At 41.4% G+C, this 61,073-nt stretch overlaps 1 protein-coding gene across 1 annotated transcript; it reads left to right on the forward strand.

Moving 5' to 3' along the window:
• Window positions 1-4,061: 4,061 nt before the first annotated feature.
• epm2a (EPM2A glucan phosphatase, laforin) lies at window positions 4,062-40,054 on the forward strand. Its single transcript, XM_043680908.2, has 4 exons — window positions 4,062-5,217; window positions 29,866-30,040; window positions 35,219-35,460; window positions 38,502-40,054. Exons 1-4 carry the CDS (start codon window positions 4,977-4,979, stop codon window positions 38,780-38,782), a joined length of 939 nt encoding a protein of 312 aa, XP_043536843.1. The 5' UTR covers window positions 4,062-4,976; the 3' UTR covers window positions 38,783-40,054.
• Window positions 40,055-61,073: the final 21,019 nt, after the last annotated feature.

Here is a 61,073-nt window from a genome sequence, read left to right on the forward strand (position 1 = left end):
AGGATTCAGAGGTCATAAGTGAAAATTGCCCCCTCCCCTCAAGGTTTACTAGACTTTGTTTCCCGGGACGGCCCTTGGTTGAGGATGGTCCAGGCTGCTCATCCCCATGATGTCAGCTATGAACCCAGTGACAGATACCGGACCCTTCATCTTCAGAGTAAGGGGGAGGTTTAGAATCAGGGAGTGAGCCGGGACTATCAGGAGATGTTCAGGGCCCAGTGGGTTTCCTGGGATAAAATCCCCATTCCTCATCCTTATCAGCGTCATCTCCTTCCTCACATAGTGTTGGTATATCAGACATAGGATCGAGATCCTGAGTGGGACTTAGGTTCTTTTTACAGTGCTGTTGCTTTAACCCTTTTTTATCTTCCTCAGCCTTATTGTCCTTACACTGTTTCTCCTGTTCCCTATTTCGGCTCCCATCTACCCATTCACACTCAGCTTTTAACATCTCCCAGCTTTTGGGAGTTCCATCTGCTGTACATACCTCTCCTATCACACGTATTATTCCTCCAACTGGCCAGCAAGATATCTTCCCATTTACTATCGGCTTTATCCTTCTATTCTTTAATTAATAATTTACACTTTTTCTCACAATTTCTCTTTCAAATTAGGTTTACCACTTGTTCACAAGAGACCAAATCCCAGGTCCCTAATTTCCTGACTAATACAGGGGGAAAAGAATCAAGACTTTAATATCATATAGGTAGTACAGTTAAGTGTGTAAATAATAAATTTACAGTCATTAGTAACATTCCTAATGCTTCCATTTTACATTTTCTAAAGTTTTAGAATAAGTTGATTAACTATTGTTCCGTCCTAAAAGTTTCAATGTATCCACTGCATCTGATATTTTGGCTGCTGATCAGTTTGTTCATGCCCAGTGTTGCAATTTCCCCAAGAGTGACCTTTCTTTTGCAACTTTTGCTTTTAATTCTTTAAATTTTCCTTTTTGCCCAGTTATTAATACATTCAATTTGAACTTCCAAGAGAATTCATGCCTCCACACTATCCAGAAACAGCTGTGTATTCAAGAATTACTTTAAAAACTCCAACATTTTGATTTTTCATACTCGAAGCAAGCTTATCATATAGAACAAAATCAAAATGGATACGGCACAGAAGGTTATAAAACCTGTTGTTCCAGTGCCAATTCTTTGCATGAGGAAAACAGTAAGTTTCACTCTCCCTTAACGTTTCTTCTCTTCCTGTGCTTCCTACACTTTCCTCATATTGCTTTACCTTTTATTGCCAATTGCATGTACAATGTTCAATTTGTTTTAAAAGATGGTCTAGGTGAACATTAATCATTACAGCCATGCTTCAAATTAACCATGAGGCAATGACACAGATCACTGACAATGTATAAAGGTATAAAAACCAATTAAACTTGCAAATTAATTCTGATTTTGTAATTCAGGACTAATACAAATTGTTTAAACCATATTCTCTAACTGAGAGATGGAAATTGAACAATTGGCTGAGACTGTTATTAATAAGAACAAACAGATTTTAATGTCACAAAATGATTCAAATCTGCTTAGGATAGTATACAGAAAATTGTATCAGGATTGTCCTATTATGTGCACACTAACCAACATGTGGTCTATATTAAAATAACAAATTCCACTCAGCTATTAAATTACAATTTTCCTCCAAAATATGTTACAGAAGTCAAAATTAATCTGAAACACTTGTGCTACTTCCTATGGATCACTAACATAAGTCTAGTTAGTTAATTAAACTACCTAACATATCTCGAATGAAACTGGACAGTGCCAACCCCACAAAGCATGGTTCCAACAATTAGAAATCCATTTTATACCACACCCATAATTTCCTTTTCCACTACCCTCAAAAGAAAAATTAAAAGCAATTTAAAGCATTCTGAACTGCTGTAGGTCTGATTTACACTACTGGCACTCCAATTTAACTCTCATTAATTTCACAGATTTTAAAAGGCACCAAACCCAGAAATATAAATCAATATGGTCAAGCCAACATAGGAAATGAATATTTTCATATCTGTGGACACAAACATATCAATTTAAACCTTAGAGATAGTTGATTTATCATGCCTGATTTTACATTCACAATAATAGGACAAACTCAAAACTGAATAAAATGTTATTTACAGCATAAATTTTATCTCCAGTTGGTAAATGTTATATTTGCACAGCAACTGATCTGAAAGAGTCAAGAAGAAGTCACTCTCCATAACTATGTATGCTGGTTGAAATGCCTACATCTTAATTCCACAGCAGCAGACTACTCTTTCTTTCCAGAGAAGAGAGATTTTTTTTAAGACTAGCCTAGGGAGATTTTTATTAGACTAACATCACTGATTACAGATCTACAATAGCACTGACAAGGGCAGGAGTCCCTGCATCCGGAATTAAAGATTAACTTACCCGTTAAAAGAGTATTTGGAAATTCACTCTGTTCAGAAAATGAAATTCCAAATGTGATAAATTCCAATTCCAAGAGATAATTTTTACCAATCTTTACGACTGAAACTTTTAAAATTAACATTACCTGGCAGATTTTGCTTTACCCTAATACTGATAGTTCCTCAAAAGGACATTATATTAACATTGCATGATCCATATTGATACAGGCATATAATAAATTTCCAAATTAAAACATTCCAGGATCTCCAGTTCCAGGGGACAAAAACAAAAAATATTATACAAGACCACAAATAACCTCCAACAAACAAAAGTACATTCAAAACAGACCACAAAGAGTTAACGCTTGATTCAGTGAATGCAACTCCAAAATCTGATCTCTCTCTCTCTCTTGGTTTCCTCTGCCTTTTCAATTTTCTCAAAATTTCTGCCGTTGTTTTATGTAACCGCAATTAAATGTGCCATCAGATGGAAACAGCTTCTCAGTTCTTTGTGTCCATTTCACACATTTGTTGACAAAGTTATTAGTTTGGAATCACACCTCATGAGAGATGTTGCTCCCTATTCTTTTGACAGCTGTCTCTCTCTCTCTCTCACACACATGCACATACCATCACAATCGTGCAATTATTCAAACTGGATATCCTTTAATTTGTATATTAAAATTTACCAAGTTGCCCAATTCACATAAAGAATTCATCAATATGTCCAACTTTTCTGAGGGGCCTCTAACCCCTATAAATCATTTTCCTGATCAGATATTCTCTCATACATAGTCTGAAAGGGAGTCCCCATTCCAACTACATAGGTGGATTATCCCATTATACCTTATGACTCCTTACTTTACTATAAACAAATTTCAACTGGCCATATCAATACTACGGAGTGAGAAATTTACTGAGTCTGCCCCCCTTTTTCCATGATCTCATAATTTCAACTGTCCATATCTGAGTGAGGCAACTCTCTAAGTTGAATCCATCAGATAGTGGCAACTACAGGTCCCCGGTCCTGACTCTTTACCTCAGGAACAATATAGAATAACCAATGTCACCCCGCAGCAGCCTAGGGCAACCTCATTAAAAAAAAAACTTTCTTACCTAAAAACCCTGGTCCGGGTAGTTTGTTCGATCCCTTCAAGGTACCAGTCTCACTGGGCGAGAGGCAGATAGGCTGTCTGAACACAAGGAGTGGTCTGAGGTAAAATTCCTTGGGTGCCCTATCACTCTAATATGGTTGATTCAAACTATTGGTCACTTATTCAGCCCAGAGCAACATTCCTTACAAAATGGAGACTTTTAACTGTTGATTCCCCAATACTATATCATCTTCTTTTTGTAAATGTGCTCATTCACTGAACTGAAACACTCTGCTGCTTTGTTATTGGTAGACTTTTAGTGACCAGCACCTGACCAATATGTCTGTTAATGCCCACACTTAGTGACCAGCATCACTGATCCGTGTCTATAACAGCGCAGTGTCACTGACCCCCAGTGTCTGTAAGTGCCCACTTGTTATTGATCAATGTCAGTCAGTGTCACCTTTAGTGTCTATAAGTGTGGTGCTGGAAAAGCACAGGCGGTCAGGCAACATCTGAGGGGCAGGAGAGTAGACGTTTCATTAGGACATCCCCTGCTCCTCAAATGCTGCCTGACCGCTGTGCTTATCCAGCACCATACTTTTCTACTCTGATCTCCAGCCCTCACTTTCTCCTAGTGGTCATCTGTTAGTGCCCAGCATCACTGAACTAGTAAAGTACCTTATCCATCTTTCTGGTCTAACTAGAATAGTCCTATTTAAATGGTATGAAACTTGTTGCATTATGCGCCTGTTTACAGTATATGATTTTGACTTGCATCACTACAGAGATAAAGTGCTGCAGAAACTCAACAGGTCTGGCAGCATCTGTGGAGAGAAAAAAACAGAGTTAATGTTTCAAATCCAACATGACTCTTTGAAACAGTGGATTTGAAAAGTTAACTCTTTCACTCTCGACAGATCCAAGAGGCTGTGAGGAGCAGCCTAATCCAGTTCTGCCTGTTCCCTCCCCTCACTGCTCGGCTGTGAATTTTGGCAGAATGGGCGAACCTCTATATTTGGATCACTTGCCGCAGTCAACCTTTCCAGGAGCGGGGTCAATCTTTAAATAGATACATCTGAGAGGGGACAAAAAAGGTCTGGTTACGGAATGATGATCAGAGGGTTACACACAGTAACATTCGGGGAGTAAAACTGGAAGCAATACAGACAGCAAAACACAAGAAAGACGCCGTAAAGCTGGATAAATGTTTAGGAGGGAGGGGAGGGGAGGATGCAGTAATGGTAATGAGCACTGAGCAACTGCTTAGATCAGATTGTGAGCAGTGCTGGCACTCGTCCTCATGTGTTTCCCTGGAAATATTTCAGCGTTATTTTGGTTTGTTTGGGTGAGTTCCAACCACACAGTGCCTTCCCCCAGCCTCCAGAGAGCCCAGTGAGACAGGGCGAGGCTGGAAAGCCCCTCTGCTCCCTGAGCCAGGTGTTAGTTTGCCGAGTGTCCACCTCCCTGGCCGGAGCCTGCCGCCCGCCGCCATGTTGCTGAGGTTTGGCCTGGTGGTGAGCCTGCAAGAGCACGGCGTGCAGCCGTTTGTGTGCGGATCCAGGCCGGAGCTGGGCCACTGGGATCCAGAGCGGGCGCTGCCCATGGTCGCGGAGAGCAGTGCGGTCAATGAACCGTCCTTCTGGACCGCCGAGGTCCTGCTGCAGGAACCCAGCAGGGAGACCTTCTGGTTCAAGTTCGCCAAAAAGATCCGCGGAAATTTCATCTGGGAAGGTACTGCGCACTGTCACAGCAGGCTGCCACTGGGCTTTGACTGGCACTGGATACTGGAAATTGGGTATTGAGTGACATTGAGCTCTGGCTTTCTTTTATTCATTCACTGGATGAGGGTGACACTGGCTAGGCAGCATTTATTGCCCATCCCTAATTGCCCAGAGGGCAACTGAGAGTCAACAACATTGCTGTGGGTCTGGAATGGCATGGAGGCCAGACCAAGTAGGATGGAAGATTTCCTTCTCTAAAGAAAATTAGTGAACCAGATGGGGGTTTCTGACACTTGGCAATAGATTTACAGTGGATGTTAGATTCTTAATTTCAGATATGTATTGATTTCAAATTCCATCATCTGCCATGGCAGGATTTGAAACCAGGTCCCAAGAACATTATCTAGGTCTCTGGATCAACTGGCCAGCGATAACACCACTAGGCCAGCAACTTCCCCTGACTCTTGGCTCTGGGTTCTGACTAACAGTGGGCACTGAGCTTTGAGTGACACTGGACTATGGCAGACACTGGGCATTGACTGGCACTAGGCACTGACTGACACTGGTCCTGGGCACTGACTGACACTGGTCACTGGTCCTGGGCACTGACTGACACTGGCACTAGGTGCTGATTGACACTGGTCACTGATGCTGGGCACTGACATTAGGCTCTGACTGACAGTGGGCACTAACTGACACTGGTCACTGGTACTGGGCACTGACTGACACTGGCACTAGGTGCTGACTGAAGCTGGTCACTGACACTGGGCACAAACTGACATTAGACACTGACTGCAGCATTTATGTGGAGCCACAGAAAATGGGGGAGATACTAAATGAGTATTTTGCATCAGTATTTACTGTGGAAAAGTATATGGAAGATATAGAATGTACGGAAATAGACGATGATACCTTGCAAAATGTCCATTTACAGAGAAGGAAGTGCTGGATGTCTTGACATGCATAAAAGTGGATAAACCCCCAGGACCTGATCAGGTGTACCCGAGAACTCCGTGGGAAGTTAGAGAAGTGATTGCTGGGCCTCTTGCTGAGATATTTGTATCATCGATAGTCGCAAGTGAGGTGCCGGAAGACTGGAGGTTGGCTAACGTGGTGCCATTGTTTAAGAAGGGTGGTAAAGACAAGCCAGGGAACTCAAGACCAGTGAGCCTGATGTCGGTGGTGGGCAAGTTGTTGGATGGAATGCTGAGGGACAGGATGTACATGTATTTGGAAAGGCAAGGACTGATTAGGGATAGTCAACATGGCTTTGTGCATGGGAAATCATGTCTCACAAACTTGATTGAGTTTTTTGAGGAAGTAACAAAGAGGATTGATGAAGGCAGAGCGGTTGTTGTGATCTATATGGACTTCAGTAAGGCGTTCAACAAGGTTCCCCATGGGAGACTGATTAGCAAGGTTAGATCTCACGGAATACAGGGAGAACTAGCCATTTGGATACAGAACTGGCTCAAAGGTAGAAGTCAGAGGTTGGTGGTGGAGGGTTGTTTTTCAGACTGGAGACCTGAGACCAGTGGATGCCACAAGGATCGGTGCTGGGTCCTCTACTTTTTGTCATTTACATAAATGATTTGGATGCATAAGAGGTACAGTTAGTAAGTTTTCAGATGACACCAAAATTGGAGGTGTAGTGGACAGCGAAGAAGGTTACCTCAGATTACAACAGGATCTTGACCAGATGGGCCAATGGCTGAGAAGTGGCAGATGGAGTTTAATTCAGATAAATGCGAGATGCTGCATTTCTTAGCAGGACTCATACACTTAATGGTAAGTTCCTAGGGAGTGTTGCTGAACAAAGAGACCTTGGAGTGCAGGTTCATAGCTCCTTGAAAGTGAAGTCGCAGGTAGATAGGATAGTGAAGAAGGCATTTGGTATGCTTTCCTTTATTGGTCAGAGTATTGAGTATAGGAGTTGGGAGGTCATGTTGTGACTGTGCAGGACATTGATAAGGCCACTGTTGGAATATTGTGTGCAATTCTGGTCTCCTTTCTATCGGAAAGATGTTGTGAAACTTGAAAGGGTTGACTTTATAAAGCTCTGGTTAGGCCCCATTTGGAGTACTGTGTCCCCACACCTCAAGAAGGACATACTGGCACTGGAGCGTGTCCAGCGGAGATTCACACGGATGATCCCTGGAATGGTAGGTGTAACATATGAGGAACGGCTGAGGATCCTGGGATTGTATTCATTGGAGTTTAGAAGATTAAGGGGAGATCTGATAGAAACTTACAAGATAATACATGGCTTGGAGAGGGTGGATGCTAGGAAATTGTTTCCGTTAGGCGAGGAAACTAGGACCCGTGGACACAGCCTTAGAATTAGAGGGGGTAAATTCAGAACAGAAATGCGGAGACATTTCTTCAGCCAGAGAGTGGTGGGCCTGTGGAATTCATTGCCGCAGAGTGCAGTGGAGGCTGGGACGCTAAATGTCTTCAAGGCAGAAATTGATAAATTCTTGATGTCACAAGGAATTAAGGGCTACGGGGAGAATGTGGGTAAGTGGAGTTGAAATGCCCATCAGCCATGATTGAATGGTGGAGTGGACTTGATGGGCCGAGTCCTATGTCTGCTCCTATGTCTTATGGTCTTAAGATTTACAAGGTTGTTGGCAGGGTTGGAGGATTTGAGCTATAGGGAGAGGCTGAACAGTCTGGGGCTGTTTTCCCTGGAGCGTCGGAGGCTGAGGGGTGACCTTTTAGAGGTTTACAAAATTACGAGGGGATATGGTAAATAGACAAAGTCTTTTCCCTGGGGTCAGGGAGTCCAGAACTAGAGGGCATAGGTTTAGGGTGAGAGGGGAAAGATATAAAAGTGACCTAAGGGGCAACATTTTCACGCAGAGGGTGGTACGTGTATGGAATGAGCTGCCAGAGGAAGTGGTGGAGGCTGGTACAATTGCAACTTTTAAGAGGCATTTGGATGGGTATATGAATAGGAAGGGTTTGGAGGGATATGGGCTGGGTGCTGGCAGGTGGGACTAGATTGGGTTGGGATATCTGGTCAGCATGGACGGGTTGGACTGAAGGGTCTGTCTCCATGCTGTACATCTCTATGATTCTATGACTGACACTGGGCACTGACTGACACTGGGCACTGACACTGGCACTTGGTGCTGACTGACACTGGGCCCTGACTGACACTAGGCACTGACTGACACTAGGCACTGACTGACACTAGGCACTGACTGACAGCGGCACTGACTGACACTGGCACTAGCTGCTGACTGACACTGGTCTCTGATGCTGGGCACTGATGGACACTGGTCACTTATATACAGAGGCCACTGACTGAACCTGGGTACATGCATTTGTCACTGACTGACATTTGACAGATAACAGACATTGAAAAAATACTGACCTAAAGTGAATACTCTCTCTGTACATTGTTAAAAAATTACACAACATCAGGTTATAGTCCCAACAGGTTTATTTGGAAGTACTAGCTTTCAGAGCGCTGCTCCTTCATCAGGTGACTAGTTAGCCGATGAAAGAACAGCACTTTGAAAACTAGTACTTCCAAATAAACCTGTTGGGACTATAACCTGGTGTTGTGCGATTTTTAACTTTGTCCACCCCAGTCCAACACCAGCACCTCCACATTTCTGTATATTGACCAAGACTGGATATTATCTGACGCTGGGCACTGACACTGAGCTGTCAATATAAATGACCTGCAGTTTGGGAAAAAAAGGGACATTATTCTTTATGGTGGGACAGGGAGAGTACATTCTGAAAAGATTTTAATCTAAAATTGTTGAAAATCGGGCTTCTTTGAAAATAGAACTTTCCTAGTATTTACTGTGTAGCATAAAATTTCATTTAACAGCTATACATTTCAAAATTATAGCGTGCGAAAATAAAGAGAAGGATAACAAGAAAAACACCTATTGTTCTGACCTGTTTGTTCTTTGAAAGTCATGATTTGGAGGTGCTGGTTTTAGACTGGATGTAAAAAGTTAAAAACCACCTGATGGAGGAGCAGTGCTCCGAAAGCTAGTGCTTCTAAATGAATCTGTTGGACTATAATCTGGTGGTGTGTGATTTAAACTTCGTTCTTTGAAAGAATGGTAAACTCACCCTCAGGCAAGGGGACAATAATCATGTTACCTCATGAGCAGCTGGCCTTTGGCCATTGGCCAAAAGCGTTCAGATAATTGATTGATCTAGTTACCTGCCCCTAGAAATATGATATAACAATAAGTGCTTAGAGCATAGGGATAGAGAAGGTTGGTAAAAATGAATGTAGGTTCCTTACAGTCAGAAACTGAGGAATTTGTAATGAGGTACAGTGATGTGGTTGGTGAACTAAATTCATACTTCCCTTCTGTCTTCACAAAGGAGGACATGAGAAAATTAGTCAGCAGACAGGAACCAAAGATTAGGGATAAATGGATCTTTTGGAATGGAATGGCAAACAGTGACTGGTGGGTGCTGCAGGGATCAGATTAGTACAAGGACCCAGCTATTCACAAATGTGCTAATGATTTAGATGAGGGAGCTAAATGTAATATTCCAACATTTGCAGATGACACAAAGCTGGGTAAAAAGGTGAGCTGTGAGGAGGATGCAGACATGTTGCAATGTGATTTGGACAGGATGAATAAGTGGGCAAATGCATGGCAGAATTAGAATAATGTGGATAAATGTGAGGTTATCCACTTTGGTAGCAAAAATAGCAAGGCAGATTATGATTTGAATGGCTGTAAATTGAGACAGGGGAATGTTGGCAGAGTCCAGAGCCAGGGGTCATAGTTTAAGGATAAGGGGTAAACCTTTTAGGACTGAGATGAGGAAAGTTTGATCACCCAGAGAATGGTGAGTGTGTAGAATTTAGTACTAGAGGAAGTGGTTGAGACCAAGACTTTATGGGTTTTCAAGAAAGAGATGGCTATAGTTCTTGTGGCTAAGGGGATCAAGGGATCTGGGAGATGGCGAGTTTAGGATATTGAGCTTGATGATCAACCATGAACATAATGAATGGTGCAGCAGTCTCGAGGGGCCAGACGGCCTACTCCTATCTTCTGTGTTTCTCTGAGTTCATATCCAGATGGAAAATGGACCAGAGGAAGAGGATGAAGTATAGGGAAAAGTACCCTAACACACCAGATGGAGAGCAGGATAACTTTAATGAGACCAACACACAGCCTTTTTGGCATCTGATATCAGTGAATCATTCCCAATTGTCATGGTCATTTTTTTTTTCAATAATCCAATTTACTGATATATCATATCTAAATTTCACTTTTTAACAAACTCAAGAAATTTACGAATTGTTGACCTCCTATATTAGATAACTGTGACCATAAACTTTTTAATATCAACCAGCTCTGCCAGCAGGAGTCGGCAATTAACAGACATAGATTTTAGATAATTGGCAAAACATTTAGGGAAAGAGCCAGCATAGGTACAATGGGCCAAATGGCCTCCTTCTGAAGTCTATCATTCAATGAATCAATCATGTGCATAATTCCTAAAGTTGAAGTGGAATCTGAATATTCTGTCTCTGTTAGGATTATTGCAATATGTACAATTATACAAACTTATTGAGAATCAGCTGTGGTCCAGTGGCTGGAGTTCTTGCCATATCTAATGGTCTTCAGTTCAATCCTCACTCCAGAGATGTGGGCACATGATGCAGGCTGGCATTCCCAGTATAACACTCACAGGGAGTGCTGGCTGAGAGAAATACTGCCTTTCAGAGGAAATGTTAGCAGGCAGATGCAAATACTTTTCCTTCTGCGATTTAGTGTCACAAAGCTAGTCCTTTTTTTTCTAAAAGCTGTTCTTTGGCTCAAGGAGACTCTGTCCTTGATTTTTTTCAGAGGGGAAATTAACCAGGCCAAACTCCTATCAGATTGTTTTGGTGCAGAGATGAAAAGGATTTTGAGATGCCTTTTGTTTATATGTAAACAGATGAGACTTCAGGCCAAAGTGGTCACGTTTTAGAAGTGACCTGTGTAAAGAGAGGGGAGTGGTCAGCTATTTAGCTAGCTGAGCTGAGCAGGTTTTAGTTCAGTCTTGAACTGGGAAGTTCAACAGGGAGCTGTGTTGAAACTCTCTCTCTCTTTTCTGCCCTTCAACTTCAACCTGTAAGCACATGATCCATTTAAACTGGGTTTTAAAGGGAGTTTGCTTATTGGGACTGTTCTGTGTATTTGGAACAGCATAATTAAGTCTAGCTGGATAGGTTGAGTTCTGTAGGGGTTCTTAATTCTGTTCATTGTGTTTCATTGTGTAATTTTGTAAATTAATGTTTTGTCTGTTTTAAAATCTAGTGGTCAACCTAGCTATCTTACTCTAGGTAATTTTCATTGTACACTCACCGAAACAAATTGCAAAGTTAGGTCTAGGGCTGCCTGCGTAAGAATGTTTTGAGTAGTCTGGCCTAATCAATAACAGTCTGGGGGCTCTTTGCAGGATTTTAAACAGCAAGTGGTAGGTGCTAGTGTTTTTATTTCTGGTGTTAGTTTGGTTGGGTACACAGAGCTTGGGATAATAATGGCTCTTTCAGTCGCCAAAAGTTTTCTGGATGGGGATACGGTGACCTTGGAAGTTTTGCAAAAAGTGAGTAAGACCAAGTTGCAAGAATTAACAGAGAAGCTGGAATTGGAACTGCCTGCTTCTGTGAGGAATACAATAGTAGCTCTGCAATTAAACTTGCTGGAGAAACTATCAGAATCTATAAAGATGGCAAGAATTCATTTGCAAATGAATCAGCTTGAGTTAGAGGTAAGAGATAAGGAAAAGGCAGCAGAAATGAAACAGTTTGAGTTACGATTAGAAGTGGAAGAGAGGGACTCGGCAAGATGGCGGCGATTCTGTAGAACTGCTGTGGACAGCTCTGCCTAACAGCCAAGGCATGCTGGTGTTTTTTGCCATCCCTGGCCAACTTATGTGGTGGAATTATTATTATAAAACCTTACAGAACACATACTTGTTAATATTTGGGAGTGGGAAGGATGCCAAAGAGAAAAGGAGCAAGCAAACAGCAGCAGGGAGGACACTCCCCTGCAGCACCTACCACACCAGAGACTGCAGCAGGAGCAGCCTCTCCTGAGCCCCCCGGGGACCTGACAGACTCACAGGAATTGGCTGCGGCGATGGAGAGACTTAACTTGAAAGTTGGGGCTGCGATTAAGGAGATCCGTGGGGAGATTCCTGCCCAGGTCCAACCTATTGCGTCCATGCTACAGAAGCATTAGCAGGAGATGCAGGGCCTCGGGGAGCGGCTGGAGGAGGTGCAGGGTTGTACTAAGGCTTCAGAAGCTGCGATGGAGTCCTCATCCAGTCAGATCTGGGTGCTGCAGCGAGAGGTGCGGACCTTTTGAAACCATATTGACAACTTCGAAAATCGAGGTCAGAGGATAAATCACCAAATTGTCGAGCTCCCTGAAGGTGAGGAAGGTGAGCAGCCTGTCAGTTTCTTTGAAAGCTGGCTGCCGAAGTTTTTGGGCCTTTAGATCGAATCCAGCAGGCTGCAGATTGAAAGGGAGTATTTGGTTACAGTGCACAGGTCAGGGCCAGTGCAGCACCCCCGCCCAGTCCCAGTGCGCTTCCACTCATATAAGGACAAGCAAAAAGTCATAGAAGCTTCCAGATCCCTGGGAAAAGATCCATAGGCACTGCTGTACAAGGGTTCAAATATCATGTTTTTCCAGGATTTCTCTGCAGCTTTAATTAAGTTTAGATTAAATTAGATTACTTACAGTGTGGAAACAGGCCCTTTGGCCCAACAAGTCCACACCGACCCTCCGAAGAGCAACCCACACAGATCCATTCCCCTACATTTACCCCTTCATCTAACACTACGGGCAATTTAGCATGGCCAATTCACCTAACCCTGTACATTTTTTGGACTGTGGGAGGAAACCGGAGCACCCGGAGGAAACCCACGCAGACACGGAGAGAATGTGCAAACTCCACACAGACAGTCGCCTGACGCGGGAATTGAACCCGGGTCTCTGGTGTTGTGAGGCAGCAGTGGTTATCTCAGAGACCTTGATCAGATGGGCCAAGGAGTAGTAGTTGAAGTTTAACTTAGATAAATGTGAAGTGTTGTATTTTGGGAAGGAAAATCAGGGCAGGACTTATACACTTAATGGTAGGGACCTGGGCAGTGTTGCCGAACAAAGAATCACTGGGTGCAGATTTACTGTTCCTTGAAAGTGGAGTCACAAGTCGATGGGGTAGAATGGCATTTGGTATTCTTGCCTCTAATGATCAGTGCATTCAGTACAGGAGTGGGAATGTCATGTTGCAGCCATACAGGACATTGGTTAGACCACTTTTCGAATACTGCATTCAATTCTGGTCTCCCTTTACAGGAAAGATGTTGAACTCGAACTATAGGGAGAGGCTAAATACCCGAGGGCTATTTTCTGTGGAGTGTCAGAGGCTGAAAGGTGGCCTTACAGAAGTTTATAAAATCATGATGGGCATGGATAGGGTGAATAGCCAATGTCTTTTTCCCACGGTAGAGCAGTCAAAAAACTAAAGGGCACAAATTTAAGATGAGAGGGGCAAGATTTAAAAGGGACCTAAGGGGCAACTTTTTCTTGCAGAGGATGGTGTGTATATGGAATGAGCTACCAGAGGAAGTGGTGAAGGTGGGTACAATTACAACATTTGATAAGCATCTGGATAGGTACATGATTAGGAAAGGTTTAGAGGGATATGGATCAAATGGTGGCAAAAGGGATGAGATCAACATGGTCTGGTCAACATGGACGAATTAGACTGAAGAGACTATTTCTATGCTGTACAACTATATGACATTATGACTCCAACAGACCATTAAGAGGAAAGCAAAAGACTCTTGGTAGAATCTACTCTTCATTTTTCATCTACTGCAACATAACATGTAATTTTTTTTCATGTATTTCTCACTTCCCTTCCGAGGCAAGACTGTCAGGCCTATAGATACAAAATTTTGTGAAGAAAGAGTCTGGAATGTAATCAGGCTTTTCATTCATAAATGAACCTAAAAAAACAGTTGGCCAAAAATAAAAAAAATCACAAAGCAGCAGGAATAATTATTGCCTTTAGAAATATGCCAAATAATGTTGTTGTATAATCTATTGCACAAATGGAAGTCATTCCACAACTGAGTCGCTGCTTTGGAAGAACTATTCAATTAGTCCCACTTAAGAATCATAAAATCACTGTGGCACAGAAGGAGAACACTAGGCACATCAAATCCATGCCAACTCTGTACAGTAATTCTATCAGTTCCATTCCACCATGCTGCACTGCATAATGCAATTTATTCCTTCTTCAAGAATAACTCTGAATTAATGCAAAGAAAACACCAGTTAGTGTGAATAACATTCAGTATTTTTTTTTTAGGGATTATTAAATTATAATTCCATCCTTTAACAACAAAGAGCACAATAACAGACTCTTTCTTAGCTGTCCTAACCCTTTCCTATAAAATTGAATATTGAATAAAAATCACTTTCCCACAAGAAAATATGTAATACGGTAGGTTATGTGTTTATGACCGGTTAATAAATTTTTACATCAAAAGGTTGCTGGCTAGCTCGATCGCAACAGGCCTAAAAAAATCTTCTCACTTAATTTTAAAAATTCTGATAACTCAATTACTCCTGCTACCCTGCCCACCTCTTCCAACTCTTCTATTATCCTATCGTGATCCTTCCATTGTCACTTCCTGACAGTCTACTTCTATATCATTTGTTGCACCTCTCATTCCCTCACTCATTAAGTTCCTTTCACTGCCCTCTCAGTCCTCACTCATGGCAGAGGCTTGAGACTGGGGCAATGAACAAGGTGGCAAACAGAAAATAGCAAGATTTTGGGATGGGGAAAATGACAAGCAGGAGAGTTGGGGAGGAAGTAAATAAATGAGTGGGAGGGAGAATGAGGAGCTTAGGAGAGGGTTGAGCAAAGCGGCAATATGTTTAAAAACTCAGCAAAAACGGTAGCCACGCTAGAATAAAAAATGATGCAGCTCTACTTGGGAATTTCTCCTAATTCACAAAGTGCACTAAAATTAAAACATGCCATGAGAATGAGCTTTAAATTAGAGAAACCTGTTTGGAAAATGAAATTTATGTCACAAGAAAGAAAAGTGAAAAATACCTGATCTAACATTCTTTAATGCTGTCAAGGACCCTATTGTTCAATACATTGTTTGCATCAAACCAACATCCTTTGATTAAGGATGAACTTATGATTCAATTGCAGTAAAAAAAACTTAGCAAAGAAGCTTCTGTCCCTTTAGGTACTTGTTTATAGGATGAATCATTTTCTTTGACTTTGATAGTAATGCTAGATTTATTGTTTTCATCAATGAATCCAATAATGAACTAAAAGAAAGGAACATCGACATAGGTAACAGCAAACAAATAACGGACAAAAATAAATTTTCAACAACTAAGGGGTTTTAACGCAACATTATGAAATTTTAGTTTGTGGTCTCTGCTTACCATATTAGATAAAATACAGAAATACAACTACTTGTTGCACCCATAAGAAAAAGTAAAAGGAATTTAACTGACTGAATCAGCATGCAATTCTCATCAATTCTGTGGTAAATCAGTTTGTTGTGCCTCAGCATTGCAATATATCTGTCTTGGCTGACAAGTTCAGAAGCTTACCTGTTATATTCTAATGAACCTTTATAAAGAAGTAACGGATGTACCACTCCCAGCAATAACAGTATGTAAAAATCTTAGACAATGTATTTATCACAAAAGAAATTAAACTGCACTTTTAAACAAAATAAACATGTACTGAATTGTCAGCACTTACCCAATCATGTTTGTTCCTTTTATTACAGTTTCGCCACCATTTACAACAGGCTCCAAAGTTTTGCTTTCTGATCATTTATCTAGATCACTAGAGAGGCCAAGTACTGCCCGTGCTCGTCTCGACTTCACATCTATTATGGTGTCTGTATAACCCACCGCCCGTAAGTTTCTAGGGAATCAGTGAATTAGAGCAGTCTTAAAGTAAAAAGAGGCTGAGGAACCTGGGCATCCAGTACTCCATGAGGTACCCCGCAGTGCTCCGTTTCAGCCATAAGGACTCAGTTTATACATTTGACTCAGCGGATAAAGTTAAAAAACTTTGTAGATACTTTAAAATAGACAAACTGGCCTGCAGAATACAGTTAATATTTGTTCTCTTTTCCTTCTTTCCCCATGTTTTCCCTTCCTTTTTATTATTCCTTTCTTTCTCACTAATAATTTCTTTTTTGGAAAGGGGAAAAATAATTTGGAATAAGTTGTTCCTACTAATTTTTTCATATAACTGGATTTTCTGATGGGAAATTTTGTGGATGTTCTTTGTTGTCTCCCCCTTTTTTTTGTTTGTTCTGTTTCTCTTTTAGTCACAAGTAGGGGTGACATGAAGCCAGGGATGGGTGGAGTGCTCATCCTGACTTTGTCTTTTTTCTGTTGATTTAAGGATCATCTCCTTGTTTTTTTTTCTGGCCTAAGGCTGGGGCACAGTCCGGGTTTGAAGGAGCTGTGAAGGAGGGGATGGGTAAGATGAGTGCCCCCTATGAGCAGGTGGAAGAGTCTTCCATTCAAGGTTTTATAGTTGGTTTCCTTTGTAGTTTTTTGGTAGTAATAGTTGTTTGTAGTTATGATAGAGTAGTTTTTGTATACATATTTCTTTGACTCTGAGTTTTTATTTACTTGTGCTCGGCGCTTTTTAAGCAGGGTTCCCTCTCCCAGGGGTTCAAGGGTCTCTGAAAGGGGATATGGCTAAGTGTCTTATTAAATGGTGACCTGGAACATCAAGGGAAGTCATTTGCCTGTTAAAAGGAAAATAGTGCTTCTTAGCCTTAAGAGGGAAAGGGTTAATTTAGCTTTGTTGCAGGATACCCATCTTGATGATGGGGAACACCTGAAATTACAACATGGGGGTTATGACCAGATATATTTTTCATCCTTTACTTCTAAAAGTAGGGGAGGGGCAGTACCTATCCAGAAAATCTTCCGTTTACATTATTAGAGCAGGTGAAAGATGAGCAGGGAGGTTTGTGATACTTAAAGCCCTGATATAGTGGGGAGGAATATGGCATTTTAAATGTCTACTGTCCTCCGGCGCATCCCCTCAAATTTTTGATTAGTGCTTTCTCTAAGCTAAGTGCCTTTGGAACATGACACATTATTATGGGGGGGGGGATTTTAATTGTCTTTTGGATCTGACCGTGGACAGGATGCCTAGTGGGCCCCAACTATTTCTTCACAGGCTAAGCAGGTGATTGACTTATGCGAGGGGTTGGGGTTGGTGGGTATTTGGAGATGTCTTCACCCTACCGGCAGAGACTTCACCTCTTTTTCAAATCCACATAATTATCACACGCAGATTGATCTCTTTTTGCCTCCCTTGGCCCTTCTGGATTCGATTATGGGTTACAAAATTGGGAATATAGCTACCTCTGATCACGTGGCGGTATATTTGGAAGTTAAGGCCAAGTGTGAGGGGCTAGGTTTGCAGCATTGGTGTTTGGACCCTTTTCTCCTTAAGAATTCCAAATTTGTGGAGTACTTTTTGAAGGAGTTGCAGGAATTCTTGACTATCAACTAAGGCACAGCTAGTAGCCCATCTATGCTTACAAGATAATACATGGCTTGGAGAGGGTGGATGCTAGGAAATTGTTTCCGTTAGGCGAGGAGACTAGGACCCGTGGACACAGCCTTAGAATTAGAGGGGGTAAATTCAGAACAGAAATGCGGAGACATTTATTCAGCCAGAGAGTGGTGGGCCTGTGGAATTCATTGCGGCAGAGTGCAGTGGAGGCAGGGACGCTAAATGTCTTCAAGGCAGAGATTGATAAACTCTTGATGTCACAAGGAATTAAGGATTACGGGGAGAATGCGGGTAAGTGGAGTTGAAATGCCCATCAGCCATGATTGAATGGCGGAGTGGACTCGATGGGCCAAATGGCCTTACTTCCGCTCCTATGTCTTATGGTCTTAAAATTATGAGGGGCATGGATATGATAAATAGACAAAGTCTTTTCCCTGGGGTCTGAGAGTTCCGAACTAGAAGGCATAGGTTTAGGATGAAAGGGGAAAGATATAAAAGAGACCCAAGGGGCAACGTTTTCATGAAGAGGGTGGTATGTGTATGGAATGAGCTGCCAGAGGAAATGGTGGAGGCTGGTACAATTGCAGCACTTAAGAGGCATTTGGATGGGTATATGAATAGGAAGGGTTTGGAGGGAAATGGGATGGGTGCTGGCAGGTTGGACTAGATTGGGTTGGGATATCTGGTCGGCATGGACGGGCTGGACTGAAAGGTCTGTTTCCATGCTGTACATCTCTATGGCTATGACTAAGTGGTCACAGGCAGGGGTCCAATACCTAGGCATTTTTATTACCCCCAAGTTTGATCTGTAATTTCGGACTAACTTTGCTCACTTGCTTGACAATCTTAGGCAGGATCTCCAGAGATGGGAGGCTCTTCCAATTTCATGGCTGGGCCGAATATCTCTCAATAAAATGAATGTTCTTCCTCGTTTGCTTTATTCCATGCGTATGCTTCCTATGATGTTTCCCAGGTCAACGCTGCGGAAGCTTATGGGATGGTTCCTTTTTCAGGCATCATGGGCGGCCCCTTCTAAATTGCAGTTGTCTCAAGGAGGGGGAGGAGTTGATTTCCCAGACATCAGAAGGTATCAGTTGAGTTCCCTGCTATCCTTTGTCTGCGTTTGGGTAGGTAGCGATTTAAACTCAATATGGCTGGATATCGAGGCCTCCCAGGCAAAGTGTCCTCTTATTGACCTGTTGTTCATGGATAAGATGAGGACAGTTATGGACCACTGCCGGAACCCTATTGTCATTAGTACAGTCAAGAATGGAGGGCGATGCGTCAGAGTGAGAGTTGCTTATCCAAGACTTCGCTACTTACGTCTATAGTTGGCATGCCAGGTTTCCAACCAGGGTTGATGGACTCAGGGTTCAAACTAGGGGCAGCGAGAGGAATTTCTAGTTTGGGAGACTTATTTGAGGGGGAGGTTATGATGTCTTTTAAGCAACTGAGCCACAAATATGGGTTGTCCAGCACAGAGATCTTTTCCGTTTTTTTCAGGTTAGGGATTTCATTCAGCAGAAGACTACGCTTATCACTAAGCCCTATTAGCCCGATACAGAGAGGTTGTTGCTATGTTCCACAAGCATCCTTTCGGTTAGTGCCCTCTATCACCTGCTGGGTGGCAGGGCCTGGAAGGATATTAACTGGTTATGTGAGGTCTGGGAGCAAGAGCTAGGAGTGGAGATCTCTTCTGAAACATGGGAGAACATATGGGAGAATGCTCAAAAGATCGCAATCTGTAATAGGACATGCGCTACGCAATTAAAAGGTCTGCACGGGGTTCATCTGGCACCAGAACGTCTGGTGAAGTTTAAAAAAGGGGCATCTTCAGTATGCCCCAAATGTAAAGTAAGTGTTGGTTATCTTACCCATTGCTTCTGGACATGCCACAGGCTCCGTGTTTATTGGAGCGCTGTGGCGGAAGAGATGGGGAGGGTATTGAGGACTGAAGTCAAAGTAGACTGCATATCTCTCAAGTCTACCAAATTTACCATCTGTAGACGCGCATGGGAAGAAACTATTTAATATTCTTGCATACTGTGCACGATAGAATATTCTGGTGTCTGAGAACCTGCTGGCCTTGCTGGGATGGCAGAAATTAATTATGGTACACATTCCCTTAGACATTTTTACAAACATCATGCACCACACAACAGACCATTCTTATAAGACATGGCAGCCCTACTTGTGTTATTTGGATATAGATTTGCCAGTTATCTTAACTAGGGTGTTTGTTTAACCAGGATGGTTAGGTTTGTCGAGTCCTGAGCCCTGGAAGGGGTCTCCTGAGTTAATACAGGTATATATGCAATGCTCCCATTGCTTTGTTTGGGAGCTTTGCGCCGAGCATAGCTGTTCTGTATTCTGTGTCTTTTTTTATTTTTCTTTCTTTTTTTTGATCCAGTAGTTATTTACTTCTTTATTGCTGTTGCTTTGCACAGTTAGGGTTTGTTTTGTATTATAGAGTAGGTTAGTAGTTAGTAGACAGTAGTTGTATTGTAATTTGTGTTTTTCTTTCTTTTTATTATATTGATTTTGTTATTGATTGTATTTTTCAATAATTTTATATGTTTGTAAAGTTAAAAATATTTGCTAATAAATATATTTACAAAAAGAGAGGGAAAAAGAGAGAGCTTTTGAACTTCAAAAACTGACACTTGAAAAGGAAAGTCAGCTTAAAAGACTGGAGATAAAGGCTGAGGGTAGGCTCAGTGAGGAAGTAGTGCGAACCCATGTGGAATAGCAGAGAGTTAAAACAGCAAGGTTAGCAGCTGAAGTGGCTGATGATTATGAGCTGATGCAAAAAACACAGTTTGGCTTCTCGAATCAATTTCAGTCCATGAGGGATAGAAACTGGGTCAAAAGAGAAATCCTCACGTGGAAAAGGGAAGGTAGATCTCGTTGACGATCCTAAGGATAATTCACCACAGGGTAAAAAATAAATCCTTGAGGGGGAAAAATAAGTTAAAAAGTTTCGTTGTTTTCATTGTAATAAAGTGGGCCACACAAAACCACAGTGTTGGTGGGCTAGGAGAAAGCCAGATATAGGAAATCCAGACAAGCATGGAAGTTTTCTTGGACTAGTAACAAAAAGCGCAAGGGAAGTTAAACAACTGCCTCACAGTGTACAAGATGATCAGAGGTTGATTAAGGAGGCAGTGCCAGATCTGCTTAAAAAATATACATGCAAGGGTAAAGTTTATTCACATAGGCCAGGAGTAGCAGGTAAAGAGGTTACAATATTAAGGGACACAGGATCCTCTCAGTCTACGATACTGAAGGATGAGGAGATATGTGGGATGAGGGATTATTGCCAGAAAAGGTACTGGTAACAGGAATTCATGGTGAGACAAGAAGTGCTCAATTATGTAAAGTGAGGCTAGAGAGTGCAGAGAAGAGTGGAGAATTGGTGGTAGGAGAACTAGACAAACTCTCAGCTCCAGGAATACAATTTGTCCTTGCAAATGATAGAGCTGATTCACTGGTAGGTGTGCTGCCTACTCTAGTTGAAAAGCCAGTGGAGATGCAGGCAACTGAAGACATGGAGAATGTTTATCCAGAAATGTTCCCTGATTGTGTGATCACAAGATCACAGAGGCACAAGCTGATGCAGGAGGGATCAAAAGGCACAAATAAGGAAGCTGACCTACTGTTATCCGAGACTCTTTTTGATTAGGTAAGTGGTACAAAGAAACAGCAAATGGTTAAACATGCAAGTATCTTTAGCTCTGCTAAGCTGATTGAATTACATCAAAAAAATGAGAATTTAAAACAATTATATCAAAAGGCATTTACAGAGAAGGAAAGTGAATGCATTCCTGTGTGTTATTATTTAACAAATGATGTCTTAATGAGGAAATGGAGACCATCACACGTTCAAGCAGATGAGAAATGGGCAGAGATTCATCAAATTGTTTTGTCAGTAGGGTATAGAAAGGAGGTGCTGTGAGTGGTGCTTGAGCTTCCACTTGGAGGTCATTTAGGAGTGAGGAAAACACAGGTTAAAATACAAAGACATTTTTACTGGCCTGGACTACACAAGGATGTAGTTGAATTTTGCCAGACGTATCATACATGTCAGCTAATCGGAAAATCACAGGCAGTAATAAAACCTGCACCTTTAATAACATTCCAGCATTTGAGGAACCTTTCACAAGTGTCTTAATTGATTGCGTGGGTCCCCTACCTCAAACAAAAAGTGTGAATAAGTATTTATTAGCAATAATGGATGAGGCAATCCCATTACGCAACATCACAGCTAAAAGGGTTGTAGAAGAATTACTTGAATCTTTTACTAAATACCAATAGAAATCCAGTCAGATTCAAGGAGGTTGTGGATAACTTGGGAATAAAGCAATTCAAATTGACTGTGTATCATCCGGAATCGCAGGGAGCACTAAGCGATGGCATCAAACACTAAAGACCATGTTAAGGGCTTATGGTCAGGATTGTCCAGATGATCGGGATAAGGGAGTTTGTTTGTATTGTTTGCAATCAGAGATGCACCGAATAAATCGACCAAATTCAGTCCATTTGAATTCATTTTTGGGCATGAAGTAAGAAGACAATTAAAATTGATTAAGGAGAAATTAATAAGTCAGGATTCAGAGACCACCCACTTGGACTATGTGTCAAATTTTAGAGAATGATTAAATAGAGCTGGAGAGTTGGCTAGACAGCCTTTAAAACTATCACAGCAAACAATGAAACAGAAAGTGGATAAGAAATCACAAATTCACAATTTTGCAATTGGGGTAAGGTATTGGTGTTACTTCCAGTAACAGGTGAGCCTTTAAAAGCAAGGTTCAGTGGACCATATCAAATGGAAAGGAAATTGAATGAGCTGAACTACTTGATAAGGACTCCAGACAGGAAGAAATCTCAGAGTGTGTCATGTGAATATGCACAAAAGGTGTTTTGATAGGGAAGGAAAGCAAGAGGAGAAGGTGTTAATGATTCCAGCACAGAAGGAAGAACCAGGTTCAGAGGATTCTGAATTGGACATTCCTCAAATCAAACTGGACAATGAGGATGTTGTCAAAAATTGGGATATTTTATTGAGTTACCTTCCACAAGAAAATCAAAATGACCTGAAAGAGTTATTACTGTCACATGGAGAGTATCAGAGAAATTAGCCTAATAAAGCAGAGAGCACACAAACCAGATCGGGTGAAATTGACAAGCTGTTTATTACAAGCCATATCACTGGAAAAGAAATTGACTAGGCTGACCTAGAACTGACAATCTGTACAGGTAGACCAAGGGTTCTCTACCTCAAGCTGAGGATGAAGCCAGGTTTTATAGGAATCTTGTACAATAAGATTAATTAAAATGGGGAAAGATACAGTGTATCTGTAAATGGAGAAATCTAGTTACAGTGATGATAATTGGAAAACAGTTATTGGATGAATGTCCTGATTCTTGATATAGTGCAACATCCTGATAGTATCAATGGGTAGGGAGATTCCAGTCTTCTTCACAGGTAGGTGAGTAAGGTGCTTCCATTGTTCCCATCCTGGGGGCAGGGTCCTTTAGTGCCACTCTGTCTGACCTTTCTTTTGTGTGGCTTTGGTATTGCTCTGTGATGAGACAGCCCTCAGGGCTTTGGGATAGCTGTATTAATCTGGTATTGTTAGTGGGTTTTGGGAAGTGTATTCCCTTGTTTGTGAGTGTGGTCTGGTTTCACTTGTCAGCCTGCTTGGTCCCTGCTGAAGCATTATGGGTGTTTTTGGTATAGTTTGGCCAAATTTGCTTTCCTATGTTCTGTGCGGGCCTATATGGGTAGGCAGGGTTACAGATCTTTTCCCACAATTCCCCTTTTTTTTGTTAGGGGAGGGATGAGAAAGGGGCAATGTAGTCAGAGCCAGGAGGATTGTCAGGTGGGCGGGGGGTGCTTAGTATCAAACAGATAGCTCTCAGTGTCTGAGCCTGGTTCAGCAGAGGTTATCTCAGGGGCAGGGATGTTCTCCCAGTGGATCTCTGCTAGCTGAGTGATGAGGGGGGAAGAAGGTGGTAGTATTGCACAAAGGCATGCAAATGTCTCGCCGCTTGTCCCGTTTACCAACAAGCCACAGTGTGATGGTCAGACAGGTCAGGCTGAGGGTGATGATAGTGATGGCTGCAGTGAGCAACTGGATCCATCCTCGATTTTCGGAGTGGCATCTTCTTCTGTCTGGTCCCTGTTCATTGATGGTGGACCCCTCTTGCAGCAGGTGGCATGTGTCCATTCGGCCGTCCTTCCAGTTTCACAGTGTCCGGGTCATCATCACAGCCTTTCCATCTGGGGAGAGAGAATCCTTTTCAAGTGAGTTCATCATGACATATCCCCAGGTCGGAACGGATGAATGGGCACTGATTTGGGTGTGGGCAACATGACCCTGACCTGGTCATGTGTAACACTAATACTCCTGCTAAGGGCCTGGACATAATCTAGCAGGGCCTCTTGCATCAGGAGAAGGGCTGCATCCATGGAGAGCTTTGGGGGTCTGGTAGCAGTGGGCATAGGCTGTCCCATAAGCTTCAAAAGGGGTGAGCCCAGTCGTGTGATTTGCCTGCACATGTATAGTATAGAGAGCAAGTGGCAAGACGTCTGGCCAGGTCAGTCCTGTTTCCTGGGTGATTTTGATTAGTGTGGTCTTAAGGGTTCCGTTCATCCATTTGACCATGCTTGATGACTGGAGTTGATAGGGAATGTGGTGTCGCCATGGTATCCCTTGTGCCTTGCTATTGCCAGTCGTAAGCTAGCAGTGAAGTGAGTCCCTCTGTCCGTCTCTATGCTACTGGGGACCCCAAATCTGGGGATGACATCCTTTAGGAGGCATTTTAGTACCGTGCGTGCGTCGTCCTTTTTTTGCGGGAAATGCTTCCACCCATTTGGAGAACATGTCCATGATGACCAGGATGTGCTTGTCACCCTGTTTTTTGGGGGGCTTGTGTGTGAAGTCCATCTGTAAGTAGCTGAAAGGCCCCTCAGGAACTGGCAGGTGGTCATATTTGGCAACAGGCTTTCCTGTGTTGTTCTGCAGGCAGTAAGGCACTGACAGCAAGGCTTGGGCAGCGGCAGTGAATCCTGGTGCATACCAGGACTGCGTTACAGTGTGTATCATGCCCTTCTTGTCCGTGTGGCCAATGCTGTGGGCTGCTAGGGTCAGTGTGTGTAGGTGGGCTCTTGGGCAAATGATGCAGCCATCGGGGTGTACCAGCAGCTGTAGGGAAGGTGACTGCGTGGCCCCAATGTGGGCCCAACTGTCCTTTTCTTGCGGGTGATCAGCCTGTTGGGTAGCTCGCACTGCCTCCATGGGGGTCAGGGAATACTGGGGCCTGTGCTATTGTGGGTCCTGCAGGATATAGGTGGTGGGGTTCAGGGCAGGAGCACGCTGTAAGGACAGATTGGCTTTGGATAGTAAAGCGACCTCATAGCCAGTTCTTCAGGTGGCAGTGAAATGTTGGGTTGCTGCTGAATTTAGCAGCAGGGAGACCGAAAAGGGAACCAAAACAGTGCATGGGTGATCCAGCACAATGAGGGTTGCCTTCTCTACTGTTACCACGGCTGCTACCACAGCTCTCAAACATGCTGGCATTCCCCTTACAACAGGTGGTAAGTGCATAGAGTAAAAAGCAACAGGGCTCCGGAGATCCCCATGAAGCTATGTTAAGATGCTGGATGCAAATCCCTCAGAATCGTTGACGTATAGGTAGAAGGGCTGTGTGTAGTCTGGGACTCCCAGGGCAGGAGCAGAGGCCACTTGCTTTTTTAATTTAGTTCCTGTTCCATCTTTGCTGTCCAGGTCACCTTTGCTGGCTGCTTTGGTGGTGCTGCCAACCGTAGGGGCTCGTGAATGGTACAGTGGTCTGGGATCCAGTGCCTGCAATAGTTTACCACCCCCTGAAAAGTCTGCAGCTGAGTTCTTGTGGCTGGCTGGAGGAAGCTGAGTGATGGCTGCGACTCTCTCTCTAGCTAGTGCCCTGAGGCCATGCGAGAGTTCGTACCCCAAGTACTGTACTGTGTGCTGGCAGAGTTGCATCTTCTCCATGGAAACTCTATGTCCATCTTTTGCCAGACAGCAGAGCAATGCGACAGTGTCCTGCATACATGATTCCATGGAGGTGGAGGCTGTAACAAATCATCCGCGTATTGCAAGAGAGGGTGCTGTTGCATAGCAGGTGTAAAGTAGAGAGGGTATGGCGTACTGCAGCGGCACAGACTGTGGGGCTCTCCGTGTATTCCTGGGGAAGCCTGGTCCATGTGTACTGGCAGCTGCCATATGTAAAATTGGCTTTCAGGGGACAATTTAATAAAGAAAAAGGCTGAGCAGTGATCGATTACAGAAAAGCAGGTGGCAGAGACAGGGATGCTGGTCAGTATGGCATTAGTGTCCGGGGTGGTAGGGGTCTCCACTGTTGGGGTTTCTTGCAGCGGTCTTAGGGGGCTGATGGTGCTTGGCAATGTCCCAAAACTTTGTGAGACACTGCAACATGTAGACAGTGTCCCATGAGGGATCCCCGTGCCCCCCCTGTGATGGCCGTGGTCCAGTAATCTATTTTATCAAATTTAAAGGACCGCCCATATGGCTAATTTCCTTGGAACAAGTTGTAAAGGTCCCTGTGAAGGGGATAACGTAATGCCTGTCCCCTGTCTTACTGCACGGTGTCTGCCGGTGAACGAGGTGTAACAAGAACATCTCCTATCTTATTCTTGAAGTTCACGTATCTGCCATGCCTTTTCTGTTATTCTTGTTCATTTTCGGCCCTGGGCCGTTCTCACCACATGATTGGGGTTACCCAGCTCCCACGGCTGGCATCTCCTGGCAGAGGGTGGATGTCCGTGCCCCCATGGCGCCCTGGACATTCTGGGTTGATTTCTATGTGCTGTGCTTCAGCTTTCGAGCAAAAGAAAACAGAGACCGTGCTGGCAGAACACACAGGCAGTAAGTGGTTGACAGGTTTGACTATAAAGGGTAATCAAGCGTGTAATTGCTGACCGCAATGTAAACAAACACTGAAGCACTGAACAATCACAGCCCTCAGTGACTGCAGAACAAACAGAGAAGGGTGGGAGCATTAAAACATTATTAATAAAACTTATGCAGAACTTTCATTTCATAAGCACCGATGGTTCCTTAAAAGAAAAACCATCATAGATCACCAAATGCAAAATTAATCAAGTCATCTCTGGATCTTGAGCTGCAGGGGTTGAAACAGACATTCAATCACCAGCAGGCAAATGTGCATGCAAGGCTGAACACAAAGAGTCAAAGTTTCTCCAAGGTTCAGTGAATAAGTATTCAGACACTAGGATCCTGTTGAGTACTAATATGAATTCTGACAGGCTGCCAGCTAGTCTCTTTCTCTCCGCTGCCCTGTGCAGCTGGGAAGCCAATAACGCAGCCACCTCATCCCACCCCCCAGGATCAAATTCCTCAGCAACAAGGTAAGTGTGGGGTACTGCGGGAAGGGGGCTGGGAGGGGTCCTTTGTTTTTCAGAGTTTTTGAGACTCCATGATTTTGGGGGGAGTGCTGACCACTTCCCTAAACTTATTTAAACTCGAGCCATGAAGAGTTGCTGAACCTACCTTCCCTATTCTGTTCCCAAACAATATTGGCTGGTGACCTGTATTAACAGGGTATTCCCTACCTTACTCTCCAAGCGTCAGTGGTTACCGTTGTGCTTGTTACTTCCTTGAGCAAGTCGGTGTCCACAGATCGCTGCCTCAGCAGGGCAAGTTAGACTTGTCCCTGGGGCAGTCCTTCTCCCAAGGGTTGGGGTCCCACAACCACATGGACCTCTAGTTCGAGCCTCTCTGTCTGACCTTTGTGTAGCCTTGGTATTGTTGTCATGAGACTGCCCTCGGGGCTTTGGGATAGCTGTGTTGATCTGGCATTTGACAGCCTAAAACTGTGATAACCACTGCCCCAGTATTAGTCACACCAGATTACACGAAGCCTTTCAAAGTGCCTATCGATGCCAGTGGTGTGGGTGTCGGTGCAGTGCTCCTGCAGGAGGATGACGAGGGAATAGAAAGACCCATTGGGTATTTTTCCAGAAATTTGAACATGCATCAACAGAAATATTCAACGGTGGAGAAAGAGACTTTAAGCTTGGTGTTGGCATTACAACATTTCAGTATTTATATTACTAGCAATGCATCTGAGACAATCGCTTACACTGATCACAAGTTCATGTCCTGCTACAGCAATTGGTGGAATTTAAATTCAATTGGTAAAGCTTGAATTGAAAGCTAGTCTCATTAATGATGACATTGTGGAAAATTTAAGGACAAAAATGCCAGACTGTTTAGATGGAGCTTGTCATTGTAGCCATTCAATTTGACAATTGTGCATGTGGCAGGTCGTGAAAATGTGATTGCCGATGCGTTATCAAAACCTGAATGAGATATGGAGGCATTCGATAGTGGGTGTACCGCGGCCTGAGTGTTCATGTGGTTGCACGTTTGCATGGTTATAGTTAGTATAGTGCATATGTGTGTTTAGACCACCAATTTGGGTTTTGAAGGGTTAAAAATGAAGCCATCTTTTGATATTGATTTTTTGGGGGGGGGGGAGGTGTCACAAAGCTAGTCCTTTTTTTCTAAAATTTGTTCCGTGGCTCAAGGAGACTCTGTCCTTGATTCTTCTTCAGAGGGGCAATAAACCAGGCTGGGCTCCGATCAGTCTGGTTTGGTATAGAGATGAAAAGGATTTTGAGATGCCTTTGTAAACAGATGAGACTTCAGGCCAAAGTGGTCATGCTTTAGAAGTGACCTGTGTAAAGAGAGGGGACTGGTCAGCTCTTTAGCTAGCTGAGCTGAGCAGGTTTAGTTCAGGCTTGAACTGGGAAGTTCAACAGGGAGCTGTGTGGATCCCAGGAACCATAGTACCGCTTTTTTAGTCGATGGTGTAGGAAATTCCCCAATTACTTTCGTTTTCGCATCTCGTGGGGCCCTTTGTTCCTGTCCAATAACATGGCCCAGAAAGGTGACTTAGGCTTTGGCAAATTCACTTTTGCTAGGTTTACCACCAAGCCTACCTTCTGAAGTTGATCAAATAAGTCCGATAAATATTCCTTCTATGAGTGACTAAGAATTACCAGGTCATCAATGTACAGGCACAGTTGTGTAATCCGGCCATGACCTTGTCAGCCCTTCAACTTCAACCTGTAAGCATGTGATCCATTTATACTGGGTTTTAAAGGGAGTTTGGGACTATTCTGTGTATTCAGAACAGTATAATTAAGTCTAGCTGGATAGGTTGAGTTCTGTAGCAGTTTTTTATTCTGTTCTTTGTGTTTCATTGTGTAATTTTGTGAATAAATTTTTTGTCTGCTTTAAAATCTAGTAGTCAACCTAGTTATCTTACTCCGGATAATTTTCACCGTACACTCACTGAAGCAAGTTGCAAAGTTAGGTCTAGGGCTGCCAGTATAAGAATGTTTTGAGTGGTCTGGCCTAGTCCATAACATTAGAAGAGCATGAGAACTCTCCCTGTGCTCTGCCCTGGGAGATGGCATGAACAAAGGCTCTGAGGACACAAGTGCATGTCCTGCCACAGCAATTGGTGGAATTTAAATTCAATTGGTAAATCTGGAATTGAAAGCTAGTCTCAGTAGTGATGACATTGAAGCTATCAGCAATTGTTCAATAAGTCTATATGCTTCACATATGCCTGTAAGGGAAGCAAATCTGCTATTCTTACCTGGTCTGTCCTAAATGTGACTCAGTCCCACAGCAATGTAGTCAATTTTTAATTGTCTACTGAAGCAGTATAATAATCTAGAACAAGGAGCTTATTGCTGCCAAAGTGATGATGATCAGATAATTTGTTTTACAGATATTGGTTGAGAGATAAGTATTGGTCAGTTTACCGGGGAGAACCTCCCTGCAATTCTTTGAACTAGTGGGGTCTTTACATTCACCTTTAAAGAGCAGCTAGAGTCACAGTTCAGCATTTCATTTGGAAGGTGGCATCTCCTCCAGTGCAGTAACTCATTAGGACTGCATTTCCTTGGCAATGGTTGATTTCTGAACACACTGCTCAACTCAGAAAAATGACTTTTCTTTATCCTTTTTAGGAAATGGACCACTACACGATCGCTGTTGTGAATACGATGACAGCAATTTGGTGGATGGTGTTTACTGTTACCCTGTTGGGCATTTCATTGAGGAGAGTGGGTATTCAAACGAAATGAAACACACCACCGATTTCTATTTTCAAATTGCTGATCACCAGGCTATGCATTACTCCAGGTAAACCAGCCAGGAATACCAAATCTAGTCACTCTGTCCAACAGTGCTGCACATTAATACAGGGTGCTGACAGGTTAGGGATTACAATGGATACATAGAATGACTAATTATATACAGCACAGAAATTGCTCATTTCGCCCATTCGGTCCATTCTGACATTTATACTTCACAAGAGCCTTCCTTCTAGATTTCTTTAATTCACTATAACACGATAATGTTCTACCTCTTTCTCCCTCTCGTAATTATCAAGTTTCTCTTTAAATATGTTTGTGCTACTTGTCTTAACCATACCATTTATGGGATGTAGGTGTCACTGGCTAGCCAGCATGTATTGCCCTTCCTTAGTTACCCTTGAAAAGGTGGTGCTGAGCTGCCTTCTTGAACTGCTGCAGTCCATTTTTTTTTTCAAAAATATACTTTATTCATTGAAATCTTTGGCACCTGTACAGCTGATGATGCCTTTCAGATGTTCACTTTACATGTCTTTACATTCAGAGAACAGACTGAGTCATTGGTATTTACAATTCTGTATGTTAACCATCCAGCCTCTTGGCATTTAGCTGAGGCATCAGTGGAACCCAATTACTGAATGGGCCCCTTGTTATTCGTTGGCAAAAGGGCTTTATGCAGTGGTCTTTCCCCACCGCGCTGTGGCAGCAGCTGTCCCAAGCTTCAGCGCAAACCTCAGCACTTAGTCTTGGACCTTTGGAATGTGCCAGACTGCAACACTCAGTCGGAGTTGACTCCTTCAGCTGGAAGACCAGCAAGGTTTGGGCAGACCAAACGGAGTCTTCCATTGAGTTGATGATCTTCCAGGCAAGTTGATATTTGTCTCAGTGTGCATCGAGGGGAACAGACCGTAGAGCACGGAGTCCCACATCACAAAGCTGCTCAGGATGAACCTTAACAAACAAACAAACACTGCATTCCTCTCCAGACTTACCTTCTATAGACACATTCCAGAAGGAGGTGTGTGACAGTCTTATCCCCTCCACAGTCACCTTGAGAGCAGTGTGAGAAAGCGCAGCAAGTCTGGGCATAAAGGATTTCACAGGCAGAGCCCTCCTCACTATCAGCCAAGCCATGTCTTGGTGCTTGTTGGAAAGGTCTGGCAATGAGGCATTCTGCCAAATGACTTTGACAGTCTGCCCAGGGAACTACTCAACAGGATCCGTTCTCTCCTTTTCCCAAAGGATCTCCAGGATACTACGTGCTGACCACTTCCTGATGGACTTGTGGTCAAAGGTGTTTTTCTTCACAAATTTCTCCACAAAAGACAGGTGAAACGGAATGGTCCAACTACTTGGAGCATTCCGCGACAGTGAGGCCAAGCCCATCCTTCACAATGCCGGGGACAGGTAGAACCTCAGTACGTAGTGACACCTGGTGTTTGAACTGCTGCAGTCCATATGATGTAGGTAGACCCACAATGTTGTAAGGGAGGGCGTTTCAGGATTTTGATCCAGTGACACTAGAGGCACAAGAGTTATATTTCCAAGTCGGGATGATGTGCAGTTTGGAGGAGAACTTGCAGTTGGTGGTGTTCCCATGTTTCCCATGTTGTAAAAGTTTGCTTCATTTTGGATAGGTATGTTTTTGCAAAGTCCAATTAGTCAATAGGAATTAGAAGTTGTTTCAGAGAGCTTTTGTCAGTAAGGAATTATGACATAGGCTTCTTTCATTCCTGTGTAGATCTCACAGTGCAGAAATATGAATTAGGTAGTATTTTTATGGAAATTAAAGATTCTTCAAGGATGCTTCTTCCAAAATGACATCTGGAATAGAATGTAGTTACTTGATATCATAACACGTAAGGGAGACTTTTTAATTAATTGTATGATTACTCTCACCAGTTGACTTATTTAATTTTTCAATCAAAATTAAACTAGAAGTGTTCAAAGAATTATTCTTGTTAAAACTTGACAAAAGAGAATGGCTGATTGAAAATAAAGATATGAAAGATGGAATTATGGCTATAAATATCTCCATGTATCTTAATTTGTGTGATAACTAATGCTTTGGACGCCTATTAATTTGACAACCTCCTGATGAATGATCAGCGCTCCGAAAGCTAGTGCTTCCAAATAAACCTGTTGGACTATAACCTGGTGTTGTGTGATTTTTAACATTGTACACCCTAGTTAACACCAGCACATCCAAATTGTGACATCCATTCTTCAAGTTATTCTTGGGGCCCATTTTTTTGAATAACAACCAGCTCTAACTGTTCTACACCTATATTCAGTGATTCTGTAATTCCAATTCTTACTTCAACTGTGAGAACCGTGGTTATAAATTCTTGAAATGATAGAATACAGAAAGGCAATCTAGCCTATTGTGTCTGTGCTGGCTGAGATACAGTTATCTAATTAATCTGCTCTCTTCTCAAATGCTCTGTAAATGTTTTTCCAATATTGCAATCTATGTGGTGTTAGAAATGGAATTTCAGGATTTTGACCCAGTGACAATGAAGAATAGGAATTTTTTCCCGCCATTTGACTGGCTCTCTGTACCAAGGTGCTATGACAATTCACTCATCCTCCCTGCAGTCCCTGTTTTCGTCCACATGGTTTGCAAGAATCTCATAATTGTAGGGACTGAGGCTCCTCAACAAATCCCGCTATGTTCTTACACCTTCCTCGCCTGTAATCAAACCTTCCTCTCTTCATTGCAAACTAAATATGAATAAGCTAGTCTGAGGGAGTGACTGACTTCTGGATAAAAGTGTTCATTTAACTTTCCCCTTCCCTGAGCTGGTGCAATGTTTTCAGCTTTGAAATCAGCTCTTCAACTAAGATCTGAAGTTCCTGGACTTATAAACAATTATTACAGATATGTTCACACTGGATTACATTGATGTCTAGCAGCTTCCACATGCTGCAACAGAAATACATCACCCATTCTGTCATCATATTTTATTTAATTTATTGATTAACTATTGTAATATCTCTGCTCTTTACACTAGAAGAAGCCCCCACTCTTTACACTTCATTCTAATTAACTTTCATTACATTATTATCAATCTTACATTAATAAGCTGTGTGTAAGAGGGAAAAAAGAATAGAGACTGAAACACAAACTAAAAAAAACTTATTTTTTCTTTAAAGACAAGAAATACTCACCAATCCTACTCAGCAATCAGGTGCTTTTTCTGCATTAGTATCACATTGTAGTTTGTGACATCAGATGTACTATTTTGAGCCTTTGAAATAGAATCAACGTAATCATTTACCAGATACTGAGTGGGTGTAGAGTTGGCAAAGAAACCATCAGGCATCATTTGACATTATCGAGACGGAGTAAGGTCAGAGTTTGAGATGTCAAGAGCAAATAGTCCAGGGCAGGCTCATACACATCAGAGATCAAAAGGGTTCTTCTTGTGTAGTGTGAGACACTATGCACATTAGCTCATCTCATCTTGTGACCCAGCAACTTCCAATCACTTCCAGTAGAACAGTCCCGACATGTGAGACAGAAACGATTTTCAGAATCTGATGTATCCCACTTGGCCAACAATAGCTTTTATTTAGGACATGCCTTGTTGGTTGCTTTGGATCTAGATTAACAGGGTAGTTGGCCAATAAACAGGCACCCCCCCAGAAACATAAGCCCTGGTGATCATCACCTTCTGTAACCCCTGCTCCTGGGCTCTGGCCCAGTTAAGGTGGAACCCTTTTTTTTAATCATAACTTATTTTTGTACTTAATACTTCTACATTATAAAGCCCAGGATCCCATATATCATTTTAACCACTTTCTGAACCTACCACATACCCTCAACAATTTATTCTATACTGTCACAGGTCTCTCTGCTCCTGCATTAACATTAGAACTGCAAGGTTTATGTTATATTGTTTGTCATTATTGTTTCGTCTAAAATGCATCAGATTTGTTTCTCTGCATTAAATTTTATCTGCTATCTAAACATTCAATCTGTAAATCTCTTTTCATCCCCTGCAAGTCTGATCACAGTCCTTTTAGTTCCTAACAATTGCTAGTTTTGTGTCATTTGCTGATTTTGAAATTGAACCTTTACATGCAAGTTTAGGTCACAAATGCAGATCAAATGTCTACTGAGTAATTCAACTTCCTTCAGGATAGAAAAACAATTGTTTACCATTACTCTCTGCTTCCTATTACTCAACAAACTTCACATTCATGCTAATACTGTCCCTTCAATTTCAAGGGCTCCAACCTTGCTGTCAAGCCAATTATGTAGCATTTTCAAATACCCCTGGGAAGTTCATACATTCTTCAGCTCCATGTCATCTCAACAAAATGTAATCAAATTAGTTAAACACTTCAACACATCTGTACTTTTTTTTCTCAATTAAACCACAGTAATCTTGTGCTGGATTATCATTTCTGAAAGCTGTTGCTCCAACTGGGGTTTAAGTGACTGGTTTGTAACTGCTGGGTTTATCCTGGTAGCCTTGGTTGAACAAGGGCATAACATATTTAATTCTCCAGTCTTCCGGCACCATAATCTAAGAATTATTTGAAGATTATAGCCAGTGCTTCTGTAATTTCCACCTTTACTTCCCTGAGCATCCCAACAGATAACTTATTCATTTTACAAAGCCAGGCTTTATATTACTATTTCTTTGTCAATTTAATTTATCTTGGGCAACTTAGAAGAGTGTAGGCATGAAAGACTTTTGGCTGACTTTTGTTGCTGTGTTTCGTTACAATATCATATTTGTGTATGAAACTGAGAGAAAAGATCAGTTGGTTCATTGTGCCTGTCCCATACCACAATGGGCAGAGGCACAAAACTCAACACCCTTTCCACACCTTAACAACCATTAGCTATAAAATATCTTGTGAGAGGCAAAAATCCCAAAGCCACTAACTGAAAAAATACTTTAGAAAATTCTTCTTCTTCAAGTGATTAAGACCAGATCAGGAGATCACACAGATCAAGGTTTACCCACAAAGACACTTAGATCGCTGTAGATGCCTTTATTAACAATTGAATGGGGTTTTTTTGAAAAGCATATATTGGAAATTTAATCTGCAGGTATCCATCTAATTATTTTAAACATATGCTGTACTTTCTTCAGTTCTAAATGGGTGTAAACTGCCTTTTATTTTTCATTTTAAAGTGGGTTGCTTCTGTGTGACATAACAAGTGGAATACATTCACAAAGAGCTGAATATTGTTCTGATTCTCTTCCAGGATTCTGCCCAAGATTTGGCTTGGCAGCTGTCCACGACAGGTGGAACATGTGACCGTCAAACTCAAGCATGAGCTGGGAGTGACTGCGGTAATGAACTTCCAGACAGAATGGGATGTGGACCACAATTCATGGGGATGTAATCGCAAAGCGGAACCAATGAAACCTGAATTTATGATGGAACTGTACAAAGATGTAGGCTTAGCCTATGTATGGATGCCAACTCCTGACATGAGTACAGAAGGTGAATGTGCATTGGTCTTGACTATCGTTCTTTACTGCCAGAAACTTTATAAAGTCTTCAGGAGTGAGTGATTACAACATACAGGAAAATAAATAGAATGATGAACATATTATATGGGCTCACAGTTAATTAGTAACAGTATATATACAATGACTTTAGTCCAGTGAAACATCCCAAGTTTCATCACAAGAATGTAATTTAACCATTAACTTGACACTGACCTAAAGAAGATGACCAAAAGCTTGGTCAAGATGGAGAGGCAGAGAGGTTTGGATCGGAATTCCTGAATGAAAGCCAACACAGCTGGAAGGCACACCCATCAATGTTAATGTGAAGGAAGTGAAGGGAGGACAAGGGTTCAGAGATGGTGAAGCACAGAGATCGAGGTTTATAGGTTTGGAGGAGTGACAGACAAAACAGTGGGAAGGCCATGGAGGGATTTGAAAATAACGATAAAAAACATTTAAATCAAGACATTCTGAGATCAGGAGGCAGCGAAAGCCAGCAAGCACAGTAGTAAATATAACTTCTAATATAATAAATTTTCACTTCTTCCTTTGAACGTTCTTATTTCACAAATTCCCAGGATATTTCAAACATTAAAACTTCTAAAAGACAAAGTAAAATTAACCTGAATGCTTGTTGTCAGTTTGTAGATTGTCTGTACCTCTGGTAGTTTGGCTGGCAACAGACAAAATATCCTCTCAAGAATTTGTTTTTCTTAGTAAACAGCAGACTTGGAAACCTAGTCTTTGCTGTTGAGTAATCCATCAGGATTCAGAGAGAACGTTTTGGAACTGAAAGAAATCATTCACTACAGCTTTATTACACACACTGTTAAATCTTACTTTTTGTTTTAAGTTAGTTTTAGGAGAATTAACATTATGTTGTCACCAGGGAGTGACTGCAAATGTTGATTACACTGAAAGAATTTAAGAAGCAAATTTCAGAATTACAGAGACCTTGCAAAGAAATGTCTTCTGAATTACTATTAGGAAGACTGAAGCTCTTATCTTCCATCTGGACTACAAATTCTATTTCCATCTCCATCTCTCTCAACAATAATTGTTGGAGACTGAGCCAGATTGTCCACAACCTTGATTTTGTATTTGACCAGACAGCATATCCATGGCATCTATTTTCAACAACATAACGTTGCTCAACTCTACCTGTGCCTCAGCCCAGGTGAAATCCTCATCCTTACCTTTGTTATATTTCAACTTGACTATTTTAATATCCTCCAGGCTAACACCTCACATGCCTTAAGCCTGAGGTTATTCCAAAACTCTGCCTTGTCCTTATTGCATCAAATCCTGTTCACCCATCACCCCTGCATTCACTGATATACAATGGTTCTGGTTAAACAGTGCCTCCATTTTAACATTTAAAATCCCTGTTTTCAAATCCAACGCCAACCCAATTTCGCTTCTTGGGCATCATTGTCTGTGAAACACTGTATAAATACAAGTTATGTTTGATAAGTATGATCTCGCAGTTCTGGTATTACACTTGTAAATCTTTTAATCCAGTCCAATGCTCCACATCTTCTTTAAAATATGGTGACCAGAACTGTACATAGTACTCAACAAGTGTTTCTTATTCACATTGAAATTAATTTGCAAATTATATGCCTTTCTGCAAGTTTTTTTATGCTTTCTTGTAAATTCTTGCAATCCTCCTGAGTATTGACCAGCTCTCTGAATTAGATGACATTTGGAAATTTAGAAATTGTGTTTTGATTTCAAAGTCTAAATCATGAATATAAATGGTGAAAAATCATGGTCTCAGCACTGATCCTTATGAACCACCATATTAAACCTTCTGACACTCCAAAAGTATCATTTTCTTCTATTCTCTGCTTTGTAAACAGCTTGCTCTCAATTCTATTTGTTCTGCTTAGTTTATAATTCACTATCTAATCCAGCTCATCAAATATTTTTTGGAAATCTAGATATACAGTATCTTGGTTTTCCTAAGATATGTTCAAGGGCAGTCAAGGCAGTGATTCCTGAAAAATGCAGAGTAAATAGGGACATAGGGACAGATAACATATTGATTGATGCTGACGCAACCTGCAATGCCCTTAGTCCAATAATTGGAACAAAAAACATACACCATCCAAACCACAGTGGAGCAGAACACCTGACTGAGACAGTAAATAAGAATACAGTGTCTTTAATAGACAAATATTTATTTGTTCACATTGTTTGCCTTATCAAGACTTACCTTAGCCAAAGTTTACACTGTTCTGACACTTCTAATAGAAAAAGTCTATTTCGCAAAAGTTTCTGGGGATTTGTTAGTTACTTTCATATAACTGCTTGTTGAAATAGGGAAGGGGCTCAGCTTGCAAACACCAATTCCTGATATTTAACGAATGACCAGTTTCCTGGTAATCATCAATGAAAGAAAATTCTGAAAATTATGCAGAACTTTACAAAGAAGCAATTTGACCCAACAGCATATATTCAGTACAAACTCATCCCACTTTTATCTTGCTCTATCATTATATACTTTATTGTTATACCTCTCACGTACTTACCTATCTTCCCCTTATTCATCTTAACTATTCCTTGTGGGGTAATTATAATCGTACTCTGAATAAAGAAATTGTCTTACTTATTATGTAATTCCTTGCAGTGATAGCCTTGATAAACTCCATAAATTCATTCAGCATCCTGGTAATGTTTCAGCTGCAATTAATAAATTAGATGCATATGTGCAAATTATAAGATGCCAAAAGTGCACAAAGTGCAATATCACAATTGTTACGGTTAGTTTTCCCTTCTATTGCATTGAACAATTTAAGGGATTGAGAATGAAAATTGAGGTTTCCTTTGACAAATCCTCAGTGATACAAACACTACCTGGGTCAAACATATCTAGCTCCACAAATATTTCAAGTCTTTCTTTCATTTCCTCAATTGCCCTTGCAGATAAACAACAAAATATTCAACTTGCTCTTTTTTTGATTAGTTATCATTTCAATCCGATGAAATTGTCTCACATTTTTTTGATTTCTCTGGCTTGTTTCACATCAGGTCGGGTGAAGATGCTGCCTCAAGCTGTATACTTGCTTCATGGATTGCTGGAAAATGGCCATACTGTCTATGTCCATTGTAATGCAGGTGTGGGTAGATCGACTGCAGCAGTATGTGGGTACCTAATGTACATAATTGGTTGGAATCTTAGAAAAGTTCAGTACTTTGTAAGCGCCAAACGACCTGCAGTGTACATAGATGAAGAGGCTTTGATTCGTGCCCAGAATGAATTTTATCAAAAATTTGGACATGTTCACTCTTCTGTGTGTCACAACTGTTAGATAGAAATTACTGTTTGAAAACATTATATTTAAAAATAGGTGTTGAGTTTTCTTTTTAAAATGAGTGCACGTTTTAACGTTAATGCTATGATAGCTCAATGCTTTGAACATACTTGCAACTAACAAGAATTATAACTCCATTTTTCATTTTCCAAGCAAAGCTATTGAGTTCATACTTTTACTTCACCTGCTGGTGAAAAAATACAAGTGTGCAGTTCTGAAAACAGCGGCTATGTTTATTCACCAAGGCCACTGGATGGAAACTGATTGTTTGTTCCTTTCATTTCCCCTAAGGGTTTATTTAATTATTTGGAGTACTGCTTTCCAATGACCTTAATAGAGCATATTGTATTTCTGAAGTTCAGTCTTGTTCGGTAACTAGCCACTGGGAAGTATGTGAAATGTTGGATAGGAGATTTGCCTAATGATTTTCTCCCCTTCCCATGGAGAACATCCAGGTTTCAGACAGCATGCCCAAACATGGAGTGACAAATGTTAAGACATCAAGTAGTTACTTACTTTCAGAAAATAATAAACAAACATCACAGAAAGAATCATACTGTGTTGCACAGTGGAATTTAAATGGATTCATACTCATAATCTCCAACATCAAATATAGAGTTTATAGTACATACAGGGTATTCAGCTTGATATTTATCTTCCACATGAACCTCCTCCTATTCTTCTTCTCACATTTTATTAATGTACCCTTCTAATCTGTTCTCCATGTTTTCTTCAACTTTCCAAGGCATCTGTATTGTTCACATCAAGTAGTTGATGTGACAGTAAGTTGCTCATCACTCTTTGAGCAAAGGCATTCTATTTGAATTCCCACCAGATTTATTCATCATTATCTTTATCACTTTATACTCATTTTCAATTCCCTCCCATGGCTTCAATCGCTTCACCTTTGTAACTTGCTCCTGTCCTTTGAATTTCTTGAAGAAAAAATAAAGGTACATTGCTCCTTTTGTTTCTGTTCTGCATTCTAGTTGCTGGTTATAGAACAATATTACCAAAGGGCTGGTTGACAGTCTCTGTTCATCCTGTTAGCCAAGGAATGGTAGATGTAATTAAGCTTAAAGGAATGACAAAACAGGTCTTTGATAACATACAACAATGCAACAACGCTAAGCTATAGTGGTGCTAATTTTAATGATCATTGTCATACATTTGTAAATATTGGCAATTTAGAAAAATATCAAATATGAATGTTTGACTCTACTGTTTGAAAGAAAAAGTAACAATAATATATTAAAGATTGTGCCTGTGTGGACGTCTTCATAGTATCATTTTATATTTAAGATTGCAATTACAACTTGTAATCTGTGGAAACTTCAACAGCATAATATATGAGGAAATGTAAAATCTCTGGCAGGAAAACTAGATTTTCATGTTTAACTCCACATATGCAGTCTAGAATTTGCTGTCAGTATTAAAAGAGTAAAAATGGTAAACACTGACTATTTTACCATTATTACATCTACAAAATCCAAGTTATTTAAAACTCAATGACCATATGCAATGCTGAATGGAGAAATCAATAATAAATGTGTGTATATATTAACAAAGTATTTTTGAGTTAATAAAATGTTGACAAGTGAACTTCAGTGAGAATTTCACTTCACGAAGCTTCATATCTTGCCCATTGATGTCTTAAAGCATCAGGTATACCGTTTATTTTGAAATTAAGTTTCATGCATTTTCCTCAGCTCAAAGAGACAATTTTTATCACTCTATTAAATCTTGACACATTGTGATAGTTAGTACAGTTTGCAATTATGTAGTACCTCTAATGGATTGAAACATCCCAAGGTGCTTCATGGCAGTAATATCAAAAAGACATCAACATAAAACTTCATTAGAACAGATAACCAAAAGCTTGGTCAAAGAGGTCTGTTTAAGGAGTGGAGAGAGACGGTGAAATTTAGTGAGAGAGTTCCAGGTCTTAGGGCCCTGGTAACCTATTAGTTGGCTGTCAATGGAACAGTGAAAATGGGGAATGCATAATAGGACTGAATTACAGATCTCAGAGAGATGTAGGAGGTTAAAGAAGTATGAAGGGTGATGGTGAGGGTTGAGGCCATGGAGCAATTTGAAAACAAGGAAGAAAGTCTTAAAAATTGAGGTATTACTAAAGTAATAGCCAGTGTGGGTTAACAAATGGAAGATGGGTGAATATGATTTAGTGCAGTCTTGGATACAGGCACCACTGTTTGGAATGAACTTATGAGTTTCTGAAAATAAAGACCTAATTATGTTCCAGAACTTCCAATTAATTATGTTATGATTTTAATCAGAAGCTTTATACACACTTAAGAAATGATGGTTCACTGAATCTATTTCCAACACACATACATGATACACCTAAAATCTCTCAGCCCTGTCCCCAAGCTTAGCTTCTTCATATGCCAGCAGCCAGGTAATATCCAACGAGAGCAAAGGTGCTCGCATACCATAATCCCAACAAGTTTGATTTCAACTCCTAAAGTTAATCCGAGCAAATTGACAACTCCAAGTCATCAATGAGGTAATAACCTCCCTGCTGACCATTTGCAAGGAACCACACACTGACCTGTTAATGACCCTATAAAAAGAAATACTTCCTGACAGCTTAGTTAAAAGCTTATACTCGCATCCCCTATGTTTTCTTTTATACCCAGAAGTGTTCGTACACACAACAGAAAGGTTTTCCCACCACCAAGTCACCACCAGTAATCACCCATGCAGGCAATTAGAAGTTTACATGCAAAGCCCATTATGGTCATTACAAACCATCAAAAGTGAGGGGGGTGCGGAGATATCTGCTCAACCAGAGATTGGATGCCATGAGCAAAATTAAAGTTAGCATGATGGGATCTACTGATCCGCTTGGTGCTACTCTTACAACAGAGTTGAAATACAGATATTATTGCTTCATATACATCCCATACAGCTTAGAATCATAGAGTCATGGAGATGTACAGCATGGAAACAGACCCTTTGGTCCAACCAGATATCCTAACCTAATCTAGTCCCATTTGCCAGCACCTGGCCCATATCCCTCTAAACATGTCCTATTCATATAGCCATCAGATGCCTTTTCAATGCTGTAATTGTACTAGCCTCCACCACTTCCTCTGGCAGGTCATTCCATACATGTACCACCCTCTGTGTGAAAAAGTTGTCCCTTAGGTCCCTTTTAAATTTTTCACTTCTCATCCTAAGTGTCTGCCCTCTAGTTCTGGACTCCCCCAACCCAGAGAAAAGACCTTGTCTATTTATCCTATCCATGCCCCTCATGATTTTATAAACGTCTATAAGGTCACCCCTCAGTCTCCGACGCTCCAGGGAAAACAGCCCCAGCCTATTCAGCCTCTCCCTGTAGCTCAAATCCTCCACCCATGGCAACATCATTGTAAATCTTTACTCAACCCTTTCAACTTTCACAAAATCCTTCCAATAGGAGGGAGACCAGAATTGCACACAATATTCCAAAAGTGGCCTAACTAATGTCCTATACAGCCCCACGACCTCCCAACTGCTGTACTCAATGCACTGACCAAAAAAGGAAAACACTGTCTTATCTTCCTGCAACTCCACTTTCAAGGAACTATGAACCTGCATTCCAAGGTCTCTTTGTTCAGCAACACTCCCCAGGGCCTTACCATTAAGTGTATAAGTCCTGCGCTGATTTGCCTTTCCAAACTGCAACATCTCACATTTATCTAAATTACATTCCATCTGCCACTGCTCAGCCCATTGGCCCATCTGATCAGGATCCCGTTGTACTCTGAGGTAACATTCTTCACTGTCCACTACACCTCCAATTTTGGTGTCATCTGCAAACTTACTAACCACACCTCCTATGTTCACATCCAAATCATTTATATAAATGATGAAAAGGCAATGGATCCAGCACCGATCTTTGTGGCACACCACTGGTCATGGGCCTCCAGTGTGAAAAGCAACCCTCGACCACCACCCTCTGTCTTCTACCTTCAAGCCAGTTCTGTATCCAAATGGCTAGTTCTCCTTGTATTCCATGAGATCTAACCTTGCTAACCAGTCTCCCATGGGGAACCTTGTTGAATGCCTTACTGAAGTCCATATAGATCACGTCCACCGCTCTGCCCTCATCAATCCACTTTGTTAATTATTCAAAAATCTCAATCAAGGTCGTGAGACATGATTTCCCATGCACAAAGCCATGTTGTCTTTCCCTAATCAGTCATGGCCTTTCCAAATGCATATAAATCCTGTCCTTCAGAATTTCCTCCAACTACTTGCCCACCACCGATATCAAGCTCACCGGTCTATAATTCCCTGGCTTTCCCTTACCACCTTTCTTAAATAGTGGTGTCATGTTAGCCAACCTCCAGTCTTCCAGCACCTCATTTGTGACTATCAATGATACAAATATCTCAGCAAGGGGCCCACCAATCACTTCCCACAGAGTTCTAGGGTACATCTGATCATGTCCTGGGGTTTTATCCACTTATATGTGTTTTAAGACATCCAGCACCACCACCTCAGTAATAAGGACATTTTTCAAGATGTCAACATCTATTTCCCACATTCTATGTCTTCCATGTCCTACTCCACAGTAAACACGGATGCAAAACACTCGTTTAGTATCTCCCCCATCTCCTGTGGTTCCACACATAGGCTGTGTAGTGGGGAAAATTAGCAGTCACAGAGTCAGAATCTGGATTGAACGACAGAGTTTATTGTACAAAGAAACCGGAGCTCTGGGGAGAAAGAGAGACTTCATCTGCATGGCAGTCAGCTGCGAGCCTCCTCGTACTCTCGGAGCACATTGCATTATATTTTATACATTTTGTGGTACAATAGTTTAAGTATTGGGTCTTTGTACAGCATGGTTTGTTTACAGAAAACCATTACAAAATCATTGTCAGTTTCAGTGGTCGTGATCGTTCTTCCTGAGAAGGAAGATTGTTTTCCATTACAGCAGATCTGAAGTATTAACACTTGTATACAGGATTTGGAGATGCCGTTGTTGGACTGGGGTGTACAAAGTTAAAAATCACACAACACCAGGTTATAGTCCAACAGGTTTAATTGGAAGCACACTAGCTTTCAGAGCGACGCTCCTTCATCAGGTTACAGTGGAGGACTCAATCCTAACACAGAATGTATAGCAAAAATTTACAGTGTGATGTAACTGAAATTATACATTGAAAAATTGATTGTCTGTTAACAGACAAGGCTTAATAGACAATCAATTTTTCAATGTATAATTTCAGTTACATCACACTGTAAATTTTTGCTATAAATTCTGTGTTAGGATTGAGCCCTCCACTATCACCTGATGAAGGAGCGTCGCTCCAAAGCTAGTGTGCTTCCAATTAAACCTGTTGGACTATAACCTGGTGTTGTGTGATTTTTCACTTATATACAAGCAGTCTCAGGTAGTTAACCTTTCTATTGAAGGTAGTGGCTGGACTCAGACACTTCGGCAGGCAGTAGACGTTACTGATATGTATTCTCTCCCCCATCCGCCTTAAACTAATCATCTATGCTCTGTGTCTATAGTGCTGGCATCCTGTCAGCCTCAGGCAGTATCTGTGTATGCTTTGCTATATTTTTCCATGTAATGGCTCAGTGACCATCCTGTGAGCGAAGTGACCAATTTATTGCTCAGTGGCTGCCTTGTGTCTGTGTGCCCCATGTCAGCATGCCCCATGTCAACTCCCACATCAAATTGCCTTGCTGATCTTTCAGGGATCCTATTCTCTCCCTAGTTACCTCTTTGTCCTTAATATATTTATAAAATCCCCTTGGATTCTCCTTAACCCTATTTGCCAAAGCTATCTCATGTCCCCTTTTTGCCCTCCTGATTTCGTTCTTAAGTATACTCCTACTGCTTTTATACTCTTGTAAGGATTCACTCGATCTCTGCTGTCTATACCTGACATATGCTTCCTTCTTTTTCTTAACCAAAACTTCAATGTCTCTAGTCATCCAGCCTTGTCTTTCACCCTAAAAGGAATATACTGTCTCTGGACTCTTGTTATCTCATTATTGAAGGCTTCCCATTTTTCAGCTGTCCCTTTACCTGCAAACATCTGCCTCCAATCAATTTTTGAAACTTCTTGCCTAATACCGTCAAAATTGGCCTTCCTCCAATTTAGAACTGCAACCTTTAAATCTGGTCTATCCTTTTCCATCACCAGTTAAAAACTAATAGAATTATGGTCACTAGCCCCAAAGTGCTCCTCCACTGACATCTCTGTCACCTGCCCTGCCTTATTTCCCAAGAGTAGGTCAAGTTTTGCACCTTCTCTAGTATGTACATCCGTATACTCAATCAGAAAATTGTCTTGTACACACTTAAGAAATTCCTCTCCATCTAAACCCTCAACACTATGGCAGTCCCGGTCTATGTTTGGAAAATTAAAATCCCTGACCATAACCACCCGATTATTCTTACTGTGTTTGGAAAATTAAAATCCCTAACCACAACCACCCTATTATTCTTACAGTTAACTGAGATCTCCTTACAAATTTGTTTACCAATTTCCCACTGATTATTGGGGGGGTGGGAGTGGGAGGTCTATAATACAATCCCAGTAAGGTGATCATTCCCTTTCTATTTCTCAGGTCCACCCAAATAACTTCCCTGAATGTATTCCCAGGAATATCCTGCCTAACTACAGGCATAATGCTATCCCCTATTAAAACTCTACTCCCCTCCTCTGTTGCTCCCCCTTTTTGTACTTCCTATAACAATTGTATCCTTGCTAAGAAATTCTACCAAACTTTATTTTGTCACATAGAACTAGAAAAACAGGGAATTTGATTTGAAGTAATTTTTCAGCTTAATCTTTTCTGTACAATCTTGGAATCTCAAGCATCTCCCTTCTTGAAAATCTGACAAGCCAAAATTATTCAACTATTAACTAACCTTAACACTGACACTAACATTTCAATGCCTTGATGATCAAAATGGACATAATGTTGAAGATACTCTATAATTTGATTATGACTTTCACTAACTTGTATTCTATTATTGACAAAGGGAATGTGACTTGTATTTCTCAAGCATCAGTTATTTGTTGATCCATATTGGCCAAACAGGTCACCCCTCATGATCTTATATGTTTCAATCAAGTTGCCTCTTAGCCTTTTAAACTTAAGCAGATACAAGCCTTGCCTGTTCATCATTCCCTCATATGATTCCAGGTATTATTCTGAACTGTTCCCAATGAATTTACATTCTTCCTTAAATAAAGGTTACCAATATGGTGCTCTGTACTCCAGTTGCAGTCTCACCAGTGCTCTGTATAACTGAAAAATAACCTTCTTTTATATTTAATTTTCCTTATGATAAATTATAACATTCAATTAGCTTTCCAAATTATTTGCTGTGTCTGCATACTAACCTTTTGTGATTCATACCTGATCCCTCAGCATCTCAGTTCTATAATCTCTCTCCATTTAGTTTTGTTTTTAATTCTTCCTGCCAAAGTGTATAATTCCACATTGTTCCAATTGAAACTATTTGCTAGATCTTTGCCCATTCACTTAACCTATCTTTATCCCTCCACAGCTTCCTTTTTCTTCTTCACAACTTCCTCTTTCCTATCTTTGTGCCATTAGTAAATTTGGCAAACATGCCTTCCATCCCTTCATTCAACTCATTTGTATAAATTGTAAGCAGTTGAGGTCTCAGGACCAATCGCTATACCACATCATTCATTACATCTTAACAACCCAAAAAAGAGACATTTATTCCTTTTCTCTATTTCCTGTCAGCCAGCCAATCTTCTATCCATGATAATCCGTTAACATCTATGTTATAGCTTTTATTTTCTGCTGTTGTGCTTACCAAATCATCTGGATCATGTGATCATCTTCATTCATTCAGCTTCATGCATGGAGTAGCTATTATTTCCATCTTTTCTTCATCCAGCACTTTACAGACCTCAACTCATTTTTATCTGTCATCTTGGCATTATTAAAGAATAATTGCAGCTAATCATATTTAAGTCTGAACATTGAAATTTATATTGGTGGAAAGGAAAATCAAAAGACTTCCTGCATGTTAAAATTATTCATTAAAAATAGGTTTCTAATAGCAACCTAGCAATCCATAGTGTACACACAAAGAATCGTCCATCTGATTGTTATAAAGATTGTTGGGAGCCATGTATAAGATTGCCAGCCAAAAATCAATGATGGAAAAACTATTATCTGGAGGAATGTTTAAACTACTCCTCAATATACATTACAGCAAACTTTAGGTACTTACTTGAGGTCACCTCAAGATTCAGAGGCACTGTACAGAGAACAGAAGTTTGAACTTCAACATGGCAATGAGAATTGCAGTTGGCATTTTAAAAAGAATAGTATCCGGGATTTGAAAACAGAAATGAAACTGTCAGATTATTATAAAAGCCCCAACTGGTTCACTAAAGCCCTCAACTGGGTCCAACCTATTTCCTGCGCTTCCGCCCTCTTCCCCCTCTCTCCCCTCCCACAACAGTGATAGGGTTCCCTTTATCCTTACTTACCATCCCGTCAGCATCAACACCCAAGGTGCCATCAATAGACACATATTCTCTCCACTCCCTTGTCTATCTTCCACAGGGACTGTTACCTCCGGGACACCCTGGTCCACCTTCCTTCACTCCCAACATCCACCACAGCCCCACGACAGCTTTCCCAGCACCCGCCAAAGGTGTAACAGTTGCCCATTTACCTCCTACCTCCTCTGTATTCAAGGGCTCACTTCCAAGTGAAACAACACTTTGCCTGCACTTCTCACAATCTACTGCTCACAATGTGGTCTCCTCGACATCGAGGAAACGAAGAGTAGTCTGGGTGACCGCATTGCAGACATGGTTCTCCCACGAAAAAGACCCGGAGCTTCCGGTTACATGTCACTTCAACCAACCACCCTGTACCCTAGCCAATATTCTGTCTCAGCTTTGCTGCAGTGGTCCAGTGAAGCTCTGTGCAAGCTGGAAGAATAACACTTCATTTTCCACCTGGGGACCCTAAAGCCCTCTGGATATTAAGTTCAATAATTTTAGTGCCTCAACTCAATGTCCTAGTCCCCTACCAAATACACTAGGCCTTGTTATCACACAGTCTGCCATTACATACTACCAATTGTTAGCCACTAACAATCTCCATTAACAGCTATTCATCTTCCCAACCAGATCCTTATCGACTCATTTGTCTGTTCAACTGTTCTTGTCTCACTTTGGGCTCTATCCTTACCTATCGTTTACTCCTTTCCCCCTCCCCCAACGTATCTTCTACATATAAACCAAATTTTCCTAGCTACCATTAGTTCTGAGGAAGGGTCACTGGACCCAGAACATTAACTATGATTCCTCTTCACAGATGCTGCCAGACCAGCTGAGCTTTTCCTTCAACTTCTGTTTGAGAAGGCAGTGGATAACTGTTCCCAATAAATTTACATCCTTCCTTAAATAAATAGGAAATCACATGATTGTGAAAAGGCCTCTTAAAGGAGAACATGGAGGCAGCACGTGAAAGTAGCTCAGAAAAAAATCCAAGATATTAGGGAAGAGCAGCTGAAAGCTTTGGCAATCGTAAATGATGCAATAGAAGAAACTGCTAGTTCTAGTGACTGCATAACTACATAAAGATGTTAGGTTGGCTATTGGCAGGATTAGCTATCTGGTCACCATTGTCTCTTAGTTCCATCACAGTTTGTGGGAATGAAGGCATGATTGAGTGCTTTTCACCATAACTGCTTAGAATATGTTCAACTCTCCACAGGAGAATGTGCGGCTGTTGGGGGCAGACAAGGGCAATGGTGAGAAAAATTACATTGTGTCACTATAGAAGAAAAGAAACACACAATTGATCTTTAGCTGACCTTTTATAGGTTTGGTTTTCTGGCAATATTCCAACAATCTTAAAAGGAATATCTTTCTTTTAAAAAATGCTATTTTTAATTGTATTTAAAATGAATACATAAAAGAAAGCCATTTTTTAAAAGTAGCATATTCATTCTTACTTCCCTTAGAGAATTGCAGGTTCAAGATGTGAGCACACGATGGCTTTAATAGGAGTATGTTGTCCTTCTTTTTGTGAAGAGAGGTTGAGGTGAGAAGTGCCAATTGGTCTGCTTCAAAGCCCATAAGCAGCTTATGAGGCTAATGGAAAACCTCAGGCAATGATAAAATCAGCACTCTTAAGAACCATTTCCACATTTGAAGAAGATTTTACAAGTTATAATCAATTGTGTAGGACGTCTGCCTAAAACAAAAAGTGAAAATTAGTTTTTGTCGACCATAATGCATTTATCTACTAGATTTCCAGAGGTTATTCCATTATTCAGTATCACGGCTCAAAGGATTGTAGAAGAGTTACTCAAATTCTTTAATAAATATGGATTATCCACAGAGACATAATCAGAACAAGGGCAAAATAGCTTACATCAAAGCTATTCAAGAAAGTTACGGATAGCTTAGGAACAAAACAAATCAAATCCACTCTGTACCATCCAAAATACATGCAGCATTAGAGTGCTGGCATCAGAATTGAAAGATCATGTATAGGATTTATAGTCAAGACTGTTCAGAGGATTGGGGTAAAGAAATTCCATTTGGACCTTTTGCTATTAGGGATGCACCTAATAAATCAATTAAATTCAATTCAATTGAATTAGGGCATGAGGTGAGAGGATACTAAAATTAATTAAGGTACAATTGGTGAGCCAAAGTTTAGAATCCACACATTTGGATTATGTGTCAAATTTTAGGGAATGGTTAAATAGAGTGGGTGAGTTGGCTATACAGCTAGGAGAAAGTGATGACTGCAGATGCTGGAGAGTCAGAGTCAAAAAGGGTGGTGCTGGAAAAACACAGCAAGTCACGCAGCATCCGAGGAGCAGGAGACATTTTAGGGATAAGCCCTTCATCAGGAATGCACAGCTTGAGATGAAACAGGTGTGCTGCTCCTTTAACAAGGTTATGTTGTCCTTTTTTTTCCAGAGATGTCATGAAAGAGACAGTCTCTGAAAAGTCTAAGTTGAAGAGTTTTTGGGCCAATTTGATTATAGATAACAGATACTATCTTGGGCAAAAGGCTTCTAAGTCTAAAAAAAACTTTTACAATGAAAGGGAGTGGCCAGTTCTCCCAGCTCAGCTTTTCTCTGGTTTGGTTTTAGCACAGTACAGTAGTAAAAGCTGCTGGATCCAAAGAAGCAGGTCCAGGCTGATCCTCCTCTTTCTCTGACTTCTCTCCTGTAAGACCCTGTGTTTGATTTTACCTTTTGTGCCAAGAGGTATTTATGGGGATTATTGCAAGCATTTGGAACAGCATCATTAAGTTGGGATGATCTGTTGGGTTTTGAGATAGGTTAACTATCTGATATTCTGTTCCCTTTTGTTGGTGCTTCATTCGGTAATCTTGTAAATAAATTGTTTTGTTTAAAACTATGTGGTTTGACCAACTGCATCCCTCCTGGAATATCTGTGTTACACTTGCTTAAAACAACTAGCAAAGTTAGAGTCTGGCCTAGTCCATTGCATAGGAAGCAGTCAATAAATCAAGTATTCATAATTTTGCTACTGGAGATAAAGTCACTTCCAGTGGGAGGTGAACCTTTAAGGGCAATATTCAAATCGAAAGGAAACAGAGGTGAACTATTTAAGATGCATTTCAGATAGAAAGCAATCTCACTGTGTATCATGTTAGTATGCTGTAAAGGTATTTTGAAAGGGAAAGAAAACAAAAGGAGAATGTGTTACAGGGTGAAGAACCAAGTTCAAAAGATTCTGAATTAAACATTTCTCAGATTAAATTGGACAATGATAAAGTTCTCAAATTGTGAAAAATTAGTTACCTTTCAGAGGAAAATTGAAATGACCTGAAAGAGTTATTACAATCACGTGAGGAAATATGTGGGAATACTCTCAGATGTACTAATCTAATTATGCATGATGTAGATATAGGCTGTTCCAATTAAGCAAGATCCTTTAAAGTTGGCATAGGTTCAAAAATAGATTGAACACATACTCAAAGTAAACATAATTGATGTGAGTTACAGTGAATGGAACTCACTCATATTAATGGTGTCAAAAGCTCAATGATTATGTCAATGCAGTTACAAAATCTGATTCATATCTATTCCACATTTGGAAGACTGTATTGAGAAGGTGAGACAAACAAGTTGGACTTACTCAGAGGATACTGGCAGGTAGCTTTATCCAAAAGACCTAAGGAAATTTTGGCTTTTGTGATGCGGAGTGGACTGTACCTGTTTAATTAGGAGAAAGTGAGGACTGCAGATGCTAGATGGAGAAATCTACATCTTCCACCTAGGAACCCTCAAACCACACGGGATAAATATAGATTTCTCCAGCTTCCTCATTTCCCCTCCCCCAACCTTATCTCAGTCCCAACTCCCGGATTCAGCACTGCCCTCTTGACCTGCAATCTTCTTCCTGACCTCTCCGCCCCACCCCCTCTCTGGCCTATCACCCTCACCTCCTTCCACCTATCATATTCCCAGTGCCCCTCCCCCCACCTTTTATCTCAGCCCACTTGGCACACCAGCCTCATTCCTGAAGAAGGGCTTATGCCTGAAACATCGATTCTCCTGCTCCTCGGATGCTGCCTGGCCTGCTGCGCTTTTCCAGCACCACACTTTTCAATTCTGTATCTGTTTAATGTCATTCCATTTAGTATGGAAAATGCACCAGTCACATTTCAAAGACTAATTAATAAAGTTATTTCAGGTTTATCCAATTTTGTAGTATATAATGATGATCTGGTGATTTTCAGTCACACATGGAAGGAATGTTTGAAGCATCTAGGGAATTATTTGATTGACTTTGGGAGGTAGGCTTGGTGATAAACCTGGTTTTAGAGTGAGTTTGCAAAAGCCCAAGTCACTTTGGATATGGAAAGATGGTCCTATATGAAATGAAATCAAAAGTTGTCGGGGAGTTCCCATACCTTTGATGAAGAGAGTAGTACTACAATTCCTGGGACTGAGTGGTCTTTATCAGAAGTTTGTACCAAATTTTAGCAGTGTTGTTTCACTGATTGACTTGTTGAAATGCAGAAAATTTCAGTGGAAAGGGAATGTCAGAAGGCATTCTGACTGCCTGAAAGCTGTGTTTGCCACTCTCCATGTGTTAGCCATACCTAATTATGCAAAGTTATTTAAAGGGGTGTCAGTGCTGTACTTTTGCAAGAAAATGACGAGGGGATAGAAAGACCTGTTGGGTATTTTTCCAGAAAATTGAATACTCATCAAGAAATATTCCACGATTAAGAGGGAAACCTTGAGTTTGGTGTTGAAGTTGCAACATTTACATTGCCAGTAATGTGTCTGAGACAATTGTATGTATTATTCATAAGCCCTTAAAGTTTTTGGAAAAATTTAAGGATAAAAATACCAGATTATAAAGTGGAACTTATTATTGTAGCCATTCAATTTAAAAATTATACATGTGGCAGAATGAGTGAATATAATTGCTGATGCATTGTTACAAATTTGAAGAAGGAAGGTGAAGGCATTTGCTTGTGGGAAAAAGTCTGAAATGGATCACAGTAGTGAATATTTGCATGCTTACAGTCAATGTAGTGTACTAATAGCATAAGACTAGATGCTTTAAAGATGAAGCCATCTTTGTACATTGATGGTTTCTTTTTTTTTAAAAGCAGGGAGAGGGAGGTGTGATGATACTATGGCTTTAGAGAGGTGCATTTTGTCCTTTTTTGTGAAGGTTGCGAACAGAAGTGCCAATTAGATTGTTTCAAAGGTTGTAAACAGTTTGTGAGGCCTTGGGATTTTTTCTAAGGTGGAACAATAGAAGAAACCTGAATGGGTGCCAGGATCTTTAGTTCTGGTTTTTCAATAGTGATTGTTGGGGTCTTGAAACTGGGTTTGGAAGCTGCAGTACATCTTGCTACTAAGTCTTCTCTTTATGTTTGTCCAATTGGACTGTAGAATTGTATGTGAAACAATTTATTTTACTGAATTCACCTTTGCCAAGGGCATATTTATGGGAGATCATTATATCTGTACAGTTAATAAATTAATACATCTATTATTTTGTTCAGCATTTTAATAGAGCTACAGTTAAAATTAAAATAAAAAGCATTGCTTGTCCATTTTAATTGTGGTGAAAACTAAAGTTTGTTTTGCTTAATGTCAAGTAGTTTGACCAATCAAATTGCACCCAAAATGTAACACCTCACACTTGCCTTTAAAATAAGTGATGAGGAGCTAGACAGTCTTCTGAACATAGTTTGAGGTGGCTTGGTGTTGTCCATAACAAAGACATCAGGATTCTAAGTGCAGTACCTAAGGAGGATTACATTTTCAGAGGGGTCATTCTTTGGACAAGAAGAAGGTAAAAATCAACTAGGTAAAATCAAGGGCTGCAGATGCTGGAAACCACATTCTAGACTAGAGTGGTGCTGGAAAAGAACAGCAGTTCAGGCAGCATCCAAGGAGCAGGAAAATCGACGTTTCGGGGAAAAACCCTTCATCAGGAATAGAGGCAGAGTACCTGCAGGGTGGAGAGATAAATGAGAGGAGGGTGGGGGTGGGGAGAAAGTAGCATAGAGTACAATAGGTGAAATGGGGGAGGGGATGGAGGTGATGGGTCAGAGAGGAGGGTGGATTGGATAGGTGGAAAGGAAGAAAGGCAGGTAGGACAAGTCATGGGGACAGTGCTGAGCTGGAAGTTTGGAGCTGGGGTGAGGTGGGGGAAAGGGAAATGAGGAAACTGGTGAAGTCCACATTGATGCCCTGGGGTCGAAGTGTTCCGAAGCGGAAGATGAGGCATTCTTCCTCCAGGCGTCAGGTGGTGAGGAAACGGTGGTGAAGGAGGCCCAGGACCTCCATGTCCTCAGCTGAATGGGAGGGGGAGTTGAAATGTTGGGCCACAGGGCGGTGTGGTTGATTGGTGCGGTGTCCCAGAGATGTTACCTAAAGCACTCTGCTAGGAGGTGTCCAGTCTCCCCAATGGAGAGGAGACCATATCGGGATCAATGGATACAATAAATGATATTGGTGGATGTGCAGGTAAAACTTTGATGGATGTGCAAGGCTCCTTTGGGGCCTTGGATGGAGGTGAGGGAGGAGGTATGGGCACAGGTTTTGCAATTCCTGTGGTGGCAGAGGAAGGTGCCAGGATGGGAGGGTGGGTTGTTGGGGGGCTTGGACCTGACCAGGTAGTCATGGAGGGAATGGTCTTTGCGGAAGGCGGAAAGGGGTGGGGAGGGAAATATATCCCTGGTGGTGGGGTCCATTTGGAGGTGGCAGAAATGTCATTGGATGATTTGGTTTATGCGAAGGTTGGTAGGGTGGAAGGTGAGCACCAGGGGGGCTCTGTCCTTACCAGGCCTAACCTACCCTCTTTCATGAAGGTAAAGGTTTTTGTGGCAGTTCTTGAAGAGGTGGGGAGCTCAATCCAGTATCAAAGTGAACATTTATTCTTGAACCAACACGATCAAAGCAGACTTTCAGTTCATTAATCTCTCTTAGAGTCATAGAGATATACAGCATGGAAACAGACCCTTCGGTCCAACTCATCCATGCTGACCAGATATCCCAACCCAATCTAGTCCCACCTGCCAGCACCTGGCCCATATCCCTCCAAACCCTTCCTATTCACATACCCATCCAGATGCCTCTTATATGTTGCAATTCTACTAGCCTTCACCACTTCCTCTGGCAGCTCATTCCATACACATACCACCCTCTGAGTGAAAACGTTGCCCCTTAGGTCTCTTTTATATCTTTCCCCTCTCACCCTAAACCTATGCCCTCTAGTTCTGGACTCCTCCACCCCAGGGCAAAGACTTTGTCTATTTATCATATCCATGCCCCTCATGATTTTATAAATCTCTATAAGGTCACACCTCAGCCTCCGACGCTCCAGCCCTAGCCTATTCAACCTTTCCCTATAGCTCAAATACTTCAACCCTGGCAAAATCCTTGTAAATCTTTTCTGAACCTCTAAAGTTTCACAACATCTTTCCGATAGGAAGGAGACCAGAACTGCACATAATATTTCAACAGTGGCCTAACCAATATCCTGTACAGCCGCAACATGACCTTCCTACTCAATACTCTGACCAATAAAGGAAAGCATAACCATATGCCTTCTTCACTATCCTATCTAAATGCGACTCCACTTTCAAGGGGCTACGAACCTGCACTCCATGGTCTCTTTGTTCAGCAACACTCCCTAGCACCTCACATTTATCTAAATTAAACTCCATCTGCCACTTCTCAGCCCACTGGCCCATCTGATCAAGATCCCCGTTGTGATCTGAGGTAATCTTCTTCGCTGTCCACGACACCTCCAATTTTGATGTGATCTGCAAACTTACTAACTATACCTCTTATGCTCACATCCAAATCATTTATATAAATAATGAAAAGTAGTGGACCCAGCACCGATCCTTGTGGCATTCCACTGGTCACAGGCCTCCAGTCTGAAAAACAGCCCTCCACCACCACCCTCTGTCTTCTACCTTCGAGCCAGTTCTGTATTCAATGGCGAGTTCTCCTTGTATTCCATGAGATCGAACCTGGCTCACCAGTCTCCCATGAGGAACCTTGTCGACCACCTTGTTGAAGTCCATATCGATCACATCTACCGCTCCTGCTGTTCAAGTGCTCTTTCTGTGTAAGAATTGGCTGCCACATTTGCTTGCATTATCACAGTGACCACACTTTAAAAGAGATGTACAGCATGGAAACAGACCCTCTTCAGTCAGTCTGTAGGATGGAAAGCAATCAAAATATGCTAATATGGCATCTTTACACGTAATGAAAATATTTGAGATGCCCTGAACATTTTAAAATAGCACACTTCACATGTTTACAGTCAGTGAAATGGTTGAAATGATGGAATTTAAATTGCAAATTTAAACTGTAACGTACATAGTCAATTTGTAATTAGCAAGCTCCCACAAGTATATCGATCAGTTAAATCTGATTTTGGATGTTAGTTCTTTGTGGCCAGTACAGACAGAACTCCCCCACTCTTCTCCAAAATGGTACTCCTGGATCTTTCATTTCCATCCAAAGGTGCACTGGCAGGTCAGCCTAGATTATGCTTATATCCCCAAAATGAGATTCGAAATCCACAAATTTCTATATTCAGAGACAGGTAAGTCAACATTTGGAACAAGGGAATTAAAAAAATATATAGTAAGAATTCAGGACCAGCATGTCCTCTAAAAGTGAAGGGATCCTGGATGTCAAAGAATAGAGAGTTTGATAAAGAAAAAGGAAGTTTTGGGCAGCACGGTGGCACAGTGGCTAGCACTGCTGCCTCACAGCGCCAGAGACCCGGGATCAATTCCCGCCTCAGGTGACTGACTGTGTGGAGTTTGCATATTCTCCCGTGTCTGCGTGGGTTTCCACCGGGTGCTCCGGTTTCCTCCCACAGTCCAAAAATGTGCAGGTTAGGTGAATTGGCTATGCTAAATTGCCTGTAGTGTTAGGGGCAGGGGTAAATGTAGGGGAATGGGTCTGGGTGGGTTGCGCTTCAGCGGGTCGGTGCGAGCTTGTTGGGCTGAAGGGCCTGTTTCCACACTAAGTAATCTAATCTAATAAAAAGGAAGCACATGTCAGGTACAGCACATTGGAAACAGAGGAGGTCCTTCAAAACTATAATGAGTTGAAGAGGTTTCTTAAAAGGAAAATTGAGAGAGCAAAGAGGGGCCACGAAATATCTTTGGTTGATGGGATCAAGGAAAACCTAAACTTTTTATTAGTATATGAAGAACAAGAGGATTACGTGGGAAAGGTCTAGTGGGACCGATTAGAAACCAAAGGGACAGCCTGTGGATGGAGCCATTGGATGTGAGTGAGGTCCTAAATAAATACTTCTCATCTGTATTCAGAAGAGAAAGGCATTATAACTGGGGTGTTCAGTTGGGAGACAGAGGTTCAGGCATATGTTAAGATTAATGAGGTGGTATTAGATGTTATTGCACAAATACCCAGGGCCCGATGAGTGTGTCCCAGGCTGCTATGAGAGGCAAGAGAAATTTCTAGGATATATTTAATACTTTGCTAGCCACAGGCGAGGTACTAGTAGAATTGAGGATAGCTCATGTGGTTCCTTGTAAAAGAAAAGCAGCAGGGATAGGCAAGGTTAGTCTGATATCAGTGGCAGGGAAATTATTGGAAAAACACTCTAAAAAACAGGATTATTCAATACTTGGAAAGGCAGGGATTGATCAGAGTAATCAGCATGGATTTGTTAGAGGGAGATTCAGATTAATTTGATTGAGTTTTTAAAAAAAAGTTGACTAAGTATATTGATAAGGGTTGTGCAGTTGATATGATTCACATGGATTTTAGTAAAGTCTTATACAAGGTCACACATGGAAGGTTGATTCAAAAGGCAACAGCTCATGGGATCCAAGGCAGTTTGGCAAACTGGATCCAAAAGCCTGTGAACAGCACTGTTCCACAGGGATTATATTGGGACCAGTGCTCCATGTTACGTAAATTATCAGTTTGGATGTGAATGTAGAAGGTATAATTAATAAGTTTGCAAATGACATGAAAGTTGGGAGCACTGTTATAATAAGGGGAATGATTTAGGCTACAGATTGATATCAATCAGCTGGTAAATTGGGCAGAGCAATGGCAGATGGAATTTAATCTGATACGTGTAAAGTGATGCATTTTGGGAATCTAATAAGGGAAGGATATATGCAATGAAAGGCAAGTCCCCAGGGAGTGCTAAGAAACAAAGTATCCTTGCTGTAGAATTCCACATATCCCTGAATACTTCAGCAGAGATAGAGACGATTATGAATGCAGCAAATAGGATGCTTGTTTCATTAATGGGTGTGTAGAATATAGAAGCCAGGAAGTCTTGTTATATCCTTATAAAATACTGGTTAGGCCACAAATGGAATACTGTGTGCAACTGTGGACATCATATTTTCTGAAGGACAAGATTGCAATGGAGAGATACAAAGGAAATTCACCAGGATATTGCCTGGGATAAGAAGTCTGTTATGAGAAGAGACCAGATGGACTGTGTTTATTTTCCTTGGAGAAGAGACAGCTGAGGGGAATATGATGGAGCTCCATGCACATGTTGTCCCTTTGGTTTCTATATAAAATTGAGAAGCACAGACAATAGATCGCTAGAATCTCTTCCCCCTGACAGCTGTGTCTAAGACCAGACTGCACAAGTTTAAGGTGAGGAGCAAGTGGTTTAGAGGAGATCGAAGAGAAAATAAAATGTTTTTCATCAAGCGGGTGGTAGATATGTGGAATATGCTACCTGACAGAGGAATGGAGGCAGGTGCTCTCAATATTTAAGCATCACCTGGATGAGTACTTAAAATGCTAGAGCATGGTAAGCTATGGACTAGGTACAGGTATTTGGAGCTAGTTCAGGTTGGTGTTTGTTGGTTGGCATAGACATGCTGGACTGAAGGGCCTATTTCTATGCAGCACGACTCTGACAAAGGTGAGATGATCCAAGCCACAAATGCTACCTATATAGAGTCACAGATGTACAGCATGGAAACAGACCCTGTGGTCCAACGTGTCCACGCTGACCAGATATCCCAACCTAATCTAGTCCCATTTGCCAGCACTTGACCCATATCCCATCGAGATGCCTTTTAAATGTTGCAATTGCAACCAGCCTCCACCACTTCCTCTGGCAGCTCATTCCATATACACACCACCCCCTGCTGAAAAAGTTGCCCCTTAAGTCCCGTTAAATCTTTCCCCTTTCACCCTAAACCTATGTTCTCTAGTTCTTGACTCCCCCATCCCAGGGAAAAGACTTTGTCTATTTATCCTATCCATGCCCCTTATGATTTTATAAACCTCTGAGGTCACCCCTCCGCTTTTGACACTCCAGGGAAAACAGCCTCAGTCTATTTAACCTCTCCCTATAGCTCAAATTCTCCAACCCTGACAACATCCTTGTAAATCTTTTCTGAACCCTTTCAAGTTTCACAACATCTTTCAGATAGGAAGATCAGAATTGCATGCGATATTCTGAAAGTGGCCTAACCAATGTCCTGTGCAGCCGCAACATGACCTCCCAGCTCCTGTACTCAGTGGTCTGACCATTAAAGAAAGCATACCAAATGCCTTCTTAACTCTATCTACCTGTGACTCCACTTTCAAGGAGCTATGAACCTGCACTCCAAGGTCTCTGTTCAGCAACACTCCCTAGTACCTTACCATTAAGTGTATAAGTCCTGCTAAGATTTGCTTTGGCAAAATGCAGCACCTCGCATTTATCTAAATTTAACTCCATCTGCCACTCTTCAGCCCATTGGCCCATCTGATCAAGATCCTGTTGGAATCTGAGTAAGCCTTCTTTGTTGTTCATTACACCTCCAATTTTGGTGTCATTTGCAAACTTACTAACTATACTTCCTATGTCCATATCCAAATCATTTATATAAATGATGAAAAGTAGTAGACCCAGCACCAATCCTTGTGGTTCTCCACTGGTCACAGGCCTCAAGGCTGAAAACAACCCTCTACCACCACCCTCTGTCTTCTACCTCAAGCCAGTTCTGGCTAGTTCTCCCTGTATTCCACAGGATCTAACCAGTCTCCCATAGGGAACCTTGTCGGCCTCTTTATTGAAGTCCATGCAGATCATGTCTACCACTCTGCCCTCATCAATCCTCTTTGTTACTTCTTCAAAAAACTCAATCAAGCTCGTGAGACATGATTTCCCACACACAAAGCCATGTTGACTATCCCTAATCAGTCCTTGCCTTTCCAAATACATGTGCATCCTCTCCCTCAGGATTCCCTCCAACAACTTGCCCACCACTGACGTCACGCTCACTGGTCTACAGTTCCTTGGCTTGTCCTTATCACCTTTTCTAAACAATGATACCACGTTAGCTAACCTCCAGTCTTTCGGCACCTCACCTTGATTACTGATGATACAAATATCTCAGCAAGGGGTCCAGCAATCACTTCCCTAACTTCCCAGAGTTCTATGGTACTCCTGATCAGGTCCTGGGGATTTATCCATCTTTATGCATTTCAAGACATCCAGCACCTCATCCTCTGTAATATGAACATTTTTCAAGATGTCACCATCTATTTCCCTACATTCTATATCTTCCATGCCCTTCTCCATAGTAAACACTGATGCAAAATATGCATTTAATATGTCCCACATCTTCTGCGGCTCCACACAAAAGTCGCCTTGCTGATCTTTGAGAGGCTCTATTCTCTCCCTAGTTACCTTTTTGTCCTTAATGTATTTATAAAAATCCTTTGGATTCTCCTTAACCCTATTTGCCAAAGCTATCTCATGTCTCCTTTTTTGTCCTCCTGATTTCCCTCTTAAGTATACTCCTACTGCCTTTATACTCTAAGGATTCATTCGATCTCTCCTGTCTATACACGACATATGCTTCCTTCTTTTTCTTTAACCAAACCCTCAATTTCTCTAGTCATCCAGCATTATCTACATCTACCAGCCTTTCCTTTCACCCTAACAGGAATATACTATCTCTGGACTCTCATTATCTCATTTCTGAAGGCTTCCCATTTTACAGCCGTCCCTTTACCTGCAAACATCTGCCCCCAATCAGCTTTTGAAAGTTCTTGCCGAATACCGTTAAAATTAGCCTTCCTCCAATTTAGAACTTCGGCTGTTAGATCTGGTCTATCCTTTTCCATCACTATTTTAAATCTAATAAAATTATGGCCGCTGACCCCAAAGTGCTCTCCAATTGACATCTCAGTCACCTACCTTGCCTTATTTCCCAAGAATAGGTCAATTTTTGCACGTTCTCTAGTAGGTACATCCACGTACTGACTCAAAATTTTCTTGTACACTCAAATTCCTCTTCATCTAAACCTTTAACACTATGGCAGTCCAAGTCTATGTTTGGAAAGATAAAATACCCTGCCATAACCACCCTATTATTCTTACAGATAACTGAAATCTCCTTACAAATTTATTTCTCTATTTCCCACTGACTATTAGGAGGTCTATAGTACAATCCCAATAAGGTGATTATCCCTTTCTTATTTCTCAGTTCCACCCAAATAACTTCCCTGAATGCATTTCCAGGAATATCCTCTCGAAATATAGCTGTAATGCTATCCCTTATCAAAGACGTCACTCCCCTCCTCTCTTGACTCCCTTTCTGTCCTCCTTATAGCATTTGTATCCTGGCACATTAAGCTGGCAGTCCCATCCATCCCCAAGCCATGTTTCTGTAATTGCTATGAGATCCCAGTCCCATGTTCCTAACTATGCCCTGAGTTCATCTGCCTTCTCTGTTAGGCCTCTTGCACTGAAATAAA

This window comes from Chiloscyllium plagiosum, unplaced genomic scaffold, assembly GCF_037043375.1.
Source record: "Chiloscyllium plagiosum isolate Xiang-an unplaced genomic scaffold, Cpla_swu_hap1 HiC_scaffold_3, whole genome shotgun sequence".
Taxonomy (NCBI): Eukaryota; Metazoa; Chordata; class Chondrichthyes; order Orectolobiformes; family Hemiscylliidae; genus Chiloscyllium; species Chiloscyllium plagiosum.

Coding starts and splice junctions, on each gene's coding strand:
- epm2a (XM_043680908.2), top strand. CDS start 4,977: ATGTTGCTGAGGTTTGGCCTGGTGGTGAGCCTGCAAGAGCACGGCGTG. Junction 30,041..35,218: donor CAGGCTATGCATTACTCCAG/GTAAACCAGCCA, acceptor ATTCTCTTCCAG/GATTCTGCCCAAGATTTGGC. Junction 35,461..38,501: donor TCCTGACATGAGTACAGAAG/GTGAATGTGCAT, acceptor GTTTCACATCAG/GTCGGGTGAAGATGCTGCCT.